Source organism: Panthera leo, chromosome F2, assembly GCF_018350215.1.
Source record: "Panthera leo isolate Ple1 chromosome F2, P.leo_Ple1_pat1.1, whole genome shotgun sequence".
In the NCBI taxonomy this organism is placed as follows: Eukaryota; Metazoa; Chordata; class Mammalia; order Carnivora; family Felidae; genus Panthera; species Panthera leo.
This window is the reverse complement of record NC_056695.1, coordinates 60,772,246-60,841,442: the sequence shown is the minus strand read 5'-3', so window position 1 is coordinate 60,841,442 and position 69,197 is coordinate 60,772,246. Positions and strand designations below refer to the sequence as shown.

General features: G+C 37.5%; 1 protein-coding gene across 2 annotated transcripts; it reads left to right on the top strand.

Annotated features, from left to right (window-relative positions):
• The first annotated feature begins 16,222 nt into the window (after nucleotides 1–16,222).
• RAD21 (RAD21 cohesin complex component) lies at nucleotides 16,223–46,055 on the top strand. Of its 2 annotated transcripts, none has more exons than XM_042923341.1 (14): nucleotides 16,223–16,304; nucleotides 24,051–24,225; nucleotides 28,987–29,116; nucleotides 30,284–30,383; nucleotides 32,774–32,880; nucleotides 33,559–33,765; nucleotides 34,246–34,371; nucleotides 34,708–34,830; nucleotides 36,775–36,998; nucleotides 38,367–38,526; nucleotides 38,969–39,117; nucleotides 41,798–41,947; nucleotides 43,229–43,312; nucleotides 44,331–46,055. In XM_042923341.1, exons 2-14 carry the CDS (start codon nucleotides 24,082–24,084, stop codon nucleotides 44,520–44,522), a joined length of 1,896 nt encoding a protein of 631 aa, XP_042779275.1. In that variant the 5' UTR covers nucleotides 16,223–16,304; nucleotides 24,051–24,081; the 3' UTR covers nucleotides 44,523–46,055. The 2 variants fall into 2 exon arrangements, with proteins under 2 accessions (XP_042779275.1, XP_042779276.1); XM_042923342.1 differs by lacking the exon at nucleotides 16,223–16,304 and adding an exon at nucleotides 22,774–22,900.
• The last annotated feature ends 23,142 nt before the right edge of the window (nucleotides 46,056–69,197 follow it).

Here is a 69,197-nt window from a genome sequence, read left to right as displayed (position 1 = left end):
GCTCCAAAAGAGAACTTCCTGTTTTGGGAACTTTTGGCTCACATATTCAGATAATCCTCAACATATCTATTTTTTAATTATTACAGGTTTCCTGGTTCAGCTATTGCTAAGCTTTCGTACTCAAATTAATCGCAATGCTACCATGCATTGCACACATAACACCTCTGAGGATTTTTCCTCATCAACCATATTTTTTCTGCATTCTTCCCTCAAATAGTCACAAAACACCCTTTGTGCCAGTTATCAATTTATTGTCTGTCAGCTCCAAATCCACCTTTCTTTGTCTTGCTTTGTGATACAGGGGCTGGACTAAGTGAACTTTTCCCTGTTGGCAGCTGGTGCAATGTTAGGCTTTGTCAGTAGGGGGCGTTGAAGAGACATTACTGGAGGAAGGGGCTGCACTTCCCGGTTCCTCTGTGCAGTTTTTGCTCCCCCACCCCCTAAAAGCAAGAAACCTAGGGGACGTCCAGGGGAGTTCACACTCCAGCAAGTAATGCCAGAACCACTGCAAAGTGTCTAGCACCGCAGAGGGTGGCTTCCCAGTGAGTTTCCCCAACATTCCAGAACACTGATTACCACCTAGTTTCATTGGGGCCCCAGCAGGTGGTGGCAGGTGGTTTTCAGCTGGCCCTGACTGGTGGCACTGCAGCAGATTTCTCTGCCATTAAGTAGGGCACAGCCACACCCTCTCCATCAGGGTCTGGATGTCAGTGTTTGCTTCCTTTCAAGTTTTTTCCTTTCATAGGTACTGATCCTGAGCTGTAGAAGTTATTCCCTCTACCTACTATTCTTGTAATCTGAGTTCTCTTTATTGCTTAGTTGTTAATCCTCTGTTATTAGTTAACTATTTAATCCCTTAGTAGTTAATTCCATGGGATAAGTTTATTAGTTCATTATTAAATAGTAACACTTTATGTTAAAATGTTCCACTCAAACTACTGAGCGATTTCTATCTCCTGGATAGATCCTGACTGACACATCATCTCTAGGTCACTCATAGGAATTCTGCATGGCGTATCTTTATTTCACACAAAGGTCAGGAGTCTACTAACTTCCAAATATCAGTTGTAATGTCAGGCCAAATTTCCAAACCTGGAAATCCAGTACATTAAATTTAGTCAATATATATTATTTTGCAAAGGTCCAGGAAAAGGAAAGACTCAAAAACATTGAATTTCAGTTGTGGTGATCTTCCTTAAACTCATTAAGATTCATTTTAATTGTGGTCCAAGACAACATTTCAAATATCAGTCTGAGAATTAAATTGCACATCTCGGGGCACCTGGGTGGCTCAATTGGTTAAGCGTCTGGCTCTTTGTTTCCAGCTCAAGTCATGATTGCAAGATTCATAGGATAAGCCCTGTGCCTGGTTCCACACTGCCAGTGTGGAGCCTGCTTGGAGTTCTCTCCCTCTCCCTTTATCTCTGCCCCTCCCACTCCCAAAATAAATTTTTTAAAAATTGCACATCTACATATTTCAAGTTTGGGGGTATGTTTGGGTATCAGAAATGGACTACTATTGCCTACAACTCAAGAATTTGAAATATTTTTTATTCCTGCTAATAGTGAGACTATAGGCAAACTACATTTTTTAATCTACACTTGCAATCCATCCTACTGAATATCAGAACATTTGAGATCCTTAGGCTCTTCACTATCCTTTGTCAAAAATGACCAATTATAGAGAAAATATTTACAAATCACATATCTAATAAGAATCTATTATTCAGAATATGTTAAGAATTCATACAACTCAACAAAGAGACAAAATAACCAATTAAAAATGGACAAAGTATTAGAATAGACATCCTTCAGAGAAGATATATAAATGGCCAACAAGGACATGAAAAAATGCCTAATGTCATTAGTCAGAAAAATGTCAATTAAAATCATAAGGAGATACCATTTCATATCGACTCAGAATTTTTTAAATGCAACATAAAATAACTAGTGTTGGTAAGGATATTGAGAAACTGGAACTCTGATACATTGCTGGTAGGAATCTAAAATAGTACAGACACTGGAAAAGAGTTATGCTGTTCAGTAATTACCATGTGACTTAGCAATTCCACTCCTAGGCATATACCCAAAAGAATTGAAAACAAGCATTCAAACAAATGTACACAAATGATCATAGCAACACTATTCACAATAGACAAAAGATAGAACCAGTACAAATGTTCATCAACTTATGAATGGATAAACAAAATCTGGTATATCTGGAACATTGTTCAGCCATAAAAATGAGTGAAGTACAGACAACAATGTGAATGAGCCTAGAAAACATTATGCTAAGTTAAAGAATCAGGCAAAAAAAGTCACATATTGTGTAATTCCATGTATATGAAATATCCAGAATAGGAAAATCCATAGATTAGTGGTTTCCAGGGGCTGGAGAGAAGAGGAAATAGGAAATAACTGCTGAATGGGTATGGGGTTCCCTTTTGGGGTGATGAGAATATTCTAGATAGTAGTGATGGCTATACAACATTGTGAATGCACTACACTAAACGCCACTGAATTGTACGCTACAAAATGGTTAAATGGTGAATTTTATATGTATTTTACCACAGTAAAAAGATAAATTATGAAAGGAGAGGAATTGGAGGTGGAAAACATAAACAATTCTTTCAAGAAGTTTTGTTCTAAAGGGAAAATGAGAGATGGTACAGTAGTTGAAAGGGGATGTGGAGGGACGAGTAAGTTTTTTAAACATTGGAAATCTTGCTGCTATGTAACAGTTATCAAATAGATGCTTATTGAATGGATGATTAGATGTAGGCAGAGCTTACCTGGGAATGAAAAGATGAAGACTGCCATTGATCTTCCAGATCCTTGACAGATGACATCATGATCCACCTTTGCCTCTGATACTCATAGCCTCACTTTGCTAAAGAAATGAATCATGGCAGGAGAGAAGCAACATAAGGCATGGAAAACCATAGAGCCTAACTAATGCATTGCTTAAAATATCAAGTAGATTTCACCCCAGTTGATCTTCCTATAGTGAGACAGTGGATAAAGGCTCTCTGCTTAACAACAAGGTATGTAAATGAGAAATATTTTCAGTTTCCAATTGATGGTGAAAAAATTTGTTGAACTGAGTGTTTATACATAAGTGTACTTTAATAAATTCCAAGTGGTCAACAGCAAATGCCAGTTGAAAACCATTCTGTGAATCTTTGGAAATTTGCTTATTTAAGGTTAAAATTATTCACTTCTCAATCTCATTTTTTTTTTAATTTTTTTAAAATGTTCAGTATTCTAAACATATGCAAAGATAAAGAATTTAAAGTGATCCTTTATATGCACTTCACCCAAATTTGACAACTGTCAGCTCAGAGCCAATCCTGTTTTATTTATAGCCTTACCCACTCCTCTTCCTCCTTCTTGGGGATTATTTTGTAATACATGCCAAACATCCTATCATTTAACATATAAATATTTTAGTATGAATCTCTAAAGGATAAGAATGCTCTTTAAAAATATAACTACAAGTGGAACAAGATGGCAACAGAGTAGGAGGACACTAGGCTCATCTCGTGTCATGAACACAATTAGATGACTATCAAATTATCCTAAATACCCCGGAAATTGACCTTAATACAGAACAAATTCCACAACTAAAGGGAGAGAAGAGGCCACATCGAAGATGGCAGGAAGGCAGGATGTGGTTTAGGGAGAAATGGATCATAGGTGCTGCAAAGGGAAGGGAGCCATGGTCACAGAAAAGGGTGAGAGAGAGAGAGGAGCACACAGGAGAACACACAAGGAGGATGCTTCCCCAAAGCCATTGGCTTGGAAAACAAGAGGGGCTGAATTTTGTGAGTTCATGAAACCATCAGGGCTTAAAGCCTGGAGTGTTAAAAGTCAGTGAGCTTGGCTGGGATAGACCCCTGAGGGCACTGTCCTGCTCCAGGAGAGAAGGCAGGCAAACAACAGGGGGAGGGGCTGGGACAGACAGTGTGAAAACAGCAATCTGAAGAATGCCTGGGGCACACAGTACGGATATTATTCACTAGTCTAGGAGCTTCCCTGTGAGGCAGTTTTCACAGTGATTCCTCTCCAGGAACAAAAGACCGTCTGGTGCCATTTCACTCTCCTACCCCTCAGCATAAACACAGAGCCACCCACAGGAAGCAGCGCAGCTCCAACACAGGCTACCTAACTTGCTTACACCAAGTCCCACCCCACTGCGGTCTGGAGGGATGGCTCTTCTCAGTCAACCTTGCCTCAGTACCAGCATGGCAGACCCTTTCCCAAGAACACTAGTGATGTGGAAACCTAACACAGGCTAAGGGCAAAGCACAAGCTAGCACATGACCACCACCACCACCACCCCAGGTGGGATATGTGTGATATTCCTCAGGCACTCCTGGCTGCCCAAGAACAAAGGAAAGGAAAGAAAACAAATGGTTAGCTGATAGAGATCACAGTCATACAATACATGGGTCTCCATCAGTTTACAAACATCTTAGTAAATTACAACAAAAAGGCAATCTTATCAATAGCCTAATCTCCAGAAACCTGTAGACTCAGTTTCCTGGAGCCCCAACATCACCCCTCCATAGTGATATGGGGAACAAAGGCAAGAAGGAAAATAGCAGGTAAAATTAAATTTCCTTATAACCTGCAGCCCATTGACAAATACTTGGGACTGGCAGAGCAGAACATTTCTCCAGGAACTCCCTACTCTCTTAATGTTAATGCTCTGCTAGAGGGAAAAACAACCTTACTTTGACAATAGCTAGACCTCTAATATCCTGTGAATCTTCTTTAGCATATGAAAATCTCTTTGAAAACTTTCCCTTGACTTTACCTTCTCCAACTCCATAGTATATAACCTGTCACTCTTCACAACCCCAGTGCAGCTCTTTCTGCCTATGGGTCCTTTCCCATGCTTTAACAAAATCACCTTTTTGCACCAAAGATGGCTTCAAGAATTCTTTCTTGGCTGTCCCCACCATCACCCCAAACCTCATTGCCAGCACAAACCCCTATCCACACCATGTCTCCTGACCAGAGAGTTCTACAGGGCCTCAGTTCTGGTGGAGTTGGTGTTGGATCTCATTTTACAAGCAGACCAGAGCACACCTAGTTAAAGTTGCCACATTTAGGCCAAGGACCAAACAATGCCCACTGCAGGCAAGAAGAGCCTCTGCAAATGAATGGCCTAAAGGATATAGAGCAGCCAAAATGCAACAGCAGAGCACATACAGTACACACTGGAGACACTCCATGAAGCACAGACCGTGGGTGCTATGTGACCTCTTCTTCATAAAGCCATTACTTTTAGGAGCAGGAGGCAAAAAAGGCTTTTCTAGAAAACACACAGAAGAAGGCAGAGACTTAGCAAAATGCCAAGATGGGGGAATGTGTCCCACATGAGAGAACAAGATAAGGTCACAGTCAGATATATAAGTGAAACAGATATAAGTAACATGCGTGATGAAGACTTTAAAGCAAAAATCATACGGATATTCATTGGGCTTGAGAAAAGAATGAAAGACAAGCATCCAACTCTTGATTTTGGCTCAGGTCATGATCTCACAGTTTCATGAGTTCTAGCCCCACATCAGGCTCTGTGTGCTAAACTAGCTGAGCCTGCTTGGGATTATCTGCCTCCCTCTCTCTCTGCCCCTCCCCCACTCATGCTTTCTCTGTCTCTCTCAAAGAAATTTTAAAAAAGAATCAATCAAAGATAAAGAATGCAATAAACAAGATTGGAAACAGCTTGATGCAATGAACAGCAGGCTGGAAAAAATAGAGGAATGAATTAATGACCTAGAAGACAAAGTAATGGAAAATAATGAAGCTGAACAAAAGAGAGAAAGAAAAATTATGCAACATAAGAATAGACTTGACGAACTCAGTGACTCCATTAGAATATAATAACATTTGTATTATAGGAGACCCAGAAGAAGAAGAGAGAAAATGGGGCAGAAAATTTATCTCAAGAAATAACAGCAGAAAACATCTCAAATCTGGGGGAAGAAATAGCTATCCAGATCCTTGAGGCACAGAGAACTCCCATTAAGATCAACAAAAGCAGGCCAACATGAATTAAATTTACAAAATGCAGTGATAAAGGAAAACCTTAAAAGCAGGAAGACAAAAGAAGGGCTTAACTTATAAGGGAAAACCCATAAGACTAGCTGGAGATTTCTCGACAGAAACTTGGCAAGCCAGAAGGTAGTGGCATGATATATTCAATGTGCTGAATGGGGAAAATCTGCAGGCAACAATACTCTATCCAGCAAGGCCATCATTCAGAATAGAAGAAGAGATAAAGAGTTTACCAGACAAACAAAAATTAAAGGATTTCGTGAACCAGCCATGTAAGAAATATGAAAGGGGACTCTTTGAGTGCAAAGGAGAGACCAAAAGTAATAAAGACAAGAAAGAATCAGTGAAAATCTCCAGAAACAATAACAAATCAAGTAATAAAATGGCACACAAAAACGTATCTATCAATAATTACGTTGAATGTAAATGGACTAAACACTCCAATCAAAAGACATAGGGTGCCAGAATGGGTTAAAAAAAATAAAATTAAAATTAAATAAATAAATAAAATAAAATAAACCCATCCATATGCTGCCTATAAGAGACTCACTTTAGACCTAAAGACACCTGCAGATTGAAAGTGAGGGGGTAGAGAAACATTTATCATGCAAATGGATGTAAAAAGAAAGATGTAAAAATTGGACAAACCAGGTTTTTTGTTCTTGTTTTTATCCTTCTTTGGTATCAGGGTAGTACTGGCCTCATGGAATTATTTTGAATGTGTTCTCTATTCCATCATATGTAAGATTTTGATAAAGATTACCATTAATTAAATGTTTATTAGAATTCACCAATGAACCCATGTAGTCTTGGGCTGTTCTTTGCTGGGAGATTTTTGATTCCTAATACAACATTCATTCTTGTTATTGATCTAAGATAATTTCCCACATCTTGGATTCAAGATTCATGATTCAATCTTGATAAATTATGTATTTTTAGGAATTGTCTGGGTTTTTTCCTAAGTATCTGATTTGTTATTATATAATTATTTACAGTAATGTTATCATACTATGTTATTTTTGTGGTTATCTGTTGTATTGTTTTCTCTTCCATTTCTCATTTTGGTTTTTGAATCTTTTCTCTTTTTTTCTTAGTTAATGTAGGTAAAGCATTACCAATTTTATTTTTTTTTAAACTGGTGATTACTTTCAATATTATGTTATTGTTTATTCTGGTCCCTATTTATTTCTGATTCTTTTTTGTTATTCTTTTTCCCTGATAAATTTCAGCTAAGTTCCTTCTTTTTCTAGGTCCTTATGATGTAATGTTGTTTATATTAAATTTTTATCTTAATATAAGCATTTATAGCATAAATTTCTAACATTTGCTTCTGCTGCATCCCATAGATTTGAGAATAATGTGTTTTCTTTTTCTCTTATTTTGAGGCATTTTTTGATTTGCCATTTTATTTCTTATCCGGCTCATTGCTGGTGCAGTAGTGTACTGTTTAATATTTACAAATTAAATATTTAATATTTATTTACATTGTTGATTGTTCAGTATGTTTTTGTTGATCTTTAGTTTTGTACGATTGTGGTTGGAAAATACAATTGGTATGATTTCAGTCTTCTTAAATTTGTAATATCTGTTATTTCTCTTTGTATGTGATTTAACCAGAGGATTCTTCTTTGTGTACATGAAGAAAATGCATATTCTTTCTATTTTTCTTGGATAGAATGTTTTATACTTATCTTTTAGAACCATCTATTCTGAAGTATGCCTCAAGTAAAAAATGTTCTTGTTGAAAAAAATTACTTTAACTGAGGGTACTCACTCAAAACATATCCGAGGGGAGGTGGGTAGGGGGATAAGTGAAATAAGTGAAGGAGATTAAGAGTACACTCATCATGATGATCACTGAATAATGATGTATAGAATTATTGAATCACTATATTGTATGCCTGAAACTTACATAACACTGTATGTTAACTATACTGACATTAAAATAAAAAACTTAATAAAAAAGTGTTTTTAATTTTTAAAAAAGTAAATGGACAGAAAATATATATACCATACAAATAGTAACCATAAGAAGAGTGGAGTGGAATTACTTGCAGATAAAACAGAATTCAAGACAAAGATCATTATCAATGATAAAGACATTTTATAATGATAAAGGAATTTGTTGTTAGGAAGTTAAGTCTTATAACAGAGTTTTAAAATATATTAATTAAAAATTGATAGAAATAAAGGGAGAGATATTCAATTCCATAATTATAGCTTGAGATTTTAACATGCCTTATTGATAGAACAACTAGACAAAAAAAAAAAAAATCAGTAAAGACATAAAGCATCAGAACATTTAAAAAAATGATAAAATAAAAATATAACCACAATACCATTCCATATCTAAAATAAATAATTCTTTACTATCATCCTTTTGAACCTGACCTTCCATGAGCTAGTGGACAAAGAGTTTGTCCAGTTTTAAATGTATTTTTTTAATTTTTTTTTTTTTTTTTTTTTTTTTTTTTAAGACAGAGCATGAGCTGGGGAGGTACAGAGACGGAGGGAGACAGAGTATCTGAAGCTGACTCTACCGACAGCAGAGAGCTCAATGTGGGGCCCAAACTCTTGAACTGTGAAATCATGACCTGAGCTGAAGTCGGACTCTCAGACGACTGAGACACCCAGATGCCCTGAGATTGCCCAGTTTTATTCTGCAACTTAAAATCCTATCAGTGGTTGAAGTAAAACTTAAATTAAATCCAACTGATTCCAGACAAGAAGTACAGTGCATAAGAAAAGAGTTTTATATCAGATGCACCTTTGCCAATAAACGGTGATCAATTGTGGACCATCAAAAGAAGCAGTTATTGTTACCTATACTCGTATAATGCTAAGGAGGAAAAGGTGCTAGTGAGAAAACATCTCCCAGGAATAATCCATGACTGCTACACCTTCATAATTCTACAGTATGTGCAGAGATTTCCCATATGGACTTGACATGCGAAAGAAAAATGCTGCTTGGTTTGGGAGATAGTATCTTGGAGAGAAATGTAATAGAGAGCTTTCTGGGGCTCAACAAATTCATCATGTACTAACAATTTCAGATAACATGAAATGCTGCCTTCCAAGGAAAACCATGAAGTATTGCCAGTGAACTTAAAGTCTAAAATAGGGAATTGCCAAGTCTTGGGATGAAACATGTAAATTTATTTCTTCACCATGAAGGTGGTTACTGGGAAAGCTAAAGGAAGATGCTGGAGAAACTGACCATGACTTTTGATTGATGGGTCCTGATTTTCTCCCTCATGATTTAAAATGGGTTGTTTTGTTTTGTTTTGTTTTTGTTTATAAAATTTTTAATGTTTATTTTTCAGAGACAGAGCATGAGCAGGGGAGGGGAAGAGAGAGACGGAGACACAGAATCCAAAGCAGGCTCCAGGCTCTGAGCTGTCAGCACAGAGCCTGACATGGAGCTCAGACTTACGAACTGTGAGATCATGACCTGAGCCGAAGTCAGACACTAATCCAACTGAGCCACTCAGGCACCCCTAAAATGGGTTTTTTAAAGAAAAATGGAATATATGACAAAGACTTGGAAGAACATATTTGGTGGAAGATTTATTATTTGCATGGCCAAAAAAATAATGAGGGGACAGGGTGCTTGAAAGTGAAGTTTATAGGTGACAAAATTCTTTCAATGAAATTATAAAACAGTACTCTATGAAAGACAACTAAATGATGTAACATATAAGACTGAGCTACTTGAAGTTAAAGACCAGACATTCATTTTTATATCCCTTGTATCTTATAAAGCACTTGAACCAGGTGTGTTTGTATCAGTGAGGATTAGATACCGCTGCAAATAACAGAAAAAACAAAAATATCAAGACATGACTTTATTTCTAAGTTATAAGAAAGAAGCCTGAAGATGGACACTTGAGAGGTCACATGAGAGCTCTGTAAAGTTATCATGGGTCCAAACTTGTCCATCTCACTGCTCTACTATCCTTAGCATAACCCTTGTGCTCATGGTCCAAGATTACTGCCGGAGCACCAGCTATCATATCTACATTCCAAGCAGCAAAATGGAGGAAAAAGAAGTCTGGACTCCTTTTTTTTTTTTTTTTTTTTTAATGTTTATTTATTTTTGACAGAGAGAGAAACAGAGCATGAGTGGGGGAGAGGCATAGAGAGAGGGAAACACAGAATCCGAAGCAGGCTTCAGGCTCTGAGATATCAGCACAGAGCCCTATGTGGGGCTCGAACTCACAGACCATGAGATCATGACCTGAGCAGAAGTCAGACACTTAACCAACTGAGCCACTCAAGTGCCCCGGGTTGCTGCTTTTAAAGAAATCTTTTAGGAACACTCACATATCACTGAGTAGAACATATTCACTTGGCCACACCTGCATGCATGGGAGTTTGGGAAATGTAATGTTTTACCTGGGGCCATGTGCCAAACTAAAGGAAAAGGGAAAGATAGTGGGAAGTAGTTCTCAGTTTAGCATGGAACTCAATATAGACCTTTATTCTATATCAATAGGAAAGAGAAAATTATCAGATCCAACTACAATAATATTAAAATAGTAACTATGATTTACTGAGCTAGATGCTTTAGTTCATCTTGGGCAATGAACACCACAGCCATGAGGCTATAGATACTATTTAGCCTAATTTTACAGATAAGACAACTGAGTTTCAGAGAAGTTGAGCAACTTGCTGAAGGTCACACAGCTATGGAAAAGCCATGATATAAACCAAGGTCTACCTGGTTCCAAAGTCTGTTCTGTAAAAATCTTTGCTCCTTGATATGGTTCGTGTACCAGCAGCCTCGGAATTACCTGGAATCTTGCCCCCCCACCCCCCGCCAAAAGAAAAAAAAAAAAAAAGCAAACAAAAAATAGAATTTTTGGACCCCACCCTAAACTGCCAAATGCAGATCTGCAATTTAACAAGTTCCTGAACTGTAAATCTATTAAAGTTGGACAAGCATCATTCCCTGCCATTCTGCCATAAATATATCAGACCTCACTGATAATAAAGTTCGCCTTTATTCTTTAGGGAAAGAATTTCAGTCAGTTATATTTTAGTGTGAGTTTATATAATAATGTTAATTCCTCACATAGGATTAGCAGATAGGGGAATAATTTCCAAATAACATGGAAATTACATTAGTTCAAATATGATTCCTTTCCCCAGCACATTAACTTTTTGCCCCCATCAAGTTAATGCAAAGCAATTAATACAGTTGAGCACCTAGCCACAGAAAGCACAAGACTGTACATCACTCCCAATCACTTCAAGTCAGTACTTGGCTCAGTTTAGCCACATGCTGTGTCTCTAAAGTGCTTACTGCTGGAGTTTCCTTTATCTCTGTGCATTTTGTCCTTGCCTCTTAACTTAGCAGCTCCCACCTTCCCTTTCACCCCTTCCATCAAGCCACCTTCCCCTTCTTTTTAGGAAAAGTACTCTATTTACTAGGTTACGTCTTTGATGAATGGTAACTTAGTATGTCTTTTTTAAGTTTGCAAGGATTTTTCATTAAGATGTTAACATTTTTGATAGTTGTATAGGATTTAAGAGACCTACCCAGCTTAATTTTCTTCCAGTTTGCCCTATTATTTTTAGTAAGCAGTTTTGCTAAATGAAAGGAACAAAGTATATAGTGTTACAACAACACAAATGCCCACATTCTGCAATGATTAGAGGGGTTCAGAAGAAACACTATCCATCTACTTTTGGATAAATACCCGTTATTCTCAAAGGTGCAGCACAATGCACAGAAGAGATGATGGGCTTGAAGACAGAAGAAATGCATTAAAATAGTCACTGACAAAAATCCCCAGCTAAAGAGTTAAAACTGCTCTCGGCATTGAAATGCAGTTAGTATGATGAAAGTTTCTGAGACAAGTCCAAGTGATTAGCATAGGCCCCTACCCAGCTTCTGCTTTTGCAGCTTCACCTGGTCTCAACCTCAGTTCTTGACAAACTCACAGCCTCACCTGGCCCACAGACCTATAGCATCCCTGGGCCTGCTCGCCTCTGGTGATTTTTCTTTGCTGACACCTACCTGTCTGATCAGATCTTTTGTACACTTGGACAGAGAGATTTGCAGTCCCTCTCCAGTGTATGATACTGACTCAAACCCATATGCTCAGAGCATGGGGCTGTGAATGAAATCTACCATTTATGTGGCTCACAAAGCTCTCTCTGACACACACCCCATTACCCAGTCATTTACTTAATACCTCAGCACATTAAGAATTAATATTTCCATGTTTTGTCCTCAATCTGATATAATTTCTTATGTCTTCTTATATAATTTCTATGTCTCTTTATAATATTTTTGACTATGGTTGTCCTTAAAATGCATTTCCGCTTTGGGGCGCCTGGGTGGCTCAGTCGGTTGAGCGGCCGACTTCGGCTCAGGTCATGATCTCGCGGTCCGTGAGTTCGAGCCCCGCGTCGGGCTCTGTGCTGACAGCTCAGACCCTGGAGCCTGTTTCAGATTCTGTGTCTCCCTCTCTCTGACCCTCCCCCGTTCATGCTCTGTCTCTCTCTGTCTCAAAAATAAATAAACGTTAAAAAAAAAATGCATTCCCGCTTTGATCAAAATATTAAAGTCCCTTCTATTTTTAAATGTTTTTAAGCTTATTTATTTTGAGAGAGAGGGAGAAAGAGAGTGTGCACACACAGTGGGAAAGGATAGAGAGGAAAGACAGAATCCCAAGCAGGCTCCGCACCGTTAGCACAGAACTGGAGGCAGGGCTCAAATTCACAAACCAAGTGATCCTGACCTGAGCCAAGATCAAGAGGCAGACACTTAACCAACTGTGCCACCCAGGTGCCCCTCCAGTCCCTTTTAAAGATAAAATGGATATTGTTGACATTAGAGGAAAAGCCAGAATATACGATTGTTTTCCCAGTTACTTTCTGTCCATTTCTCTGCTTAGTCCAGAATCTTAACGAGGCTATTCACTCTAGATTTTCTTAAATAAAGTTTAGAACTTTCATGCAACAAATATTTTATACTTTGATTTTTTTTATTTAAATAAAATTTTTAAAAATTCTGGTGACACATGCTCAATACTCACCCATTACTAACATTGAAATACTCCTGAACATCTATCCATTTGCCTTATATCTCTCCTAATCGAATGCCTCCTACTTACCATATATATTTTTTTGAATTTTTTTTTTATTTTTTTTAATGTTTATTTATTTTTGAGACAGAGGGAGACAGAGCATGAACGGGGGAGGGTCAGAGAGAGAGGGAGACACAGAATCGGAAGCAGGCTCCAGGCTCTGAGCCATCAGCCCAGAGCCCGACGCGGGGCTCGAACTCACAGATGCGAGATCGTGACCTGAGCTGAAGTCGGACGCTTAACCGACTGAGCCACCCAGGCGCCCCTATATTTTTTATATTATAAAATAACCCTCCTTTTAAAATTTGGCTACTCAAAGGAATAGGTCTACAAAATTGTGTGTAAATCTTAAATAATTACCAATCAGTTGGTAATTTTTCTCTGTAACTATTTTTGTTTCACATTCTCAGTTGTGTGTGTATGCATGTGTGTGTGCATGTCATTGTGAAATAAGAAAGAACACAGCTGCTTTCATAAACATATGCAGAACAGTGGCAGCCTCCAGTTCTTCAGACACGGATTGTCCCAAATCACACAAGTCATCAACTGAATAATCAGAAAAGGAAAACAGGATATTTTCAACCAAAGAAGATGAAAGCCGATTTAAATTGGTCCTGTCATGGTTTCAGTCAAACAAATCCACAGTTATTAAAATTAACATGCAGAATCATCAAATAAGTATTGCCAGGTAAAGGAGATAGTGACTGCAGCTAAATTGTATAACAAGAAAAGTTAACTTGACATTCTGGTACAAGGAGATCAATGAATATGTCGATAGGATGGGACTTTAAGCCAGAACAGAACATAAACCTTGGTCAAAAGAATCAAATTCAGCAGATTTAGGTGACTAGCGCTGTATGTGAAGAAACTATATAAAAATCCGTGAAAGGGAAGGTGGGCTTCGGTGGAGATCTAATGAGTAAGTATAAAAATGGTTCAAGAGGAAAGAAGTGATAGTACCTTGGGAATTCAGTACTGGAGGGAAAGTGGGAGCGGAAGAAAAGTGAGAGAAGAGAAGGGGAGAGGGGGAGAGAGAGAGACATTTTCAAATATGGAGTACAAGATGGACACAGAGTGTAGTTAAGAGGGACATTTAAGAGTATCCAGGTATTTTCAATGTTCTTAAAACTTGAGTATCTGATAAATATTTGCCATACCTTGCTATTTCATTGCTCAGAAAGAAGGAACAAGAACAACAGCCACAATTTACTGAGTAATAACTCAGTTCCAAGCATTATGCTACATACTTTGAATATATGATCTCATTTAATTCTTTCAACAATCATGAAAATTATTATCCCCATACAGGCGGTAATTGGTAGGGCCATTTTGTAAAGCCCTCAAATTTTGGGCAGGGAGGGGATTTACTTTACAGTTATAACATTACCCTAAGTAATACAGAAGATCAGGGTAGATTCTCTTGAGGAAATAACTGTGGAACTAAGATTGTGGAAGATTAAGAATTAGACTAAGGGCATGGTCTCATGGTTTGTGAGTTCGAGCCCCATGTCTGGCTCTGTGCTGACAGCACTGTTTAACTAAATAAACATTAAAAAAAAAAACAAAAAAAAGACTGGGGGTGGGGGGTGGAAATACAAGACTATTCTAAGCACAAGGAACAGCCAGTGCAAAATTCTTGAGGCAGGAGTACTCATAGTGCATTTGATGATTTTAAAAGTGGAGTGACTGGAGCACAGTGCAGGGGGGCAGGGGTGGTAAAGCAAGGAAGCTGGAGCAGGAGACAGGGGCTACATCAAGTATTCTGGGTAATAGCCTAAAAGCTATGGAAGAGTTTTTAAAGGGGAGGGGATTGTTCACACGTGTTTTGCAAAGGTTCTTTTGGCTGCATTGCAAGGAATTGATTAATTGAAGAACGAGAGTGGAAGAGGAGAGACCAGTTAAAGTAGCCAATGAGAGAATAGAAACTTGGTGAAATGGACAACAAACAAAAACAGAACAAAACTAACCTTTATATAACCTTCCTCCATCTGCCCTGTGTCAGTGTATGGCTACCCAGTCTAGACCATATAATCCTTATAAGTTCCAAACCAGAGGAATCATCTTTGCAACTCCCTCTACCACAACTCCATAAGGAATCCGTTACCATTTCCTATTGGTTTTATTTCCTTAAAAACAAAACAAAACACACACACACGAACACAAATTACACTTGGTCATTTACTCTAGTCCTCTCCAATATGCCTGGATGGTCTTTCTAAAATGCAGAATCCTCCATCAGTGTCCATATACATGACTTTCGTTTTTTTTCTCTTCTGTCCTTAGTTATCTACTGCCACAGGACTTTTGTACATGCTGTTCTCTCTTCCTGGGACTCAACCTCCACATCCCAGCTGCAAAATTCCTCAAGAAAGACCTCTCTTCCACTCCCAACTGCCCTACTTTTGGGTCTCCTTGTATATTTGACTTTTTTTGTGCCACAGGAATGTCTAAAAATTTAAAAATCCCTCCCTAGCTATACTGAAAGCTTCATGGAGGCAGGTTCTATCTCTGTTGTACCCCAACTATCTATAAATCTAGGTTGACTGAACCCTTAGATTTTATGGAGCTTGTTTAAGGGTTTTATGTTACTTTCGTCGCTACAGAGCCATTAAAATGAGTTTTTGTGTCGTGGCAAACAACGATAGCTCTTCCCTCTAAGACAAGTGCAAGAATAAAGGTAAAAGCCAGGGAGGGATTCACTTCCCTGGCAAGCACTGCGCGTGCGCTATCTGCCAGGTTCTCAACTCTTGAAGACGCTCTGGCCAGAAAATCACCTTAGCGCCTGCTTAGTTCGGGGCTGCACAACCAGAGGGCGGGGTCCAAAGAGGAGGAAATGGTCACTGCGCCTGCGTCCGCTCCTTCTGGGTCCTAGGCTGGCTGCGCAGGCGCATATGTACCATTTTGACCGTAAACATCCTGCCGATTTGAACCGAGGATTTGGGCGGCAGGAAGAGCCGCGGCGTAACGGCAGCCATCTTGTTTGTTTGAGTGAATCGTAAAGGAGGCGGTGGCTGTGGCGGCGGCGGGAGCTGCTCCGAAGCTACACCTCACAGGGGCTCCCCCCCCTTTCCCCGCCCCCTCCCCCGACCCTTTTCCCCTCCCCAGGCCACCCAGCCCGCCCAGCTCCCGGCGGAGTACAAGGTAAGATACTCGGCCGGCCCCTCTTATCCTCCGGCTCCCTCCCCCTACCCCTTCCCTGCCGTCCTGCCGCCTAGGAGCCGGGCTCGGGGAGGGGGGGTGGGGGGGGGAGCGAGGGAGGAAAGCACTCGCCGTATCCCGGGACGGTGGCCGTGCTGCCACCCTCCGAGCCCTGGAACGGCAGCGCCGCCTGCCCAGGCCGCTTTCCCCGGGCCCGCCCTCGGCCAGGACCCGCGCAACCTGGGCCCGCATTATCGCTTGTCTGGTAACAAATGGTTCTGGTCCGTTCCAAGGCCGAAAAAGCCGTTACTCCTCCAGTCCCTCGGGAGCCACGTCTCCCGGAGGAGGCAGAGGAAACCTTGGGTCCTGGAGGGAAAGGAGGAGGTTTGAACGAGCCCGCTCTGGGACTGGGCCGCCTACTCGGGCAAAAATGGCTGTCTAGGAAGACGCGGGACGCGGGGCGGGCGGCGGCGGCGGCGGGTCGGCGCCCGCGGTGGCAGCTCGGTGGGGCAGCAACCGTCTGCCGAGCTTGGGTGCTGGGGGTCGGAGACGTGCGGGCACTGCCCTCGCGGGCGCTGTGGACTCATCGCACGGCGACGGGCCCCTCGCCAGGGATTGCTGCTGCTCCCCCTCCCCTTTTTTTAAGGAAATATTTTACGTTGGGAATATTACACACTGGACAGACCAATAGAAAACGAGACCAAGGGAAGTTGCTTCTGATTCTTAGGAAATTAGCATAATTGGTCCCCCCCCACCCTACTTTTCTAATGATTAGGGATATTGAGTGTTTTGATAATTGATGTAGAGACGCTTTGGGAAGGTGGTTTCTGACAAATGCTTGAAGTCTTTCTCCTTTCTGAGAAAGTCTTTGCGATTGATCTGCTGTGATAGAGTGGGGTGACACTATCTACTTGTGGTGCCAGACCTAGCGGCATTCTTTCAAATTTGGAAGAAGGAAACGCTGGAGGGTTTGTCTGCCCACCCTATGATTGTAACGCTGTCTTAAGGGTGCAAAACCGCGCTAGTGCTTTTAATGATTTCTGGTAAAGGCTTATGTCTGTCAGCTTTCTTTGCAAGCGAAGTTTAATATTTGCTCTCATAATGCTGTTTAGAATCATCACTGAAATCCAGAAAAAAATTCTTTTTAAAAATGAATGCAAATGCCAATGAGCTGTGTGAATCGGCAGAATTTTAGAGACGGGCTGGAGAAGCTTTCCTAAGTTGTAGAGTCTTTAAATTTATTTTTGTTTTTAATGTTGGAGGCAATTTACAATTATTTTTAGAAAGACACTGATGAGGACATATACCGTAACCAGTGATTAAATTATTTAACAGTTCGTAAATTGTTGAGGTGACAGCAGTGCATAACTAATGGACATGGTGCTTTTCATAAACAAGTCAGAATTACATTGGTAAAGAGTAACCTTAATAACTTTTTTGTTTATAAAGACGACACATTAGTACACTCTACACTTGTTTTTCACTTAGAGTGGTAGGTTTAAAGTATTCTGAAAAAATTTTATCTTTCCTAGTTTGGTGCAGAAGGGAAATTTCTAATGTTTAAGAAATAAAGGTTTTGTGTATTTTGTTTAAATGTTGTGATGTCAGATTGTTAGGCATGATCATGCTTTTTATTTTCTGCTGTGAGATTTTTTTCAAATTTACTGTTTATTTACATCCCGGTAGGATTGTGCTAGTTTGCTGTTCTGTTTCATTCTCATCCTTTTTGGTTAACATCCTCATTTTATAGATGTGAAAGCTAAGACTCAGTTAAATAACTTTTAACCATTACAGAACAACTCAGGAGGGAGCTGAATTTGAATCTAGGACCTTTTGATTGTAAAATTGTTGTTCAAAGAATGTTAGTAGCAGAAGGGTGGGGAGCTCTAGTGTGCAGGGTTGGAAATAACTTCTGTTCCTGAGGCAGCCCCCAAACCTCCAGAGATCATCACATTCTTATCTGAGTTTTAGGTATAGATGTTTTCCAAGGTTAGTAAATCACTGAATTTCAACCTTCCAGGTTTTTATAGTTTGTGAAAATGAACCACACAGACTAAGCAGCTTAACTTGTTAGTTAATGGCAAAGCAGGATTGTGTCTTGACTTGCAATATAATAGTTTTTACTTTGGGTGATATTTGTGTATGTTCCAAGTTAAAGTCGAACAGTACAAAAAGATAGGTGTCACTTTCCCAGCAGACCCGCTTTCCAAAGGTAACTAGTGTCATCAGTTTATTTGTACACCACAGATAATTTATGTAAGTGCATTAAATATATCTTACAGAGAGAGCCTTCCTTTAAAGAATACACATATGTATACCATTGTTTAAGTCTGCATGGAATTCTGTTATATGGCTGTATTAATTTGTTAAAAGTCACTAATTAGCAGCCAGGTAAATTATTTCTTTTTTTTTTTTTTTTTTTTCAGGTAAATTATTTCTAATGTTTTGCTGTTAAAAGACATGCTGGCAAGGCAACACAGTGTTGCGTTAGAGGTGTGAGCTCTGAAATTCAAGTTTCACTTGCATTAAATGCTAATGACCTTGGTACATTGTCCATTTTCTCTGTTTCCTCATCTGTAAAATGGGCTGGTACTTACCTCATGACTGTCGTTAAAAGGATGGACACATCAGTTTTTAACATTTTTTGTTGTTATTATATATCTCAAGGTATGCCATTGGCATTATTACTGGAAGTGCAGTTTCTATTTCGAGTGTTTGAGATTTTCATAAGATGTTGGCAAATTGCCCTTAAAAGAGGTTATCCCAATTTATACAACCATTGTCCTGCCCTGCTTTCTAACAGATGAGTGAAATATCATAATGACTAATATCATGGTAGAAACATTGTATCTACATTGTAGAAACAAGGCTGTAATTTGCCTTTTTTTGTAAGATCACAAATTGTCATTTTTTCCATTTCTAAATATGTTCAAAAATACTGATTTGTCATTTCACTTTAGACTTAAATTACTTTTTAGGCTATATTGAAAAAAGTTGGCTGCTTTAGAAAAAAATGAGAAATCCTGAAATTGCGTGAGCTATCCTCTCAGACCAAATACAGGCTTTATGCTAAGATCTTTTACAAAGGATTAACAGACTTAGAATTTTCAACATTTACAGAGATTAATCAACTTTTTTTTTAATTAAAGTATGCTAATACTAAGAAAAAAGATTGTTCAAAAGATTGTACTTTATTTAGATATAAGCCAGTTGTTGATCTACCACTGTGCTTCAGACGTCCTATAGTTATTAGGGTGATTTCCTCTTGCTAATTGTTTCCCAGAATAACTTTTGCACCACTTTGCTTTAGTTACCCCATCCCATGCCAAGAAAGCATCTATTTAGGAATCTTTGCCTCCACATAACTGGGATATTTTAGGCATGGTACTCTGACTAGCAGCTTAAGTCCTGGCCATGAGTTACTGACACCTGTTGAAAAGTGCCAGTAGTTTTAATTTCTAAAATTTCCAGAATTTTTTACATATGTCAATTATGAGATCACTTGGTGTATCTCATTTCCTTATTCATTAAGCACGTATTTAGTAGTTGTTATGCAGCAGGCAGTATTCTAAAATCTAAATATTAAGGAGATATTTGTTTGGAATACAGCTATCTTCTATAGTGAAAATTGGGACTTCTTGTGTATGACAGCAACTGTATTTCTAAGAACACATTGCCATATTGGATTTCTACAAAATCCTGTAGACTTTATTTATAGCGCTGTAGAGGCAGCTTAATTTTCAGGCTAACAAACATTAAGGCTTAAAGTAAAAGCATTGCTTTGCAACATAGGCTCTCTTTGATTATGGGAAGCCTATTTGGAAATATAAAATACTGCTGAGCAGGATATAAGATACACTTGAGGAGTTAGTGTTTAATTCTGTCGTAGAGTGTTTAATCTGAATTCTTCCTACTTTTCACATTCCTTAGTCACATTTAAGAGAGTTCACAACATTGGGCAGTTGATGAAGCCTGTTTTTGTTTTTTGTTTTTTGTTTTCTTTTGAAACAGTTTTCCTAGTGTGAATTAATAATGATCCTCTGGACACATCTGGTTCAGCGATTGAAAATTTCAGGACCCTTTGCCATTAAGTAATAGAAAAATGGAAAGGAGGCAAACCTGACTGAATTACTCTTGCACCACCACCCTCTACCCTTTCAAACTTTTTTGACAGGCATGAAATCTCTTGCCTATAATATGTTTAACTAATATATATTTCCTGTACAGCACTGGAAAGAATGGATACAGTTGTTAATTCAAAATACAATAAGCAAAATTCTTATTATAAAATTTACAGATTCTCATTTTAAAATTTACAGTCTCTGCAAAAACTTGAAAATTTGGAGTTAACTTACTCTGGATATTTTTTTTAAGCTAATTCTAAATTTTACATTCCCACTGGCAGTGTATATAAGAGGTGAAGCTTCTCTGTATCCTCACCCACCTTTGATGTTGCTATTATTTTTTATTTTACATTTTAATAATGTGCAGTAACATCTCGTGGGTCTAAATTTGCATTTTCTTAATGACTAGTGATCTTGAACATCTTTTCTGGTTCTTATTTACCTTTGGTATATCCTTTTCTGTGAAATTTCTCTTCATTTCTTTTGCCCATTTTCAAATTAGATTTTTTAAAGTTTATTTTGAGAGAGAGTCCTTGAGTGCACATGTGCAAGTGGGGGAGGGGCAAAGAGAGGGGGAGAGAATCTCAAGCAGGCTCCAGGGTGTCAGTGCAGAGCCTTTGCGGGGCTCCAACTCCGGAAACTCTGAGATCATGACCTGAGCCGAAACCAAGAGTCAGACGCTTAACTGACTGAGCCACCCAGGCACCTATCTAATTAGATTTTTTTACTTGTGTTTTTAGAATTCTTTATTCTGGATCTAGGTTCCTGTCAGATATGTCATTTTCAGTTTTTTCCCCATTTTGTATCTTTGCATTCTCAGTGAACTCTTTTATATAACAAAATTTCTTAATTTGATAAAGGCCAATTTATTACCTTTTTTTCCTTTATGGGACATGTTTTTGGTGTCCTGTCTAAAAATTCTTCCCAAGGTTTAGGTACTAAAGGTTTTCCCCTCTGGTTTTTTCTAAAAATTTTATAGTTTTACATTTAAGTCTGTGATTTATTTTAAATTACTTTTTTTTTTAAGCTTACTTATTTTGAGAGGGACAGCAGGGGCAGAGAGAGAGTCTAGAGAATCCCAAGCAGTCTCTGCATAGCCAGCTTGCAGTCACATGCAGAGCCCAGTGCGGGGGTCAGACCCATGAAACCATGAGATCATGACCTGAGCCAAAATCGAGCATTGGACCTCAGCCAACTGAGCCACCCAGGCACCCCTGAATTACTGTTTATATAATGCATGAGGTTTGGATCAAGATTCATATTTTGTGGATGATATCCAATCACCATTTGCTGAAAAGACTGTCCTTTCCCCTTTGTCAAGCTTCCTCATCTTTGTGAAAAATCAGTTGGAGTTATTTATGTGGATTTATTTCTGGGTTTCTGTCTTGTTTCATTGGTGTGTGTGTGTGTGTGTGTGTGTGTGTGTGTGTGTGTGTGTTTTCTGCCACACAATGTTGACTATTGTAGCTGTTAGGTAAATCTCGAAATTGGTTAGACAAATTCATCCCACTGTATTCTTTTTTAAAAAAGTAGTTTTAGCTATTCTCGTTCCTTTGCCTTTTCCAAAGAAATGTTACAAAAATCTTGTCAATGGCTATAAAAAAAAACTCAAAAGAATTTCAATAGGCATGATGTTAAAGTTTCTTTTGAAACTAAACGTACAGGGGCACCTGGGTGGCTCAGTTCAGCATCCCGCTCTTGATTTCAGCTCAGGTCATTGATCTCATAGTTCCGGGGATCAAGCCCCACATTGGGCTCTGTGCTGACATCCTGGAGCCTGCTTGGGATTGTCTCTCTCCTTCTCTCTCTGCCCATGTCCTGCTTGCCATGCACATGCATGTGCTCTCTCAAAATAAACATGAAAAAAATAAACATACACTTGTCGTGCTACCCAGCAATCATACTTCAGGACTTTTGCCCCAGAGAAATGAAAACTCTGTTCACCAAAAGTCTATATACACAGGTGTTTATAGCAGCTTTATTTGAAACAGCCTCAAACTGGAAACAACCAAATGTCCTTCGATAGGTGATTGACAAAGCAAATAGTGGTGTACCTCTCTATCCCATGGAATGCTACTCAGTGATCAAAAGGAACATACTATTGATAACTGGCAACAACTTGGGTGGATCTCAAAAAGAGTGTTAGACTGCTGAATCCAAAAAGTCACATACTGTATGATTCTACTTATATAACCTTCTCAAAATGACCAAATTAGAGATGAAGAACAGAGTGGTGGTTGCTGGGACTTAGGAATGGTAGAGAGGAAGGAATGGGGGTGACAATTAAAAAGGATAGAGAGGAAGAGCTTTGTGTTGATGAACTAGTTTTGTATCTTATTCACTTGCAGTGGTGGTTACACAAATCTGCACATGTGATAAAATGGCATAGAACTATACATACACTTGCACCAATGTCAGTGTCCTGGTTTTGATACTGTATGTGAGATGTCACCATTGGGGGAAACTGGTTAAAGGGTAAGTGGGACCTCTCTACTATTTCTGGGACTCCTGTGAACCTATAATTATTTCAAGAGAAAAAATGTTATAAAAATGTTTATGTACTTTTCATGTGCTATGGGTGTGCTTGAGTTTATTTCTGTAAAAACATGACTTGTATATCGTATTGTAGTCGTAGACATTTTAAAGAAATTCATCTGGCGAAATAGATTTTTTTAATCTTCTATGTAAGGGTAAATAAATAAAGGAAATATCAACACAGGAAATGAAGGAAACATACACAGTTAATGTACTCTATAAACTGGATTTTTTAGGGTGCCTTTTTTTTCCTTCTATATCAACACATAGCTTGCTAAAAGAAAAACGTGTACTTGTATTTCCACTAAGACTATTTCAGTCATAAGATAAATGTTACGCTGTATCATTGTCCTGATACAATGTCCTGTTAGTGTTTAAATTATAATTGGACAAGTGCTTTTCAAGTTCTTGAGTTGGAAAAACTATATATATAATGCTTGTTTAAGCCTCAGCTTTTCTAAACTACTCACCTGTAAAGGTGGACCAACCCACCTACTTTTATCTGGTACAATATGAAATACTTGTTAGCACAGTACTTGTCATGAGGTAGCAATTATCCTATAAAGCATCTAGCTGAGAATCCATTGTTAATGGGGTTCTAAAAATGTAAATTTACACACTGTTTAATATCTGTTCCTGAGTATTCTTGGACATACTTTTCTTGCAATAAAGAATTTTTTTTTTTTTTTTTTTTTTTTTTTTTTTTTTTTTTTTGGCCAGAGGCAGACTCTTTTCCACAAGTTAGTGATCAGGGTAGGAATGGAATGAACACTTGATGGAACTTCAAAATGGAAAAGAGTTTTCTGGTGACAATTTTTACTTTAAAAAAAAATGGCCCTTTTATTTTGGGTATGAAAATGATTTGACTCTTTTGTCCCTTTTCTCTTCAGCTGCTATTTTGGGGTCTTTTTCTTGCCCTCTCAAAACTAACACAGTAGATTGTTTTCATAAATGTATATATTGTACTTTGTTCCACCTTTCATGATTCCATATTTAAAAGAATAGGAAACTTTTATTTTCATATTTCTTCTATGTCTTGATAAATGTTTGTTTTCATATGGTAGTTATATTAACTTTTTTTCCCTTTCAGATTTCCTCCTGTTTCATAATCAGCCGGAACAATGTTCTACGCACATTTTGTTCTCAGTAAGAGAGGGCCTCTGGCCAAAATTTGGCTAGCGGCCCATTGGGATAAGAAGCTAACCAAAGCCCATGTGTTTGAGTGTAATTTAGAGAGCAGTGTGGAGAGTATCATCTCACCAAAGGTATGTTTGTTGTTGATATTTTTATTCACTTTGTAGATTGTTTATTGATATGTGAAACAATTCTGTAAAACAGCTTTTTAGGTTTACGTCTTCTTTGGAGGCAAAGAAAAATTTCTAGATTACCCAGAGTTCCAGTTTGGTATGCTATTCCCTTTAAAAATTCTGTAAGTGCACAGATCTTTTCATTTGCCTGTTTTCATGGTAGATCAGCGTGAGATCAGGCACTACCCAAATATATTTCTAGATGTTTTTGTACTTAAACATGTGTATAGGTGTTTCTAATTTGGGAATTTATAAAATATTCAAAATAAGGACCCTTTAATTAGAAACTGTTGTAGGGATCAGATCTAATTATTGTAGCCATCTAGTAAATAGTATCCATAACTCTTGTACCTCCTCAGCTCCACAGGCCTACTTGCTGTTTCTTAAAGATATCAAGCTTTTTCCCTGTCTCAGAACTTTTATACTTGCTGTGCTCTTCCCCTAAATATTTAATTATTGTGTGTCTCCCACTAGTATGGAAGCCTCATGAATGTCCTTACCTTATCTGCCTTGTTTACGGCTCTGTTCCTAGAGGAGCTTTTATTAACATCCTGTGAAACTGTTCTGAGGCAGTGGTTTTCACCCTTGGATTTCACAAACAGTGTAACTAGAAATAATCCATGTTTTTTTGTGTTGCCAAGAAAGGACCTTTACAGCATACACAATTACATGTATTAACATCATTAACACTTTGTTGAGATAACGTTGACTTCAAAATGTATAAGGACTAATCTCAAAGGAAAAGTCCTTAAATATGATACAACACACACACACGTTACGTCTGTGTTTTAAAGGTCCTTTTGTGGACCTTGTATTAACCCATATGCGCTCTAGTTGTCCTGTCGAGAAAATAGTCCAGATACAGCTGTCTGGACCGCATTGAGAGCTACTCTTAGAATTGGCAGTTTGGATGATGCTGGCTGCCATGATGTGTTAAATAAATAAGGGTAGTTCTTTATTGCTGAAGAAGCAAGGGGATCTCAGGTGAATAAAGCTGGGATCTAGAAAAGACTTGTTCAGAAAAGTCGTGTGGGAGAGGATATGTTTTAGGAGAGAAAAGTGGAAGTTTATATGTGTAATGAGAGCTAAATTACAGAGTTTCCACTTGTCTACAGAATTTTGGCTGGTTTTAGAGTTAAATTTGGTGGCATTTATTGGTTTTAAGGAAATTTCTATCATATTATTTCTAAGATGTAAAGTGAAAAATTATAAAATGAAAAGTTTACTAACAGGGAAATAGGTGACCTCTAGTCCTACCACCTAGAGAAAGTTTTAGTATTTTGGTATGCATTTAAAATGTGTGCATATATTTTACACATAAGCATGTATACACAAACTGCATTATATGTTTTATAACAAGACTACATTCAGGAAAAGCTCTGTTCATAACTTTACCATCATTTTTCATGGTTGCATTGTATAGTGTCATGGTCTCTTATCCACAGAATTTAAATACAAAACATAGAAACAGGTCATTTGTGTATTCATATGTTCACTGTAGAACTACTAATGTAAATGATTATTGGAAACAGCTTGAACTAGATGATCCTGGGAATGTCTTAATATATGTCGTAATTACCTTAATTCTAAAACACTTTTGGCCCCAAGGATTTAACATAAAAGATTATAGACCTGTAATTCATTGTTTCGATTATACATGATTTATTTTACCAGTGTCTTTTTTAAATAATCTATAATTTTTCCTAATTTTTTGAATTTTACTTCCACTGGTCCTGTACTGTGCAACCATTAAAATTACAAAGATTTTTCTACTTGGTAGGACTACAGGTTTATTTTCCTCTTTTTAAAAAATAACCATTGAATAAACATTGCTTGCAAAATCTTTTGGTCACATCTGTGGACTTTTTGTTGTTGTTATTCATTTTTGAGAAAACACGAACCTGGAAGGGGCAGAGAGAGACAGGGAGACACAGAATCTGAAGCCGGCTCCAGGCTCTGAGCTGTTAGCACAGAGCCAGGCAAGGTACTTGACACTCACAAACCATGAGATCATGACCTGAGCCGAAGTTGGATGCTTAACCAACTGAGCCACTCAGATGCCCCCCCTCTTTTTTTTTTGACTCAAGATTGTTTACTATGTGAGGTTAGGATACATCAAAACCAGTCTTGGATTTTCATTGATCTTTGGTTCCCATCTGTAAATTTTTCCTTAGTGTTGATGTTTAGGAAGATAAATGATGGGCCAGGTGGTATATTTCTGATATGCATTAATAGTTTGCTCTGTGGGGAGATAGTACCAGTTTGCACTGCTGGTCGAATTGTATGAGAATATGAGGTTTTCTACTTTTTATAGGTATGCTTACTGAGAGAAGTGAATGGAAAAAGGAGAAGTTGAGCTCTTTTCTTGAAATTGATATGTGTGACTAATCTTTAACACCCATAAGCAAATATTAAGGGTGATTTGGCTTAAAAGGATAACATTTTTTCATAGTATGTGCAGAGTACTTTGTACACCTTTAGGGACACTACAAAAGAATACAAGATAATCTGATACGTGAAGGTATGTAGCAGTTGCCACAAAGTAAGGCATACAGTTCAAGAATAATGTAAAAAACTGTGGAGGGTGTGAGAAAGAACAACTTACTTTAAAAACCATTTCTAAGTGGGTTTTTTTCAATGTTTATTTTGAGAGAGCATGTGTGAGTGGGGGAGGGGCAGAGCAAAGGAAAGAGAATTCCAGGCAGGCTCAGCCCTGTCAGCCCAGAGCCTGATGTGGGCCTCTGATTCATGAACCTCAGGAACCAAACTGTGAGATCATGACCCGAGTCAAAATCAAGAGTTGGATGCTCAACCAGTTGAGCCACTTAGGCACCCGTCTAAGTGGGTTTTTATGATTGATCTTGTTTTATTTTGATAAGAATATATATTTCCACAGGTGTACTAACTCAAAAATGTCTGTTTGCTCTTGTGCAGTTCTTGTGAGGGATTTTAGAACAAGCGTCAGACATACAGCTCAGTTGTAACCTTGTGGCTTCTGCCCCCTCCCGACACTCCTCTGTTTGAACAGCCACTGGTAACCTCTGTAGAGCTTTCCCTGGGTACATAGCCTGTGTTCCGTATTACACCTATACTCTTAACGTGAGCTAGCTCAACAGCAAAAATGGCCATACTTCATATTACCTACTTCTTTGCTAAACTCTGAACCAAACTCATCCAGAAAGAAATCTTTTGCCCAAACACCACCTTTTTAAAAAGTTTCCAATTCTTTACAAGATAATGGCATGCAGTGGGTTTTAATTTTAAATCCTTCCTCCTTTCTTAGGTAAAGGTGCAGTCAATATTAAATTTTCTAAGACCACATCATAAAAGTAGATTCTTTCCATTAGGAACAGTGTTTTAATTGGGTCTTTTCATATCAAGGATGATAAGTCCTGGATTTGATGACAAATTTTTAATTTTAGATATACTAAGAATAGCAGTAACTTTTATAATTTATGTTGTAAGTCATGTGAAATTGCCATAAAGACAGAGCCTGAGAGTCCTTGTAAATGGAATCCTAGGCTGCTATAGACAGTACATATATAACTGAGAAATACAGTGTTTCATTTTATAAGTAACATAACATTTTATAAGTAACATTTTATAAGTAACATACTAATTATATTTGAAGCAAATGATTAACAGCTTTCTTTGCTGCCTTAGAATTTGAGATCTGTGGTATGATTTGGAAAATAATCTGGGAAAGTTTGAGTTCATGTTGTCTTGTTCTCAAAAACTTTTCCATATTCTAGCTAGAGGAATTGTGAATCATGCTGTTTAGTTCGGTGTTTACTGTGCTTTCTTTTCCCAACTACTGCATCTCATTCCACACAAGCATTGATTGAGATCTACCTTGAAAGGGGAAAAAAAAAAAACAGGCTGAGGAGTGTGTATTTTCTTGTAAACAAAAAAAAAAAAAGATGGGTTACCATTACCTTTCAACTGTTATTATGCCTTCCAGTCAACCGATAAACTCAGTGAAAAAGGTCTTAAACAGCGAAGAAATTAACAGTCACTTAATTAGAAGTTTAGAGATAGGAAGATTCAGGTTTAGTTGAGTTCTTTCAATGATGTCATTCATCTAAGGACTCACCAGTCTCCTGTTGGCTTCTTGTTCTTGTACTTACAGCCTCATGACTACAAGCAGCTCCAAACCCCACTGCTCACAACACAGGAGGGAAAAAAGAGAGAGGCGTTCTTCTTATTGGGAAAATCTCTCTCAGAAGCTGACATACTTTATACTTTTTCTTGTTGGTTAAACTGGGTTATGTGCCCACTCAAAAAGCATTAGCAAAGAGGAAAGAGTTCTTCAAGGCTGAGAACATTCACTCCCCGGACAAAATAGAGTTCAGCTAGCTAGCAAGAAGCAATCGCTCTGGATTGGCAAACAAAAGCGCCACACATTCCTTAATGTGCTTATGATGGCAGTCTGTGGGATGCCTTGGTACCTGCTGCATAGCTTCCTTTGTGTCTGTGTTCACTCATGAATTACTGCTAGTCTAGTCCTGGTCAATACAGATACTCGAAATTTATAGGTAAGGCACAAGTAAAATAATTATAGGTGATTTATAAGGTAACTTCAAATAATTAATGATTAAAAGTATGAAGAGAGAAAGTGAAAACTGCCCATCAATTGCACAGAATACAAGCTTTGAAGTATGATTACCTCTAAAACCAAAAAAAATAACTTTGTAAATTAGATTAATGTTTTATTCCTAGGTGAAGATGGCGCTCCGAACATCAGGACATCTCTTACTGGGAGTAGTTCGAATCTATCACAGAAAAGCCAAATATCTCCTTGCAGACTGTAATGAAGCATTCATTAAGATAAAGATGGCTTTTCGGCCAGGTATTGTTGACTTTTTTTTTTTTTTTTAACCTTGGATTTTCTCATGCAGTATGAAAAATTGCAAAACCTATATTCTAGTTCCATTTGTTTTGTTCTAATATTAATACAGGGGAACCTTTCAAAAACAGGGCTAGGCTTGGAGAGGCAGTGGTTCAAGGGAAGAAACCCACTTCAGTCGTACATATGGAATTATGGCAGTCACCCCTTTTTAAATGCCTTTTCATTATCTTACATAGAACTGAGTCAGAATTGAAACGTTGAAAGCTGATTGTTACATGAATTTTTTAAATGTAACTTAAGAAAATCTTAGGATTTAAAATTTTTTTCCCAAATAAGTTTAGCATATTCTTAAAATTCACTTTTAACTTGAGACTTTTATTAAACATTCTTTATAGTGTTATGTTGTTTTAGGTAGTGATTGGCTCTAAAACTGGATTCTAGCAACCAAATTTCCATCTGCATAGATAATAATTATGATATTTATCTGACTTCATATGTCATTTTATAATTTTTAAAACAATGATGGAATTTTATTCTAATTAAAATAATGAAGAGATGCCTTATATGGTAGTTTTTACCGATTATGTTTTACTACTTCAATTTATTTTAACATATGAACTGAAATTTTTGAGATCTAAGATTTTATTTAAAAGCAAAATGTTTAGGTAGAGGCTATGGTACTTAAATGATCTCTAACATGTAGATAATTGCATTTTGCTTAAGTAACCATGCTTTTTTATTTTTTCTTATTTAAAGCAATGCGTTTTTAGCATACACTGAAGAATATAAGGAAAACCAAAATAATGTAATCCCACTTACCCTAAAATAACCAACTCCTCTTGATATTTAGGGTGTTCCTTTCCAGTCATTCCCCTTCTTCATAAATGTCATGTTTATGAAGAAAACTGTTATTAATGTTTATTTGTCATGTCCTTTTCAAGACTTACCACCTTAATGCATTATTAGTGCTTTGACTTTTTTTGGAAAGCAAGTAATTTGGCTTATGAGTATAGAAAAACAAAAGTACTTGAGCTTTGGTGGTACTTTGCATACATTATCAATCTTTCGGGACTATAACCTTAGGAGATTATACTGACTTTACCTTCCTCTGATCCCTAGATAACCTGTGATATAACCAGGCCTTCAAGCTTACCATTTCCTTTCCAGGTGTTGTTGACCTACCTGAAGAAAATCGAGAAGCTGCTTACAATGCTATTACCTTACCTGAAGAATTTCATGACTTTGATCAGCCACTGCCTGACTTAGAGTATGTCTCTCCCTCTTTTAATTGTTGACTTGGTCTACATAAACCAAAATAGTATAGTTTTCCATGGAATAGTTTTTTTTTTTAACATTTATTTTCAAGAGACAGACACACACAGTGCAAGGGGGGAGGTGCAGAGAAAGGGGGTTACAGAATCGGAAGCAGGCTCCAGGCTCTGAGCTGTCAGTGCAGAGCCCAACGCGGGGCTCGAACCCACCAACAGTGAGATCATGACCTGAGCTGAAGTTGGACGCTCAACCGACTGAGCCACCCAGGCGCCCCTTCCTTGGAATGTTTTGACACCAAATTAACATGAGGCTCAAATGTATAAGCTTTCAATTAGGATAATGTATAAATATGAAACATATAACCTAGAACTGTTTCTTCTGTAAGAAAACCGTACAGATGTCAACTTTAACAAAGCTAAGATAGAATTCACATGTGCTTAGGCCAAAGCTTGTGTAAACAGTTTCCCAGGTTTGTGCTTTACATAAGGATATTAGTAAACATGAACTATTGGTTCATGACTTTTCTCTGGAGGTATATATTAAAGTCATCTATAGTTATCCTCTTTGCCAAGCTAACTTAAAGAGCAAGAAAGGGTCGTTGTCACAACATCCAATTGAGGAAGTTGTACAGAGATGACCATTCTAGCATAATATTGTAGTATATTTCTCTTTTCTCAAGTCCCCAAAATCCAGCTGTTACCATGACAGGGAATGTGCCTATAACTTTCCATGTGATTTAGTAGCACAAGTGACAACCAGAAAACTCTTACACTACGCCCCATTTTTTTTTTTGACAAATTTTTCTGCTTTGTAAAATGATCTATGACTCCTAATTCTGATTTATTTTTGTGTGTGTGTGAAATAATGCTAGGTGCTATCTAGCTCCTTTCCTGTTTTCTTTTTCCTCTTAAACTTCCATTTTTAAAAAATTTTTATCATAGAAATTTAACAGCCAAAAATTAGATTAGTATAATGAACCCCATGCACTGTTGTTTAATTTGAATATATTGCCAGTTTTATTTCATATGTATTTCCCCAATTCAACCTCCAACCCACACTGGATTATTTTAAAGAATATAGATCTTCCTTTCTCTGTAAATACTTCAGTATGTATCTCTTTTGAGGTAAGGAATTTTCTTTTTTTTTTTTTTTTTTTTTTTTTTAACATTTAATTTTGAGAGAAAGAGAGAGCAAGCACAAATTGGGAAGAGGCAGAGAGGGAGGGAGACACAGAATCTGAAGCAGGCTCCAGGCTCTGAGCTGTCAGCACAGAGCCCAACGCGGGGCTCGAACCCACAAGCCGTGAGATCGTGACCTGAGCCGAAGTCAGACACTTAACCGACTGAGCCACCCTGGCGCCCCAGGAATTTTCTAAATATATCCATAACAACATCCCATCTTAAAAATACAATATTTCTTTAATGTGATATCCAGTCAGCATTCAAATGTCTCTCGTTGACACATAGGCCCTTTTCCCCCCAGTTTAAGTTAGGGTCTGTACACATTCTGTAAACTGCATTTGGTTGGTATGTTTCGGAAGTCTCTCATGTTTTTATTGGCATTTGCTCAAAAAAAAAAAAAAAAAAAAAAAAAAAACGGATGTTTTGTTTTGAAGCATTTACATTCTGAATTTTCCTGATATTCTATGTTGTTTAATGTTACATGTTTTTTATTTAATATTTTTTAAATAATAGAGATTACTTGTTAGAAGAAAGTCTCAGAAAAGCTGGGTAGCTTCAGTGTTCATAACACCTGTAAGTTTCACAACCCTGATGAAAACTCATGCCTGTCTAGACCATGCATTTCTAAGTTTTTCCTCTGTATACTCTATTACCTTATGTAGTGATTTCAGCATATTCTATTTTGCCTGCCGGTCACTTATGATTTTTAAATAAGCATACAAAATAAATTCCAAATCACTGTTAAAATTCTTAAATTGTAGGGGTGCCTGGGTGGCTCAGTCAGTTAAGCATCCCAACTTTAGCTCAGGTCATTCACGATTTCACAGTTCATGGATTCGAGCCCCGCATCGGGCTCTGTGCTGACAGCTCAGAGCCTGGAGCCTGCTTCGGATTCCGTGTCTCCCTCTCTCTCTGCCCCTCCCCCACTCATGCTCTGTCTCTCTCCATCTCTCAAAAATGAATAAACGTTAAAAAAAACAAAACTGAAAAAGATTCTTTAATTGTATTTAGTGTTCTATATTAAGACTTATAAACCATGATAACTTGTGTGCATGTTTTTTCCTTATAGAGAGAATTAGGATTTTTTATATATATATATATATATATATATATATATATATATATATATATATATATGTATGTATGTATGTATATGTGTTACGGTAAGTCTTGAGACTAAAACGTATTTGAAATTCTTTTAAAGTGACATAGATGTGGCCCAGCAGTTCAGCCTGAACCAGAGTAGAGTGGAAGAAATAACCATGAGAGAAGAAGTTGGGAACATCAGTATTCTACAAGAAAATGATTTTGGTAATAGAGAAACAGATCACTAGACACTAGCTAATGTTAGAATTATGTTGTTGCACTACTAGCAATTTGAAAAAGAAAACCCAGATATATGTTACATTTATGATGACAGAAAAACAAAATTTTATCTCCTGTATTTTCATCAAAAAAAGAATTTGCCTTCCTACCAGTCTATGAACCGTCATTTCCATTTATGCACCAAACTTGATTTTGTCTACTCCTGTCCCCCATACACAGTGATAGAACCTATGTATGGATCTGTGTGAAAAGTTTGAATATTGAAGTAATACATTTAATCACTTTGGAACAATTTCATTATGTACCTACTATTCTTTTTGAATAGTGTTTAAAACAAGTTAGTGGAAGTATTTTCTTGATGAAAACACATTGTAACAAAATCTGAGTATTTATGAGACCTAACCTACATACATACTTAAATTTACCTGATATATTTAAGATGATGTAAATATGGATCCTACTTTTGAATTTGCTAGTCATGCCCCAGAATCAGTTTATGAAATATAAATGCTAAAGGTTTAAAGTTTAAACTAGATGTTTTAATACTCAAGTAAGACTTCCATAAGTAGATGTGGCATCACAATTATCATAAATCGTTAGGTGCTTTCTTTTATAACAGTGATGTTTGTAACTTTGTTTACCTTATCACTAAAATTTGTTCAGGCGACTTTGGAATGGATGATCGTGAGATAATGAGAGAAGGCAGCGCTTTTGAGGATGACGACATGTTAGTGAGCACTAGCGCCTCTAACCTCCTGTTAGAGCCTGAACAGAGCACCAGCAATCTGAATGAGAAAATTAACCATTTAGAATATGAAGACCAATATAAGGATGACAATTTTGGAGAAGGAAATGATGGTGGTATATTAGGTAGGTCACAACAAGGTGGTTATTTTATAACATTTCTTTGTTCAGTTGTGGTGTTTTAGAGCAGTCACTAATTTTATGCCTTAAGTAGCTCTTTTGGTACAGATGTGTGTATTGTGACCATTTGATTTCATTGAAGTTCTCTGAAACTAGCCTTTAAAAATATGATGTACCTGATTTTCTTAAAGGTGCTTGTCTCAGAGTGTTAAGGTTTACTAGTTCTTAAAACTTCTCTATTTGTGTTTGATATCTATATTAAGTAAATATGTTTTAAATAGAGATATGAACCAGAAAATCTAAATTAAGAATGAGAAATTTTTTTGTATATGGTTTTATACTTTTGTATGCTACCTTGAAGAGAAACAGATGGAAGTTGAAGTTTTTTAATTTGGTTGATTTTCATGTAATTGTATTTCCTAGTGATTAGCTATTCTTTTAGCATTTCTTTTTCAAGTTATAACTAAATTACATTCCCTATTTCAGATGACAAACTTATAAGTAATAATGATGGTGGTATCTTTGACGATCCCCCTGCCCTGTCTGAGGCAGGTGTGATGTTGCCAGAACAGCCTGCACATGATGATATGGATGAGGATGATAACGTATCAAGTAAGCATTTCCTGTTCAGTGACCTGGACATGATTATATGGTAGTTAGAAAGGCATTTAATGTAGACGACCGTAAACTAAAAGTTCCAGCTTTTAATGAATTGTAAATCTTCTTAAAAACAGTGCTTAGTTCTTATTCTCTTTCATGTTTAACTCTGTCCCTCCCCTTTTGTGGCCAGTAGGGTTCACGTCTGGAGCAACTCCTTCATAACTAGAAAAGTGTTGGTTATTGTTACCAGTGGGTTTCTTTCAGTTTCTCAAGGGGATTTTGTCCTGCCATTTGTAGGAGATGTATTACATACCCAAGGCTTTTGTAACCAAATTTCTGTTTTTATAGTGGGTGGGCCTGATAGTCCTGATTCGGTGGATCCTGTTGAACCAATGCCAACTATGACTGATCAGACAACACTTGTTCCAAATGAGGAAGAAGCCTTTGCTTTGGAACCTATTGATATCACTGGTGAGCAAATAGACTTTTTCGACATATAAAATTTGGAATATAAGGTCCTAGTTCTGGCTGCTCTTCTCTAATCTGCTACTCTTGTTTTAGATAACTAAGCTTCTTTCTTTTTGTCAGGTATCTATTATAGAATCTTCAGTTATAATCCAGATATCTTACAGAATATCTGTACAGGTCGCTCTGAAATATAGAGAACACGTTTTTTGCTAACGTGTATCTTAGTCTTTGGGGGTTCCCAAAAAAGATCACAGGTAACAATTAGAAAACATTACAAGGCATTTTACAAGATTGATTACCTTCCAAAGTTCTTCTAGGTTCTGTAGAGTTGGGCTACCATCTGGGAAAAGCTAAGCATGTTCTTTTTTTATTTTTTTATTTTTATATTTTATATTTTTTATTTTTTTATTTTTATTTTTTTAACTGGAAATGTGATTCTAAAATAAGCACTTTTAGTGCTTATTAAGAAACAAAGCCAAACATACTGGGGTGCTGTTTCTCAATAAAAAGGGCAATTTAAGATAGGTAAATTAGATGTGAAACTAAAATTTCTAGATGGTTTATGGGTACTTTGGGGTGAATACTTGAAATTAGTTACACTATAAAAGTGATAGCTGTATCCTGAATTAAATAGAACAAGATAAACTTTTTTTCTACCTAAAACTAGAATTTGATCACCAAAAATTGCCTTGGGCTTCTGGTATATAAAGAGTGCTTGGTAGACATCTATTTAGAAACTGAAAATAGAACAAAAAACAAGTCTTTATCCCATGGAACTTAAGTACTAGTTAGGGGAGCATGAGTAAGTACAATATGTACTGTATTAGTGACCGATTTTGTAGAGAGCTATAAATAAGGCAAAATAGGTACACCGCACTGGTTAAAATAGGATAATCAGAGGGCGCTTGAGTGGTTCGGTTGAGCGTCCAACTTCGGCTCAGGTCATAATCTTGCAGTTGGTGAGTTTGAGCCCACATCGGGCTCGTTACTGTCAGCCTGTCAGCACAGAACCCACTTGGGATCCTCTGTCCCCCTCACTCTGCCCCTCCCCCCTGACTTGCACTCTCTAAAAAAATAGTAAAAAAAAAAAAAAAATCAGGATTTGCAGTCTGTTTTAAGAACTTCAACTTTCAGAGACGGGAACTCAGTAGCTGGAGAATAAGTGTTGTACAGGGGCTGTCACTGTATAACATCTCTTTGAATCTTGAATTTTGAACTCCCTGAATGTTTTATACATAAAAATCAGTGGAGGTATAACATTTCTGACAGGATGTGATGTTGAAGAATTTGTAGCTTAAGAAATTGAGAGAATGCTGCCTACTTTGCTGAGTTTTTGGTAAGGATTACGAGTACAGGCAGGATGGAGAGTAGAGCTCCAGGTCCATCTGGGTGTGGGCTTTTGTTTTACTTCATCAGTCTGCTTGTACAAGTGCCATATGTGAATTGTAACTTCTCCACTAAAAATCATAATAATTGCAACCATTTACAGAAGACTAAGTATTTTACAACTCCTATAAGTGGTTGGCATTATTTCAAGTGAGAAAATAAAGGGATAAGCAAGGTGAAGTTAACTTTTCTAAGTGGTCACTTGGGTAATAATAAATTACAAAACCCAGTTCTTGAGCCCAGATCTGAATCAAGTATGATAGGTTCCTTTTTACACTGTAAACCTACATGGGAAAAATATATTGGCACTTGAATTATTTTACTCATTTTGTGCCTAAAGTCTATAAATAATTCAGCAAATTTTTATCAAGCACCTATTGTGTATGCCAGTCTCTATTCTACATGGTACTGCAGAAACATCAGTTAAAACGGATTCTGCCCTCTTGATGTTTTTCTACCAGGTGTATAGAAAAGTAGGGATACAATGAGACCAACTCTGGTGGCTCTTTATTTCATGATGGCCTCACAGGAAAATGACCTTATTTTCTTCTATCATTCCAGTCAAAGAAACAAAAGCCAAGAGGAAGAGGAAGCTGATTGTTGATAGTGTCAAAGAGTTGGATAGTAAGACCATTAGAGCCCAGCTCAGTGATTATTCTGATATTGTCACTACTTTGGATCTGGCACCACCCACCAAGAAATTGATGATGTGGAAAGAAACAGGGGGAGTGGAAAAACTCTTCTCCTTACCTGCTCAGCCTTTATGGAATAACAGACTACTGAAGGTAATAGAGTTTGCAGAATTTTTTTAAGTTAATTTTTAAAACTTTTGAATCATTTTTGATCAAGTATTTTCAACTATATGGCACTTTTTTTTACTTAAATCACAATATACTGAACATAACCTATCTGAAAGATTGTGTTGACACCTGTATTTCTAAAAGATGCAGAAGGAATTTTTTCTGTATGAAAAAGCTGCTGTGGTTTTTAATAATTCTCTCTCCTCAACCTCTGATAAATTACTAATTCTATTACCTTAGCATACACTGTGCTTCAAGCCTACAATCCTTAGATACCGCTTTCAAGCCAAACCATGGCGTGGTTCTCCTTTTCCTGGAATAAAGAATTCTCTGATGGGGCACCTGGGTGGCTCAGTCCACTGAGCGTCCAACACTTGGTTTCCACTCTGGTCACAATTTCATGGTTTGTGGGTTTGAGGCCTGCTTGGGATTCTCTCTCTTTGCCCTTCCCCTGCTTGTGCACTTGCTCACTCTCAAAAAAAACAAAACAAAACAAATCTCTCTGGCTTTAAATTTATTTAATAAAAATTACTTACATCTCTAGGCTCTTTTCTACTCATTTTAGGTTCCATACTATTCCAAAACAAGGTCCAAAAGTGGAGAATGCTGAGTGAAACAGTACTATTAGACTGTTATTCTAAAGTTGAAATATGCATAGAATTGATTTTACGATAGATGTTACTAGAAAGTATTTCAGAGCAGCAATGCTATTGTAAAATTTATTTACTGGAATCTGAGTGATGGAATTATTTGGAAGAAAGTCGTTAAGGTATTTCTACTCTTTGACTTAGTGATCTCATTATTAGGAAAATTCCTAAGGAAGTAATTCAAAATATGGAAAAAAAGCCGTTTCTGTGAGTATGGTCCATTACAGTGTTTGCAATAGAGCAACAACAAAATAGCAAAAAAAATGGTTCAAATGTGGTATGTACACATGTACATATATATCTCCACTCTGTGGAATATTAGTTATTAAAATTAAAAATGATAGTATTATATGGAAATCTTATTAACTAAGTGAAAAAAAAACAGTATGTAAAACCACTTGGTATGTTTCCAGTTAGAGTCAGTGTATGAATATGAAAATAAACTGCAGGCAAACAAATTTAAAATTTTAGTGTTCTCTCCAGGTTACAGGATAGTGGATAATTTTTCTTTATTGATTTTTCTGAAATTGCTGTACTTATAATTTGTTAACCTGTATTTAAAAATTAAGACGGAACGAAGTGTGGATTTAACATGAAGTAGAAATCATACAACTATATTAAAATGTACTTAATGGAAAATAGAAATGTCAGTGGTGGATTTTAATATGATTTTTATTTTATAATTGAGATTTTTTTTTTCCCCTAGCTCTTTACACGCTGTCTTACACCACTAGTACCAGAAGATCTTAGAAAAAGGAGGAAAGGAGGAGAGGCTGATAATTTGGATGAATTCCTCAAAGAATTTGAAAATCCAGAGGTTCCCAGAGAGGACCAGCAGCAGCAGCACCAGCAGCGTGATGTTATCGGTATGTTCTGTTAGAATAGTTACTTGATGACTTACCTGTATATTGGCAGAGTAGAAGAAATCAGGAACAAAGGGGTATACTCAAATTTTTGGACCTGGAAATCCATTCCTTACTATAGCGTTCGATTTCTTTGTTAAATATAAGCTTTCTGGTTTTGGAAAGGTTTAAAGTAGGACTGGCTGAGTAATCTTCTGCTAAAAGGATTATCCTGCATTGGGTTGGAGGTGGTGAAACTTGTCCTTTTAAGGCCCTTTTCCACCTTTAAATGTATTGACAACTTGAGTAATATTGGGGGGGGGGGGGGGAGAGGTGGTAAAAGTTTATTTGGCCTTCTTCATTAGAGAAAAAGTACTCTTAATATATTAATATTAAAAAGTAAATTCTCTAAAATATTATTAAAGAGTGTATGATCCACATCTCCTCTTCATATGACCAATTGCAGATGAGCCCATTTTGGAAGAACCAAGCCGCCTCCAGGAGTCCGTGATGGAGACCAGCAGGACAAACTTGGATGACTCAGCCATGCCCCCACCACCTCCCCAGGGAGTGAAGCGAAAAGCAGGACAAATTGACCCAGAGCCTGTGATCCCTGTAAGTAAGCATATCAGTCATTAAGAATTTTAGATCCCTAGTAATAAGGTTATCTAAGGAGCTCTTATGAAGTATTAATGGCAGGGAATGGGTCTAGAGAGAAAGAATGGCAACCAAAGATGTGAACACAGTGTGTCCTAAGTGGGAGAAGATATCTGGGAGTTTGAGCCTTTCTGACTCTTCTTGGATAGTTTTGTTTCAGAGGGGCCTAACATGACCATCCTTGGTTAATGTGAAATCCTTGATTCTGAACTTGGGTCCGGTTTATTATTTTTCTTTCTCAGACAATAGTCCAGGTGAATCTGACAATTCTAGATTAAAGATGAAAATCATTATATAGAACCTGTTAAATTCTTTAAGTATCAAATGTGTCATGAGTAAAGTGAACACAGGTTGTCACTTTTGTAATTAACACCTAGTTCCAGGTGTCTGAACAGTTTTTTCCAGTTTGACAGATACAAATGACATACGTATTACTTTACAGTATACAACATAATGATTTGATACTATGGAATCCTTTCCCAACACACATACATATATATATTGTCTTACGTGATTTTTTTTTCTTGTCCTGAGAACTTGTAAGATCACCATACTGTGTATTAGATCTCCAGAACTTACAACTGTAAGTTTATACTGTTGGACCATCTTCTTAACCTCTAGTAACTACTGTTGTACTCTTTTATGAATTAACCTTTTTTTATTCTACCTGTGAGAGCATACAGTATCTGTCTTTGTCTGACTTACTTCAAGTAGCATAATGCCTTTATAGTTCATCCATGTTGTTACAAAAGGCAGGATTTTCTTTCTCGTGGTAAATATTCCATAGTATATGTATCATATCTTCTTTATCCATTAATGGACACGTTTTCATATCTTGGCTGTTATAAATAATGCTGCAGTGAACATGAGGGTGCAGATAACTGTTGAAGGTGGTGATTTCATTTCTGTTGGATAAATACCCAGAAGTGGAAGTGCTGTTCTAATCTTTTAAGGAACCTTCATACAGTTTTCCATAGTGGCTGCACCAACAGTGCACAAGGGTTTCTCTTTTGATGCTAGTCATTCTAACAGTGTGAGGGGATCCTTCATTGTGGTTTTGATTTGCATTTCCTTGCTTCAAAGATGTTGAGCACCATTTCATGGACCTTTTGACCATCTCTAGGGTCTTTGGAAAATGTTTATTCACCTCCTGTGTCCATTTTTGAATCAAACTGGTTTTATTTTTGCTCTTGAATTGTGTGAATTCTTTATTAGGGATATTAACCCCTTATCAGATAAATGATCTGCAAAGATTTTTTTCCATTCTATAGACTGCCTTTTCCTTTTATCCATAGCATCCTTTGCAGAGCTTTTTAGTTTGATGTAGGTCTATTTGTTCTTTATTGCCAAGACCTATTTTTTTTTCTTCAGTATATGAAATTTATTGTCAAATTGGTTTCCATACAACACCCAGTGCTCATCCCAAAAGGTGCCCTCCTCAATACCCATCCCCCACCCTCCCCTCCCCCATCAACCCTCAGTTTGTTCTCAGTTTTTAACAGTCTCTTATGCTTTGCCAAGACCTATTTTGAGGAGCTTACCCATCCTGTGTTTTCTCCTAGTAGTTTTGTGGTTTCAGATCTTATATTCAAGTCTTTAATACATTTTGAGTTGATTTGTGTGTGTGGTATAAGATAGGGGTCCAATTTTTCCAAAACCATTATTGAAATAAGATTTCCGCATTGTAGGCTATATATACACGGGTTGATTCTTGGGCTCTCTATTCTGTTCCAGGTTCCTGTAGTATGAGACCATTTTAGGCTATCTTATTAAATAATCAGAATATACTGGTCATGAAGTAACATCTGGCTACCCTCAAGTTCATGTAGGATAGGAAAACTAAAATAAGTATAAAGGGAGTAAGGTGTAGCGTGAGGCTCCCTAATCCTAAGTTTATAGAATAAATGAATCTGGGCAAAAGGATGATTTTTTATAACCTTAGGCTCTTGGTTCAGCCTCCATCAGGAGGTTTTGGCAGAAGATTCCTCTGCCAATTTTAATGCCAATTTTAAGAACTAGTTTCCTGTGCCCTCTGATGGTAGAGTTGTCAAGGAGAGCATCTTCCTGTATGAGCTCAGGAATGAGGGTGGAAACAGGTATCAAGAGAGTTACTCTAGTACTACTATCCTGGTGGAACTTGTTTTGTAATGTTCTTCACTGTTTACATTAAGCCTGTGAGAGGAAGGATATTCAAGAGATGGACTCAGAAAGATAGTCTCCTCATTCCTGTAATTTGCTGCCAGTAAGAGCTCCAAGGCAAGCCCATTATTAGTTGTAATAATCTTAAGACAGTTGTATGTAGTAATGGTTGATAGTACAGGCTATTTAACGTTAAAGCCTTTTTGCGTTGCCTTAGAGTTAGTGGGTGGGTCTGTTTTGTATGGTTTTTCCTAAAATGCTACTAGACAAAGTTCGGGGGGTTTTCTGTTCCCTAGTTTTTCTTGTGATTTACAACTTTCTCACATGGACTTTATAGGTATTTGATGCCTAAAAAGTAAGTATAAGAACACAACACTTTTGTTATAATGGGTTAATTTTTTCTGTACCCTAATGTTAAAGCTCTTTAAGAAGAACAGATCAAGTTTTGGTTTTAAGGAAGTATGGCAATATGACCCAGTATTTCTTTCTACTGTTTCAGCCCCAGCAGGTAGAGCAGGTGGAAATCCCCCCTGTAGAGCTGCCCCCAGAAGAGCCTCCAAATATCTGTCAGTTAATTCCAGAGTTAGAACTTCTACCAGAGAAAGAGAAGGAGAAAGAGAAGGAGAAGGAAGATGATGAGGAGGAGGAGGTAAGGAAATACTGGAAAAGAGATCTGATGAATAAATTCCCATCCCAGATTTAGCAAAAATCTTAAAACAGCTCTCTTTTACTTCTCATATTAGAGCTAAGGTAATTGATGTTGAGCATCACAGTGATGAAAAATGTTCACACATAAACAAAATTTAACCAAATTCTTAATGATCTGGATCATCATTAAGAACATCAAGTTTTATGCTCTGCTATACCTCATTGGCTCCCTTGTGGGCTTTTGAAGGACACACGACTGCCCTCTCACGGATTTCTTAAAGTCTAGGTGGTTTGTACCTGCTTTTATTATCTTGTGGCCAATTCTTACTATTAGTGTCTGCCTCTGGTATGACCTCGCTCTCTGTGGCCTGGAAAGCACATAACCATTTTCCATGAGTTTTGTTTTCATTAGATTGGGGTGAGATGTGACTTGGCTAAAAGAAAGATTTGAATGGCTTTATTTTTTTAAAAGAAGAGGTGCTTTGAGAATGGCTTTTCTTGGCTGTTTGGGGTCTTTCTGGACCTTTGAGGCTGTTCTAGGTAACTTAGGATTTATTATTTTGATGCTGTCAGCTATTTTAAATTTACAATAAAAATGTTAATAAAATATCTTCCAGGAAGTTTAAATTTCTTCTAAAGACTAAAGGTTATGGATTGGGTGTATATTTTTATGAGTATCTGTATTTATAATTTATCATCATCATGCCAACCATAGATTTTATAACCATTTAGTGCTTGAGTACCACCTTTTTTTACAGTCAGGATTTAGCCCCAGAGCTGCTACTCTTCTATGCACTAATGTATGCCACATTATCTCGGACTCAGTGTTGAGTCAGTATTTAAAATTCTTGTGCATTTTATTATGTATGAAGCTGTAAACTCCCGGTTCTTGGAAATGGGGTATGTAGTTCCGGCATAGCAGGTCTCAGCAGTTGCCCCATGCCAGCTTCACAGAAGACAGGTCTGCAGGTGACTGGGAGCCAGGCAGCTCAAGTAAAATCAAGTATTAGCCCATTTCTTTTAAAACACTATCCAGACCAGTAGTACTTCCTCATCTGCTAATCTGTATGCTCTTTGGTACTAGTCCGCAAGGAGATGAGCTATATATTCAGTTAAGTGTTTGCTTACAGAAGACTTTCTTCTGTAAGTTAGGCAAGTTCATACTAGACACAGATACTTTCTGTTACTCAATACACAATTTAAATTAGACCTTTAAGGATAACATTTTGCAGAACACTTTTGTCAGCTTTTTTATGTGTCGGGTGGGGTCATTTTCATTCAGGATGAAGATGCTTCTGGAGGTGATCAGGATCAAGAAGAAAGAAGATGGAATAAAAGGACTCAGCAGATGCTTCATGGTCTTCAGGTACGTGTGCCAGTCCAGACTTAGAAAGACTTGAGTGAAAACTTGACATTGCTCCCTCAAAAAGCAACATGCTATAACCAGAAAGTCTACGTTTGTGACACTTTTTCCAGCACTACGTATTCCAGTGCATATGCCAAGAGTAAGCCTGGGCTGCCTCAGTCCATTAAGTGTCCAGCTCTTGATATCTGCTCAGGTCATAATCACACAGTTTGCCTGTGTCATGCTCCACGCTGCCTCTCCCCCTCCAAACAAATAAGGCCTTAAAAAAGAAAGAGTAAGCCTGGAAAGCATCCAGGTGAACAATTTGCAGTGGTTATGCTGCGAAGGTAAACTGTGGTGGTGGCTTATGGAATTCTTCTGTGTGTCTGCTACTTTTTAGGGATCATTGAATGTATTTGTTGGATCATTATTTGAGCATCTATGAAATACCAGGCATGTTGCTTAAGGTTTCCCAAAATAGAGTCAAAGGATCGAGAGATTTTTAAAAATAAGCTGAGGGGCGCCTGGGTGGCTCAGTCAAACACCTGACTTTGGCTCAGAGCCTGCTTCGGATTCTGTGTCTCCCTCTGCCCCTCCCCCACTCATTCTCTGTCTCTCTCAAAGACATTAAAAAAATAAGTTGAAATCTTAGGAAGAGTTAGTGCTCAGTTTTACTATCGTATCACATTTGCTTTTCCCCTTTACCTTCACTCACTATTGAAAAAAGTCCACTCCCACCAGAATACATAGTATACTCTTCCTAGTATCCAAAATTAGCATCTTTTTAATATTAGCACTTTACTGGGGCTGTCGGTTCAGTGTCGAACTTCAGCTCAAGTCATGATCTCACAGCTCATAAGTTCTGAGCCCCACATCAGGCTGTGCTGACAGCTCAGGGCCTGGAGCCTGCTTCCAATTCTGTGTCTCCCTGTCTCTCTCTGCCCCTCCCATGCTCATGCTCTGGCTCTCAAACATTAAAAAAAAAAAAAATAGCACTTTCCTGTGAGATTACTTTAATTCTTCCTTTGTTTTATTTCAGCGAGCTCTTGCTAAAACTGGAGCTGAATCTATCAGTTTGCTTGAGTTATGTCGAAACACAAACAGAAAGCAAGCTGCAGCAAAATTCTACAGTTTTTTGGTTCTTAAAAAGCAACAAGCTATCGAGCTGACACAGGAAGAACCATACAGTGACATCATTGCAACACCTGGACCAAGGTTCCACATTATTTGAGCAGCTAGAAGCATTATAGCTAGTGTTCATTTCACTAGTGTATACAAATTGCCCCCATGTGTAGGGCACACAAAACCCTTTGAGAAAATTTAGATTTTTGTCTGTACAAAGTCTCTGCCTTTTTCTTCATTTTCCAGTATTTTAAATTTATCAGTTTCATCTTTAAGGGAAACTGCTTATATGGATGTGTTTGTGTTCTGATGGAGAAACAAGCACACCCGAGGACCCAGAAGATCATTTTAACAGTTCAGAACAGTTGTGTGCAATATTGGCGCATGTGATGATGAGTAGCAGTTGAAAGTCGGGATTTTTATCTTAGTTCTCCATTATTGCAGTGGAAAGGAAAACATGTCAGGAAAAAAACGCTGGACAGTTAATTAAGAACTATGGTGTGAGTCTTTGACAGAAAGAAGTTGTCTTTTCCCACTAGTAACACTGGCAATCTTAACACCTATTTTTAGGGATGGTGCCCAAAACAAATTGTCCTCTTGAGATACATTTTAAAGTGTAATTCCATAATGACCAAGAGGGCGTGTGAAATTGTGCTATATATAAGTAAAACCTTTCAGCTACAAAATGATAGAACTTGGTTTAAAGTGTTCTATTTTGTAAGTCATTCCATTTGAAACTTTTTAATGAACCTATCCTGAAATCTGTTGTTTTAGTGAGGCTCTAAAATGAGCCAAAGTAGACTTTTTAGAGTAGAATAAATATAAAAACATTTTATAACTTTCCAGAAGCTATAAATCAAAGTTTTAAAAAGATGTTTGGATATATTTGAGTATTCAGATCATGAAAATAGAAATTGCTATGCCAACTGAAAGGACAGACTGATGGGAAATTGTACACCTGGTTGACTTAGCCCTTAAGCAGACAATGCTGTTAATAACTAATGGCTTCTCTGATATTTATTACAAGTTTTAGTACTGATCTTTTCCCAATGCTGCACACTCCTATGTTTGGAACTTTATTTTTAATGGCTTTGCAACAGAAATCCTATATCCGGTTTCCTGTAATTTAAGAAAAACATCCAAATAAAGGCTTTATTATTAACAGACCAGATAGCACCAGAAATTATGTGACTATTATGATTCTCAAAATATGTCTTAACTTTTTAGGGCAAAATTACACTGAAAGTTCTAGCTTAAATGTTGGCACTTTTGTGGAAAAAAATCACTTTTCAAACTCAGACTTCAGTGTATACCCAATAATTTTAAATTATGTGAAATGTTTTAAATTAGTGAACTCGTAATTACTGTTTTGATGATTCAGTTTCTTGAGAATGGTAATTGTATAAAATTGCTATTGCAGCTTTATTTTCAATATGTGCCTGTAAACCATGGATTTTTTCTCCCTTTGTAAAAAGTCATTGTAGATAATTGAATGTTTGATTATAGAAAGGTCATTAGTTTCTTGTTAACACATTTTGTTAGTCTGGTTTTGTTGCTTATCGGGTTTAATATTGTTCTTGAAAATAGTTGATGCTATGTTATGTATAACTTTTCTAATAAAAGTTGTGTTATAAGCTGTAAATTTTGGAGTATTGTTTTGTTGATGGTGTTCCCCAGGAAAAATGTTAATTATGCCTCATCTTTTGTTTGCCTTCTCTAGAATAATTGTTCATACAGATAGTGAATTTTTCAAGAAGTCTTGGGTTAAAAAAAATGAAAGAATAGTGTCTTTGTCAACAGAAGGGCCATATGATCTGAAACTTGGGTAGATATACAGTGATGATATATATTAGCATGTAATGAAATTAAAATGAAAGTAACCAATGGCTAGTGCTGAGGAATCTTTGGGGCACAGATATATCCCTGTAACTGCTAAGTACCTGCAAATTATGACGTGCCTATTGGTATATGCCCTTGCAGCCCTAAACAAAGTTAGCCGATGAACTGGAGGTTTCCTGAGCCCATCTGAGAAGGCTACTGAAAGCCTGGGCATTCAGTAATTTGACATGTCCCTACCTGTGCACATTCAGCCTTACCCTGTTCCCAACTGTGAGCTTTAAGAAACTAAGATGGTTTAAGCCTTGCTAAATCTTAAGCATTAAATAGTTTACTGCTGTTTGTAATAGGAAAACCAGTGTTTACTAAGCACCTATTGTACTCAAACCCAAACATTCTTCAATTTGAGGCTCACCACCTATGGTAAAACAGACTAGGGGAAAATTATAACCTAATGTGAAAGTGATGGAGTCTAGAATACAGCATGCCAAAATATCTGGGGATGGTCCAGAAAACGTCCCAGAAAATAAAAATCTTTTGGCCAACATTTAAAAGATGGAAAATAACTTAGATTTAGGGTCCAAGATGGCATCGTAGAAAGATCAACTCACCTCCTCCAGGAACACACCAAATCTATGCCTATTTATAGGACCATTGTTCCTGAAGAAGAGGGTTGGACGACACCTTCACAAGAGAGACCACATACAGAAGCAAGAGGCAGACAGGACAACAAGGGAATCAGATGCTATGAATGGTGATGGGAGGGATAGTACTGAGGGACTGACTGCAGATTCATCTGCCCTGGGGCACAGAAAAGGAGCCATGGTGGAAAAGAGCAACCAGTATATAAAAGATCCAGCCCTAGAACCCTGCCAAATGGTGGGAGAACTGCTGGAACTCTCTCTAGGTATGAGGGGTTTACATTCCCACTCTACCTTGATTAGGGGCACAGTCCCTGCACCATAGCCAGCCAGTTCCCTCAATGGACCCTGGGACATTTCTTATAAGGAAATGCCCGCACACCTCTCCTGGATATCCTGGGGCACAGAAAAAATAAAGTTTGAAACACCAGAAAATAAAAGATGCAGCCCCAGAACTCCACTGAACAGCAAGGAAGCTGCTGGAACTCTCCCAAGTCAGAGAGGTTCTCAAAGCACCATGGTTTACGTTCCCCCCTACACTTTGGTCAGAAGGGAAGGCCTGGGTGCCCCAGCCAGTTTACCACTTCGATGAGCCCCAGGCCCCTAACCTAGAGTAGTCCCAAGAACTAAATGAAACAGATAAGCAATATGCCTGATAAAGAGTTAAGTAATCATAAAAATGCTTTCTGGACTGGAGAAAAGAGTGGAAGAACTCAGAGTTGCAACAAAGAGGTAGAAAATATGAAAAAAGAGCCAACTAGATTTGAATACAATAACAGTTAAAAGTACACTAGAGGGAATCAACAGATTAGCAGATGCAGAACAGATTAGCAATCTAGAAAACGGGGTAATGGAAGTCAGCACCCAAGCTGAACAGCATAAAGAGTTTTTAAAAATAAAGATATGTTAAGTGATTTCTTGGACAACATCAACAGAACATTCACATTATAGAAATCCCAGAAGGAGAAGAGAGAGAAAAAGGAGGAAAACTAACTTAAATATACAGCTGAAAATTTCACTAACCTAGGAAACAGATATCTGGTTCAGGAAGCAGAGAGTTCCAAACAAGATGAACCCAAGGAGATCCACACCACAACATGTAATAATTAAAATGTCAGTGGTTAAAGATAAAGAGAATTCTTTAAACAGTAAGAGAGAAGCAAAAGATTATATGCAAGAGAAACCCCATAAAACAGCTAAATTTTCAGCAGAAAATTTTCATGCCGAAAGGGAGTGGAATGATATATTCAAAGTGCTGGGAGGAAAAAACCTACAACCAAGAATGTTTGACCTAGCAAGATTCAGAATTGAAAGACAAAGACTTTCCCAGGTAAATAAAAGTTAGAAGCACATCACCACTAAATTGGCCTTATAACAAATGTTAAAGGGACTTCTCTAAGAGGAAAATCCATAATTAGACATAATCTAAATATGAATAAAAAAGATATAAAAACATGACATACACATAAAAATGTGGAGAAGTGAGCAAAAAATTATTTTAGAATATGTTTGAAGCAAAATGACAATAACTTAATAGAGATTGCTACGTACTTAAGATGTTATTTATGAAACTCATGGTAACCACAAACCCAAAACCAATAACAGATGCACAAAAAAATAAAGCCAAACATAACGCTACAGAAAGTCATTTTTAAAAAAAGGCAAGAGAAGAGACTACAAAAACAACCTGAAAACATTTAACAAAATGCCAATAAGTACATACCTAATAATGATTACTTTAAATGTAAGTGGTCTAAGTGCTCCATTCTAAAGACACAGAGTGGAATGGCTTAAAAACACAGGACCCATCTATGTGCTACCTACAGAAAGACCCACTTCGGACCCAAAGACATACAGACTGAATGTGAAGGTATGAAAAGATATTTCATACAGGTGAAAGCAAAAAAAAAAAAGGGGGGGGTAGCAGGTCAGCAATACTTATATCAGGCAAAATACACATTAAGACAAAGATTGTAACAAGAGACTAAAGCCATTACATAATGATAAAGGAGCCAATCCAATAAGAGGATATAACAAAAAATATCCACCCAACATTGGAACACCTAAATACATAAAGCAAATGTTAACAGACATACAGAGAAATTACCAGTAATAACACGAGTAGGGGACTTTGATACTCCACATGTCCATGGACAGATTTTTCAGTCAGAAAATAAGGAAACTGTCTTTGAGTGACACATTAGACCAGACGGACCTAACATATATATAGAATATTCCATCCCAAAACAGAATATACATTTTTTTCTGTTGCGTATGGAACATTCTCCTGGATAGATCATGTTAAGCCACAAAACAAGTCTCAACAAATTTATATGTGATCCAGACTAATGCCATGTTGGACAAATCTACCATGAGGACCTTTTGACCAAAAATATTCTCAAGTACAGCTCCTCCCACCCTGATTCCTTTCTTTTGCTTTACCACACCCTTAAGTACACACTCAGGGCATAATGTTCTTGATCTATTTCGGAGATAGGACTTACTAAATCCCACAGTATCCACCAGAAATTATTAGGATGGACAAATGACTTCAGTAAAGCTGCAGGAAACAATATAGAGAAATCTGTTGCATTTCTATACACTAATATTGATGTAACAGAAAGAGAAATTAAGAAAACAATCCCATTTACAGTTGCATCAAGAAAAATGAAACACACAGGAATAGATTCAACTATGGAGGAGAAAGACCTATATTCTGAAAACTGTAGAACACTGATGAGAGAAATTGAGAATGACACAAATGGGAAGATACTCTGTGATAATGGATTGGAAGAATACTGTTACAATGGATTAGAAAAATAATATCATTACAATGTCTATATTACCCAAGCAATCTACAGATTCAATGCAATCCCTATCAAAATACCAACAGTATTTTTCACAGAACTAAAACAATCTTCAAAGTTATATGGAAGCATGAAACACCTAAATAGCCAAAGCAATCTTGAGAAAGAAGAACAAAACTAGAGATATCATAATTCCAGATTCTGAGATATATAACAAAGCTATAGTAATCAAGATAGTATGGTACTGGCACAAATATATAGACACATATATCTACAGAACAGAATAGCAAGCCCAGAAATAAACCCACCATTTTATGATCAATTTGTCTATGGCAAAAGAGGCAAGAATATACAATGGGAAAAAGATAGTCTCTTCAATAAATGGTGATGGGAAAATTGGACAGCTATATGAAATAAATTCAAACTGGACCGATTTTTTACATCATACACAAAAATAAACTCAAAATGGATAAAGTCCTAAATGTAAAATCTGAAACTATAAAACTAGAAGAAAACATAGGTGGTAATCTCTTTGACATCAGCTTTAGCAACATTTTTCTAGATATGTCTCCTTAGGCAAGGGAAAACAAAATTAAAAATAAACTATTGGACTCCACCAAACTAAAAAGACTTTGCATAGCAAAGGAAACCATCAACAAAACAAAAAGGCAACCTGCTGAATGGGAGAAGATATTTCCAAATGACATATCCAAAAAAGTGTTAACATCTAAAATACATAAAGAATGAGAGGAGGGGCCAAGATGGTAGAACAGCATGGAAGGTTTTTTTTGCATCTCTAGTCCCTGAAATCCAGCCATATCAACACTAAACCATCCTGCACACTGAGAAAACTGATTTGAGGATTAACACAACAATCTGTACAACCTGAACCACAGAACTCATCAGGTATGTGGTGCAGAGAGATGAATGGGGGAGAGAGAAACCATGGAGGACAGGGAGCTGTTTTTGCTTGTGGAGAGAGGACAGACACTGGGGGAGAGTATGGGAAAAGCACCCTCCACCCCGAAAGCAGCTGGAGAAAAGTGGAAGAGTGGCAACAGTCACAGGGATTGAACTAAAATGGGAGAAAGGAGAAAGGAGAGGGTTTAAATTCCATTAAGATTCTATAAACCGGGGAAGTGCAGAGTCTGAAACTCCACAGCTGGACACCTGGCAGTGCCCTGGTGGGAAGGGCAAAACTCCAGGTATGGAGAGGGAGGTCCAAGGAGTCCTAGGGCCACAATGAGAGTGGCAGTTCCCCTTCTGGGAAGACATTTGGTAGACGCTGTGTGTGGCCTCTCCTCAAACAAAGGTCCCAGTGGACCCCAGAGACAACCACATTTGCTGGTATTGGAACAAGGATGTTAAGGGGGAAGGCTGGTGCCAGATGTGTGTTGAGATTTACCATAATCCCTGAAATGCTGCTGCTACATGATCATGCAAACTTTTTCTGGAGTGGCTGGCATCCAGCCGCAGTCTCTGGGCATGGATTGCCAGCAGCATGGTCTGGGGAATGTTGCTGGGGGCAGGCGAGCACCTGGTCATTGCTCAGCAAGACCCTCCCCCAGAGGGAGGGAGGTGCCGCCTGGCAGGCTGATGGCTTGGTCACAGACAATGTAGAAGTAGTGGTGAGTGGACGGAAGCCGGAGAAAAAGGAGGGGTGCTTGATTGCCAGTTAGGGAGAGAACAGAGTTCTGAACTAGAGACTGGGTAGCTGGGTGGTGCCATTTTCACCCCTCTTGCACATGTGCATACATGCCTACACATGCCACAACAATCCACCCCAGTAAGCTGAGCAGCACCCTCTAGTGGAGAATAGAGCCGTTACACTAAGCTGTGCCCAGCTAGGCCAACCTCACTCTTGAGGAACCCCACAAGTCTCTTCCTCTGCTTAGTTTACAGACTATAAAGTGCTTCATATTTTGACTTCTAGGGGAAACTGGATGTAAGTTCAATCGTATTTCATTCTGTTTGCTGATCCATCTATTCAATTTTTTTCTTTTTCTATTCTTGAATACAGAAAGAAAAAATATTTTTACTTCCCATTTTTATTAAAAAGATTTTTAATTTTTTTCTATATTTTTTACTTTTTTGTAAATTTTTTAAATTCTAATTTACTTTCATCATTTCATTTTATTCTATTTATTGTATTCATTTTTTCAAATGAATTTTTTTCCCTTTTTTTTCTTGATCTTTCCCCAGATAAGGAACCAAATACACCTAGGATCTAGCATCCTTTATTTGATTTTTTTTTATGTTTTTTTCACTTTTTAATTTTATTTTTATTTTTATCTTTTACTTTATTACTTCCTTCAAAATGACTAAGTGAAGGAATTCACCCCAGAAAAAAGAACAGGAAGAAATGACAGCCAGGGACTTAACACAGATACAAGCCAGATGTCTGAACCAGAATTTAGAATCACGATAATACTACTACTAGCTGGGGTTGAAAATAGATTAGAATCCCTTTCTGCAGAGATAAAGGAAGTAAAAGCTAGTCAGGATGAAATAAAAAATGCTATAACTGAGTTGCAATTTCAAATGTATGCCACAGCGGTAAGGATGGATGAAGCAGAACAGCGAATCAGCCAAATAGAGAGCAAACTTATGGAGAATAATGAAACAGAAAAAAAGAGGGAGACTAAGGCAAAAGAGCACAACATAAGAATTAGCGAACTCAGTGACTTATTGAAAAGGAATAACATCAGAATCATAGGAGTCCCAGAAGATGAAGAGAGAAAAAGGGGTAGAAGGCTTATGTGAGCAAATCATGGCAGAAAACTTCCATAACCTGGGGTAAGACACAGACATCAAAACCCAGGAAGCACAGAGAACTCCCATTAGATTCAACAAAAACTGACCATCAACAAGGCATATCATAGTCAAATTCACAAAATACTCAGGCCAGGAAAGAATCATGAAAGCAGCAAGGGAAAAAAAGTCTACAAGGGACTGAACCTACAAGGCAAGACAGATCAGGTTCACAGCAGACCTATCCACAGAAACTTGGCAGGCCAGCAAGGCTGTCATTCAAAATAAGAGAGATAAAAAGTTTCTGAGACAAAAATTAAAGGAGTTGGTGACTAATAAACCAGCCCTGCAAGAAATTTTAAGGGAGATTCTCTGAGGGGAGAAAAGACGGGAAAAAAAAAAAAAAAAAAAAGACCAAAAGCAACAAAGACTAGAAAGGACCAGAGAACACCACCAGAAACTCCACTCTACAAGCAACATAATGGCAGTAAATTCAAATCTCTCAGTACTCACTGTAACCATCAATGGACTAAGTGCTCCAAGAAAAATACATAGAGTAACAGAATGAATAAGAAAACAAGATCCATCTATATGTTGTTTTGTTCAAGAGATCCATTTTAGACCTAAAGACACCTTCAGATTGAAAGTAAGGGGATGGAGAACCATCTATCATGCTAATGGTCACCAAAAGAAAGCCAGAGTAGCCAGAGTGATATGAGACAATCAAGATTTTAAAATAAAGACTGTAACAAGAGATGATGAAGGGCATTATATCATAATTAAGGGATCTACCCCCTTAAAAAAAAATCTAACAATTATAAGCATTTATGCTCCAAACGTGGTACACTCAAATCTATAAATCAATTAATTACACACATAAAGAAACTCATTGATAATAATACCATAATAATAGGGAGCTTCAGCATCCCACTTACAACAATGGACAGATCATCTAAACAGAAGATCAACAAGGAAACAATGACTTTGAATGATACACTGGACCAGATGGACTTAACAGATATATTCAGAACAGTTCATCCTAAATCAGCAGAATATACATTTTTCTCAAGTGCATATGGAACATTCTCCAGAATAGATCACATACTGGGACACAAGTCAGCCTTCAACAAGTACAAAAAGATTGAGATCATACTGTGCATATTTTCAGACCACAACACTATGAAAGCTGAAATCAACCACAAGAAAAAATTTGGAAAGATAACAAATACTTGGAGACTAAAGAACATCCTACTAAAGAATGAATGGGCTAACCAAGAAGTTAAAAAGGAATTTTAAAAGTACATGGAAGCCAATGAAAATAATAACACCACAGTCCAACCTCTGGGACACAGCAAAGGTAGTCATAAGAGGGAAGTATATAACAATCTAGACCTTCCTAAAGAAGGAAGAAAGGTCTCAGGTATACAACCTAACCTTATACCTTACAGACCTGGAAAAAGAACAGCACATAAAACTGAAAACCAGCAGAAAACAGGAAATAATAAAGATTAGAGCAGGAATCAATGCTATCAAAAGAAAACAAACAAACAAACAAAAAACAGTAGAACACATCAATGAAACCAGGAGCTGGTTCTTTGAAAGAATTAACAAAATTGATAAACTCTTAGCCAGTCTGATCAAAAAGAAAAAGGAAAGGACCCAAACAAATAAAATCAAGAAGGAAAGAGGAGAGATCACAACCAACATAGCAGAAATACAAACAATAATAAGAGAATATTATGAGAAATTATATGCCAATAAAATGGGCAATCTGGAAGAAATGGTCAAATTCCTGGAAACATATAAACTACCAAAACTGAAACAGGAAGAAATAGAAAATTTGAACAGACCCATAACCAGCAAAGAAATCAAATTAGTAATCAAAAATCTCCCAGAAACAAGAGTCCAGGGCCAGATGGCTTTCCAGGGGAATTCTACCAAGCATTTAAAGAAAAATTAACACCTATTCTTTTGAAGCTGTTCCAAAAAACAGAAATGGAAGGACAACTTCCAAATGCATTCTCTGAAGCCAGCATTACCTTGATTCCGAAACCAAAGACCCCACTAAAAAGGAGAACTACAGACCAATTTCCCTGATGAACATGGATGCAAAAATCCTCAGGAAGATACTAGCCAACTGGATCCAACAATATATTAAAGGAATTATTCACCACAACCAATTGGGATTTATACCTGGAATGGATGACTGGTTCAATATTCAGAAAGCAATCAATGTATAAACGAAAGGACAAGAACCACATGATCCTCTCAATAGATTCAGAGAAAGCATTCGACAAAATACAGCATCCATATATGAAAGACCCACCAATAATATCCTCAATGGGGAAAAACTGAGAACTTTCTCTGTAAGGTCAGAAACACGACAGGGATGTCCACTCTCACCACTGTTGTTCAACATAGTATTGGAAGTCTTAGCCTCACCAATCAGAAAACACAAAAGAATAAAAGCATCAAAAACAGCTAGGAGGAAGTCAGACTTTCACTCTTTGCAGATGACATGATACTCTACATGGAAAACCCAAAAGATCCCACCAAAAAACTGCTAGAACTGATCCATGAATTCAGCAAAGTTGCAGGATATAAAATCAATGCACAGAAATCCGTTTCATTCCTATACACCAATAATGAAGCAACAGAAAAAGAAATCCAGGAATTGATCCCATTTACAATTGCACCAAAAATGAAATACCTAGGAATAAACCTAACCAAAGAGGTGAAAAATCTGGACACTGAAAACTATAGAAAGCTTATGAAGGAAATTGAAGAAGACACAAAAAAATGGAAAAAGATTCCATGCTCCTGGATTGGAAGAACATTGTTAAAATGTCCGATACTACCCAAAGCAATCTACATATTCAATGCAATCCCCGTCAAAATAATACCAGGATTCTTCAAAGAGCTAGAACAAACAATCCTAAAATTTGTATGGAACCACAAAAGACCCTAAATAGCCAAAGCAATCTTGAAAAAGAAAACCAAAGATGGAGGCATCACAATCCCGGACTTCAAGATGTATTACAAAGATGGGGCGCCTGGGTGGCTCAGTCGGTTGAGCGCCGACTTCGCTCAGGTCACGATCTCCCGGTCCGTGAGTTCGAGCCCCGCATCGGGCCCCTGTGCTGACAGCTCAGAGCCCGGAGCCTGTTTCAATTCTGTGTCTCCCTCTCTCTGACCCTCCCCCATTCATGCTCTGTCTCTCTCTGTTTCAAAAATAAAAAAAATAAACATCAAAAAAAAAATTAAAAAAAAAAAGATGTATTACAAAGCTGTAATCATCAAGACAGTATGGTACTGGCACAAAAACAGACACATAGATCAATGGAAGAGAATACAGAACCTTGAAATGGACCCACAAACGTATGGCCAACTAATCTTTCACAAAGCAGGAAAGAATACCCAATGGAAAAAAGACAGTCTCTTCAGCAAGTGGTGCTGGGAAAACTGGACAGCAACATGCAGAAAAATGAACTTGGACCACTTTCTTACACTATACACAAAAATGAACTCAAAATGGATGAAAGACCTCAATGTAAGACAGGAAGCCATCAAAATCCTCAAGGAGAAAGCAGGCAGAAACCTCTTTGATCTTTGCCACAGCAACTTCTTACTCAACACGTCTCCAGAGGCAAGGGAAACAAAAGCAAAAATGAACTATTGGGACCTCATCAGAATAAAAAGCTTCTGCACAGCGAAGGAAACAATCAGCAAAACTAAAAGGCAACTGACAGAATGGGAGAAGATATTTGCAATTGACATATCAGATAAAAGGTTAGTGTACAAAATCTATAAAGAGCTTAGCAAACTCAACACCCAGAAAACAAATAATCCAGTGAATGGACAAAAGACATGAATAGACACTTCTCCAAGGAAGACATCCAGATGGCTGACACATGCAAAATGCTCAACATCACTCATCATCAGGGAAATACAGATCAAAACCACAATGAGATACCACCTCACACCTGTCAGAATGGCTAACATTAACAACTCAGGCAACAACAGATGTTGGCAAGGATGCGGAGAAAGAGGAATTCTTTTGCATTGCTCGTGGGAATGCAAACTGGTGCAGCCACTCTGAAAAAACAGTATGGAGGTTCCTCAAAAAATTAAAAATACATCTACCCTATGACCCAGCAATTGCACTCCTAGGTATTTATCCAAGTGATACAGATATGCTGTTTTGAAGGGGCACATGCACCCCAATGTTTATAGCAGCACTATCAACAATAGCCAAAGTATGGAAAGAGCCCAAATGTCCATCAATGGATGAATGGATAAAGATATAAAGATGTGGTGTGTGTGTGTATAGACACACACACACACACACACACAATGGAGTATTATTTGTCAATCAAAAAGAATGAAATCTTGCCATTTGCAACTATGTGGATGGAAATGGAGGGTATTGTACTAAGCGAAACTAGTCAGTCAGAGAAAGACAAATATCACATGACTTCACTCATATTAGGAATTTAAGATACAAAACAGATGAACAAAAAAATAATATAAAAACATGGAGGGGGACAAAATATAAGAAACTCTTAAATATAGAGAACAAACAGGGGGTTGCTGGAGGGGTTGTGTGAGGGGGAATTGGCTAAATGGGTAAGGGGCTTTAAGGAATCTACTCCTGAAATCACTTTTGTGCTATGTGCTAACTTGGATAGAAATTTAAAAGTTAATTAAAATTTTAAAATAAAATAAATAAAATATATAAAGAACTTACACAACTCAACACCAAAAAAAAACAATCCAATTAAAAAATGGGCATGAGGGGTACCTAGGTGGTTCTGTCAGTTAAGCATCCAACTCTTGATTTCAGCTAGGTCATGATCTCACAGTTCCTGGTATGGAGCCCCACATCAGGCTCTGTGCTGACAGGGTGGAGCCTACTTACGATTCTCTCTCTGCCTCTCTTTCTGCCCTTCCCCTGTTCTCTCTCTCTCAAACATTTTTTTTAATGTGTAGAGGACCTGAATATACATTTTCCAAAACATACAGATGGCCAACAGACAAATCACTCAGATGCTCAACATCAAAACCACAAAGAGATATTACCTCACACCTGTCAGAATGGCTTGAATCAAAAAGACAAGCGGGGCACCTGGGTGGCTCAGTCGGTTGAGCGGCCGACTTCGGCTCAGGTCATGATCTCGTGGTCAGTGAGTTCGAGCCCCGCGTTGGGCTCTGTGCTGACAGCTCAGAGCCTGGAGCCTATTTCGGATTCTGTGTCTCCCTCTCTCTGATCCTCCCCCCTTCATGCTCTGTCTCTGTCTCAAAAATAAATAAACATTAAAAAAAAAATTAAAAAAAAAAGACAAGAAATAACAAGTGTTGGCAAGGATGTACAGAAAGGAGAACTCTCCTTCACTATTGGTTGGAATGTAAATATGTGTAGCCACTGTGAAAAAACATTTGGAATTTCCTCAAAAAATTAAAAAATAGAGCTACCATATGAAACAGTAACTCCATTACTGGGTTTTTGCCCAAAAAATGGAAACACAATTCAAAAAGATATATGCACCCCTATGTTTGTTGCAGCTTTGTAATAGCCAAGATATGGAAGCAACCCAAGTGTTCAATGATAGAGGAATAAGGAAGGTGTGGTGTGTATACACACACACACAGACACACACACACAGTATTAGCCATAAAAAAGAATGAGGTCTTGCTATTTGTGACAACGTGGGTGGAATTAGTATTATGCAAAGTGAAGTAACTCGGAGAAAGACAAATACCATATGATTTTACTTATATGTAGAATCTAAAAAACAAATGAATAAACAACCAACCTAAAAGCAGAAACAGCTCCGTAAATACAGAGAACTGGTGGTTGCCAGAGGGGAGTATGTAGGGATGTGAGCAAAATGGGTGAAAGAGAGTAGGGGATACAAGCTTCCAGTTATACAATAAATAAGTCATGGGGATAAAATGTACAGCATAAATATGGTCAATGGTATTGTAGTTGCATTGCATGGTGACATATGGTAGCTACACTTATGGTGACCATAGCATAACAATGAACTTGTCAAATCGTTATGTGGTACACCTGAAACTAATGTGTCAACTCCAGTCCAATGGGAAATAAAAATTTTTAAATAATAATAAACACTTAAAAGATGCATAGTAAGTAAGTGAAATGGTTTGTTTTAGGTGTAGCAGAACCATGAGTATGGGACTAAATACATGGAACTAAAATGCCTCGATGGAAACTTTGAGAGTAGAATCCTGTCTTGGCTTCTGTCCTCAAGCTTAGAGCTACCAAAAGGGTGCAGCAGAAAGACCAATGGCTCAAGGGTCTGGAAAACCAACTTCTAAAATTCATTTGATTATGGAGCCTAAAACTCAAGAAGCTTTATTCTCTACTTCTAAGATAAAATGAAAATCAAGTCTCACTGTCTCTAAGAGTTGTGAAAATCCTGTGAACTAGTTAAAAGCATTAGAAAAACCCCTAATCTTTATTATGAAGGAGATAACCCTTTGATTCAGGCAACTCAGGTGTCCGTGCTTGAGCAAAACTCTTATTTTTTTCTTTCCGGGGTCACCTTGTGAGATGAACATCTTCACTTGATCTCTTCCATCAATTGATCTCTTCATTCATGTCAGTTCACCTTGAGCATTTCCAATACCCGGTGATTCTATAATTTCAGTACATTCCCTTGTTACCACTACTTAAGTCTATGACAGCCTCATTCATTCACAAGATATGCAATGAATACTATCAACAATTCTCAAAATGTTAAAATGCTCATATGAATAGCACATGTGAAAGCTCTAGTTAACCCATTAATAAGGTAAATAGGATAGTAACTAAAATAAGAATTTTTAAAATGAGATTTTTATGAAATAACTGATTTGAATACAAAGCTAGCTAATATTGTCAAGTTAAAGCAATAAACACTTGTGATATATCTGAGCCCTAATCAATTATGAATCAGTGCTGTCGAATGTAAGCCCCTTTATGTAATTTTAATTTTTCTAGTAGTCACATTGATGAAATTAATAACCCATTGAATCCAATATATCTCCAATACTTCAGAATGTAATTAGTCCTTAAGATTTATATTCCACTTTTTTTTTACTAAATCTTAAAAATCTAGCATGCGTTTTACATTTATGAATTCATACTAGCCACAGTTCAAATGTTCAATAGCCATATGTGACTAACAGCTACCATATTAGCATGGTTCAACATGACATTAAAAGTTTACAAAGTCTTAAGATAATATCCCTAAATTTATTCAGGATGTTTACAGTTCAAGAATGCACAAAACAAATTTCTCTGCCTTCATAGAGCTTACATTCTGGCATATAGACAAATAATGAATAAACTTAAACTTAAAATCTAATATGTTAGGACAGATACAGGTTGTAAAGATAGAGTGGTCAGAGGAGACCTCATTTAAAATGTGAAGTTCTGAGCAAAGAGAAAGTTGAAGGAGGGAAGAGAGATGAGGGGATGTACCAAAAAATGTTTCAGAAAGAGCCAACAGCTACAGCAAAGACTCTGACGTGTAAGTATGCCTGACGTGTTTAAGATGAAGCAAGACCAGACAGTGATTGGAACAAAGTGAGTGGAGGAAAGTAATAGTAAATAAGGTGGGAGACATAAGAGGGACCAGAGCATGTACAGCCGAGGTTCTCCATCTTGCTGCCCTTGGCAATCAAACAGGGAACTTTAAAAAGTACTGATGCCTGGGTCTTAGTCCCCACAGAAATGTGTCTCCAGGTTCTTATTTCCCACTGAACACAAAATAGTTAAATGGATGCATGGATGGAATGGATTTATAATGTAATGGATCTCCCACATACTCTTTGAGTAACATTGATGCTTCTGTAAGGTAAATCTTATTTACTGCGTGGATTAGAGTAACCCTGACATTCTGCCACTAGTACCCAAATTTGAGAACAATGGGTTAAATGAGAAGTAAACTGGTATTTGAAGTTAAATGGACCAGGGTTGCCATGAGACTCCACTTATTCAACTACAAATTTGGGCCATTGGTGCAGAACTTGAAACGTCTTGTGAGGATTATGTGAAATAAAACGTGCCTAAAACAGTGGGCACTCAATAAGTAGTGGCTACTGTAAAAATGTTTCAAGCAAAGTATTCATATTAGAAAATGGAGTTTTCAGAATACAAATGTGACAGAGTGGAATGTAAAATAGGAGAATGAAGAGACTAAACATCACTGTCAACACTAGGGGATCTGAGTTAGATGCCAGAGGAATCTGAAGGACGGTTGCCCTCTGACCATCCCTCTTTATCAGCACATCATTTTCTCTGCCTGCAGTGCACTTGATGAAGAGCAATCCTCAAAATCCTGCAAAGATGGTGATACAGGAGTTTCCTGAGTTCCCTTCATCCTAAAGATACACAAAAAATACAGCTACACATGGAGAAATTTCCTTTAAAAGAAATCCAGAACCAGCCAAGCAACTCCTACACATTGGGTGAACAAAAACCAAAAAACCCACATCAAAATGGGCAGGAAAGTCTGAGTCAAGCCTCTACACAAGCCCCACTCCCAGCATGGCTACATACAATCATGAAGGAACTCAACTCCTAGCTTCTTTCTGAAGAGAAAAGGGCTTGGACTCCACACCTACCGCCAAAATTTTTAAGACTCTCACCTGAGAAACAGGCCCCAAAGTGCCTAACTCTGAAAGTTAATGGAGCTCACATCCATGATACCAACAAGACTATGTCAAACAAAGAAGAAAATCTTAACAACTGCATGAGTACTCAACCACAGTTATCCCCCAGGGTTCAGCACAAAGAAAGCAGGAAAAATCACCCATCTCCCCAGTCTTTCTCTGAAAGGTGTCTACTTTCATACTTTTAAAAGCCGCTGCTAAGGGTCAGGCTTTTAATTTAGCACACATATGGGGGTTACTGTGATCCTGCCCAGAAGCCAGGGAAATCAGCAAATACCTCTCTTTACCTTCTCCCTCTAGCTCACTGTAAGTCAGTATCATTTTTTAAAATGTTTATTTATTTACTTTGAGAGAGAGAGGCAGAAAAAGATAATCCCAAGGAGGCCCCTCACTGTCAGTGCAGAGCCCTATGCAGGGCTCAAACTCACAAACCATGAGATCATAACCTGAGCCAAAACCAAGATTAAGATGCTTAATTGACTGAGCCACCCAGGCACCCCTGTAAGCCAGTGTCTTCTTGAAAAGGGCTTGCTGGGGCGCCTGGGTGGCGCAGTCGGTTAAGCGTCCGACTTCAGCCAGGTCACGATCTCGCGGTCCGTGAGTTCGAGCCCCGCGTCAGGCTCAGGGCTGATGGCTTGGAGCCTGTTTCCGATTCTGTGTCTCCCTCTCTCTCTGCCCCTCCCCCGTTCATGCTCTGTCTCTCTCTGTCCCAAAAATAAATAAAAATGTAAAAAAAAAAAAAAAAAAAAGAAAAAAAAGAAAAGGGCTTGTATACACATCAGTAGGTCCAGTACCTCCCCAAAATGGTTCTCGTATTGCCACAGTCAGTGAGCAGAACTGGCTGGTTCTGGTGCCCCCACAAAGGAGCACCATGGCTGCCATACCTAGTGAGCAGCCTCAGTTAGGTCAGGCACCCCCACATTCTCCCAAAGCGGGTCTCACCTGTTGGGGGGTGGGCAGCAGGGCAAGCCACATAATCACTAGCATCTCCATAATAGAGCCAGGACTTGCAGTCAGTCATGCAGCAATCATGGCCCAGCCACAATAGGGCACATGTAGCCCCCACAGAAAACACCCCTGGAGTATCTGGCTCTGGTGATTAGGAGGGGTTGTGCTTCTGAGCCCCAAAAGATACCTTCTACATAAGGCCACAACTTCAAGACCAGGAGACATGGCTGATCTACCTAATACAGTAAAACAAACACAGAGAGTCAGGCAAATGAGGAGACAGACAAATATGTTCAAAATGAAAGAACAGGATAAAACCTCACAAAAAGAGCTAAGTGAAATGGAAATAAGCAATTTATGTGACAAAGAGTTCAAAATAATGTTGTAAATATGCTCAGCACACTTGGGAGAAAAATGGATGAATACAGTGGGAACTTCAACAGAGACAGAAAATATATTTTAAAAAAATCAGAGCTGAAGAATACAATAACTGAAATAAAGAATATAAGAGAGTGTATCAACAACTAATTAGATACAGAAGAATGGATCACTGATTGGGAAGACAGAATAATGGAAATCACACAAGCTGACCAACAAAAGGAAAAAACATATACATGGAAAAGAAACTTCATAAGGCTATCAGTTGATTTTTCAGCAGGAACTGTGTAGGCCAGAAGGGAATGACACTATATATTCAAAGAGCTGAAAGAAAAAAAAAAACAAAAAACAAAAACAAACCTACAACCAAGAATATTCTACCTGGCAAAGTTACCTTTCCGAATTAAAGGAAAGATAAAAATTTCCTAGACAAACAAAAGTTAAAGGAGTTCATTACCACTCAACTAGCCTTACAAGAAAAGTTAAAGAGATGACCTTTTTAAGAGGAAAAGAAAAGGCTGTAACAGAATAAAATTATGAAAGGAAAAATTTTCACAAATGAAAATAAACATATAGTAGGAATGCCCGGTTGGCTCAGTTGGAAGAGCATGTGACTCTTAATCTTGAGGCCATGGGTTTGAGCCCTACATTGGGTGTAAAAAACATAAATAAAACTTTAAAAATAAGTAAGTAAACATATAGTAAAGGTAGTAGATCAATCACTTCTATAAGGTTAAAAGGCAAAAGTAGTCAATTCAATTACATCTAAAATTTTAGTTAAGGGATCAACAAAACAAAAAAGATGTAAAATATGACATCATATACATAATAAAACATGGAAAGGAGAGTAAAACTGTACTGCGCTTTTAGAATGTGGTCATTTTTTTGTTTTATTTTAGAGAGAGAGAGAAGGTGTGAGAGGGGGAGAAGGGGATGAGGAGAGAGAGAGAGAGAGAGAGAGGATCCCAGGCATGGGACTTGATCACCTGACCCTGGGATTTTGGCTTGACCTGAGCCAAAATCAAGAGTCAGAAGCTCAACCACCTGACCCACACAGGCACCCCTAGAATGTGTTTTAATTTAATAGGCCATTGACTTATTATAGACTGCTATATACTTAGGATGTTATATATGAACCTTATGGTAACCACAAACCAAAAAGCTGTAATAGATACACAAAAAATAAAGAGAAAGAAATCCAAGAATAACACTAAAGGAAGTCATCAATCACAAGGCAAGAGAGCAAGAAGAAAGGAACAGAGAACTGCATAACCAATCAGAAAACAATTAACAAAATGGCAAAAAGTACATACTAATAATTAATTTTCAATGTAAATGGCCTAAATCCTTCCATCAAAAACATAGGGGGATGGAATGGTTAAAAAAAATAAGACCTGGGTGACTGGGTGGCTCAGTCAGTTGAGCATCCGACTCTCGACTTCAGCTCAGGTCATGATCTCACAGTTTGTGAGTTTGTGCCCTACATCAGGCTCTGTGCAGTGTCAGCATGGAGCCTGCATGGGATTCTCTTTCTGCTTTCTCTCTGCCCCTACCCCACTTGCACTCACTCTCTATTTCTCAAAATAAATAAACTTTTGAAAAAGTTTTAACAATGAAAAATGAAAAACAAGACCCATCTATATGCTATCTACAAAAGGCTCACTTCAGACCTAAAGACACATACTGACTGAAAATGATGGGATAGAAAGATATTTCATGCAAATAGAAGAAAAGTAAGACAAAATAGACTTCAAAACAAAGACTGCAACAAGAGACAAAGAAAGGCATTAAATAATGATAAAGGAGTCAGTCCAACAAGAGGATCTAACAATCATAATTATCTGTGTACCAAATATCTAAATATATTTAGATAATATATAAAAAGTATATATTAACAGACATAAAGGGAAACGTCAGTATTACAATAATGGTACTTTACTTACTTCCATCAATGGATAGGTCATCTAGACAGAAAATAAGGAAACAGCAACTTTGAACAACACATTAGACCAGATGGATTTAATAGATAAATATAAAACATTACATACAAAAATAGCAGAATACACATTTTTTTTCAAGCACACATGGAACATTCTCCAGAACAGATCACATCTTAGGCCACAAAATAAATCTCAATAAATTAATAAGATTGGAATCATAGCAAGCATCAAAACTGAACACAATGGTATGAATTTAGAAATAAGTTTAAAAAAATTTTTTAATCTTTATTTTTGAGAGAGAGAGAGAGAGGGAGGGAGGGAGGGAGGGAGGGGGAGGGGCACAGAGAGAGGGAGACACAGAATCCGAAGTAGGCTCCAGGCTCTGAGCTGTCAGCACAGAGCCCGAGGCGGGGCTCGAACTCATGAACCGTGAGATCATGACCTGAGCTGAAGTTGGATGCCCAACCAACTGAGCCACTTAGGCACCCCTAGAAATAAGTTTTTTAAAACACAAACATGAGGACACACACAGACTAAAAGTGAAGGAATGGAAAAAGCTATTCCATGTAAATGGAAATTAAAAGAAAGCTGGGGTAACAGACATTATAATTAGAGACAAAGAAGGGCATTAAATACTGATAAACAGGTCAATCCAACAAGTGGATATAATATTTGTAAATATTTATGTACCCAAGACAGAAAGCCCTAAGTATATACAGCAAATATTAATAGACCTAAAGGGTGGACTAAATAGCAAAAAAGTAAATCCAGGGGACTTTAATGCCCTACTTTCATCAATGAATAAATTATTCAGACAGAAAATCAACAAGGATGGGCACCTGGGTGGCTCAGTCCATTAAGCATCCAACTCTTGATTTTGGCTCAGGTCATGATCTCACGGTTTGTGAGATTGAGCCCTGCATCAGGCTCTGCACTGACAGTGTGGGATTCTCTCTCTCTGCCTCTGCCCCTCGCCTTCTCTCTCAAAATAAATAAGTGAACTGAAAGAAAAAGAAAGAAAGAAAGAAAGAAAGAAAGAAAGAAAGAAAGAAAGAAAGAAAGAAAGAAAGAAAGAAAATCAACAAGGAAACATCTGCTTTAAAGGGAATGTTAGACCACTTGGATTTAGGTATGTACTGAACATTCTATCAAAAAGCAGTAATACACATTTTTCTAACGTGCCCATGAAACATTCTCTGGGATATGTCATATGCTAGGTCACAAAACAAGTCTCAATACTTTTAAGAAGACTGAAATTGTATCAAGTATACAATGGTATGGAACTAAAGCTGATTATAAGAATAAAACTGGAAAATTCACAGATAGGTGGAGATTAAACAACATGCTACCAAACAACCAGTGGGTCAAAGAAGATATCAAAAAGGAAATAAAAAATATCTTGAGACAAATGAACATTGAAATAAAACATACAAAAATTATAGGATGCAGCAAAAGCCATTTTAAGAGAGTTCACAGCAACAAATACCTGTATCAAGAAACAGAAAAAATATCAAACAAATAACCATTCTTAAGGAACAAATAGAAGCAAAAACAAAGAGAAGAACAAATAAAGCCCAAAGTTACTAGAAGGGAGGAAATAACAGATTGGAAAAGATTGATGTCATTAATATCTGATTGTTTGAACAGATAAACAAAATTGACAAACCTTCAGTTACACTCACCAAGAAAAAAAGACAGAGGGTTCAAATAAATATAATTAGAAATGTAAGAGGAGATGTTAGAACTGATACCAGATATACAAAGGATCACAAGAAAATACTATGAACAATTATATATCAACAATTTGACAACCTGGAAGAAGTGGATAAATTCCTAGAAAGATACAACTTACCAAAACTGAACCATGAATAGAAAATCTAAACAGGCCAATTACTAGTGAAGACATTGAATAGGTAATCAAAAGCATCCCAACAGACAAAAGTCCAGGAACAGACAGCTTCCTTGGTGAATTCTACCAAACATTTAAAAAGAATTAATACCATTAATTCTCAAACTCTTCCAAAAAAGAGAAGAGGAGGGAACACTTGGAAATTCATTTACCAGGCCAGCATCATCATGATATGAAAACCAGACAAGGATGCCACAAGAAGTTACAGGCCAATATCCCTGATGAACAGAGGTGCAAAAATCCTCAACAAAATATTAGCAAGCCAAATTCAACGATACATGAAAAGAATCATTCACCATAATCAAGTGGGATTTATTCCAGGGATTCAAGGACAGTTAAATATCCACAAATCGATTAGTGTGATACCCTTTATTAACAAAATGAGGGATAAAAATCATATGATTATCTAACTAGATGTAGAAAAAGTATTTGACAAAATTCAAAATCTGTTCATGACAAAAAACTCTCAACAAAGTGAGTACAGAGCAAATGTACCTCAACATAATATAGATCATATATGACAAACCCACAGCTAACATCCTACTCAATGGTAAAAAAATAAAAGCTTTTCCTCTAAGATCAGGAACAAGAAAGCCCACTCTTGCCACTTTTGTTCAATCTAGTATCAGAAGACTTATCCAGTGCAAGTAGGCAAGAAATAAAAGGTAGCCAATTGGAAAGGCAGAAATAAGACTGTCACTATTTGCAGATGATATGCTATTATATATAGAATACCCTAAAAACTTTACCAAAACACTACTTGAACTAATAAGTAAATAAGTATTATGGATAAAAAATCAATGTACAAAATATGGGACATTTCTATACACTAATAGCAAATTACCAGAGAAATTAAGAAAACAATTTTATTTATAATCACATCAAAAAGAATACCTGGGGGCGCCTGGGTGGCGCAGTTGGTTAAGCGTCCGACTTCAGCCAGGTCACGATCTCGCGGTCCGTGAGTTCGAGCCCCGCGTCGGGCTCTGGGCTGATGGCTCGGAGCCTGGAGCCTGTTTCCGATTCTGTGTCTCCCTCTCTCTCTGCCCCTCCCCCGTTCATGCTCTGTCTCTCTCTGTCCCAAAAATAAATAAAAAACATTGAAAAAAAAATTAAAAAAAAAAAAAAAAAAAAAAAAAAGAATACCTGAAGAATGAATTTAACCAAGGAATTAAAAGACCTGTGCAATGAAAACTATACTACATAGATTAAAGAAATTGAAGACAAAAATAAATGGAAATATATTCCATGCTTATGGGTTAAAAGAGTCAATATTGTTAAAATGTCCATGTTACCCAAAGCAATTGACACATTCAGTGCAATTCTTATCAAAATCCTAATAGTATTTTTCATGAAAATAGAAGGAATAATCCTGAATTTGTATGGAACCACAAAGACCCTAAAAAGCCAAAGGAACCTGGGCAAAGAACAAAACTGGAAGTATCATGCTACCTGATTTCAAGCTATACTACAAAGCTATAGTAAACAAAACAATATAAAAACAGATGTGTAGATCAATGGAACAGAACAGAGAGCCTAGAAATAAACCCACGTTTTTATGATCAATTAATCTATGACAAAGGAAAAAAAATACTGTGTAGAAAGGGCAGTCACTCTAATAGATAGTGTTGGGAAAACTAGAAATCTACATGCAAAAGAATAAAACTAGACCACTATTTTATACCACACAAAAATTAACACAAAGTAGATTAAAGATGAATGTATGGCATGAAACCATAAAACTCCTGGAAGAAAACATAGGTGGTGAATTCCTGACATCAGTATTTATACTGATTTTTTTTTTAATGTTTATTTTTGAGAGAAAGAGAGAGACAGCTCATGAGCAGGGGAGGGACAGAGAGAAAGGGAGACACAAAACCAAGCAGGTTCCAGGCTCCGAGCTGTCAGCAATGAGCCCGACGGGGGGGGTGGGGGGGGGCGGAGCAAACCCACAAACCGTGAGATCACGACCTGAGCCAAAGTCGGTCGCTTAACTGACTGAGGCACCCAGGTGCCAAGGTACTGATTTTGGGGATCTGACACCAAAAGCAAAGGCAACTAAAGCAAAAATAAAAACTAAAAAGCTTTTAAACAGAAAAGGAAACCATCAACAAAATGAAAAGGCAACCTATCAAAAGGGAGAAAATATTTGTAAATCATATGTTTGACAAATCATGTTTGTGAGTTAATATAAAATAACTCACAAAAGTCAATAGCATTAAACCAGTCTGATTCATAAATGGACAGAGGGACTGAATAAACTTTTCCAAAGAACTACAAATAGCTAACAAGTATATGAAAACGTGCTCAACATCTCTAATCAAGGAAGTAAAAATCAAAACCACCATGAAATATTACTTCACACCTGTTAGGTTGGCTATTACAAAATAAAAATTAAAAAAATACATAAGAAATAACAGGTGTTGGTGAAGATGTGGAAAAAGGGAACACTGTGCACTGTTGGTGAAAATATAAATTGGTGCAGCCACTATCAAAAACAGCATGGAGATTCCTCAAAAAATTAAAAATAGAACTACCATGTGATCCAGCAAATCCACTTCTGGGTATATATCCAAAGAAAATAAAAATACTAACTTGAAAAGATATATGTTCATTGCACCCTTATTTACAATAGCTAAGATAAGGAAACAACCTATGTGCCCATCCATGGATGATATATGGATAAAGAAAATGTGGTATGTGTATATAATGGAATATTATGCAGCCGTAAAAAATGAAATATTGCCACTTATGGCAACATGAATGGACCTTGAGGGTAGTATGCTAAATGAAAAGGTCAGGCCCCAGAAAGACAAATATTGCATGAGCTCACTTGTAAGTGGAATCAGAGAACAAATTGGTGGTTGCTGGAGGTGGGGGTTGAGGGGTAGGCAA

Bases quoted from the DNA above. Each gene is read 5' to 3' on its own strand.
- RAD21 (XM_042923341.1), top strand. From the start codon at position 24,082: ATGTTCTACGCACATTTTGTTCTCAGTAAGAGAGGGCCTCTGGCCAAA. The intron at 38,527-38,968 runs GTATGTTCTGTT...GACCAATTGCAG, and splicing joins CCAGCAGCGTGATGTTATCG to ATGAGCCCATTTTGGAAGAA. The intron at 41,948-43,228 runs GTAAGGAAATAC...ATTTTCATTCAG, and splicing joins AAGATGATGAGGAGGAGGAG to GATGAAGATGCTTCTGGAGG.